At 40.3% G+C, this 72,089-nt stretch overlaps 2 protein-coding genes across 2 annotated transcripts; both read right to left on the bottom strand.

Moving 5' to 3' along the window:
- Positions 1-16,185: 16,185 nt before the first annotated feature.
- On the bottom strand, positions 16,186-17,109 carry LOC121474600 (olfactory receptor 13G1). Its single transcript, XM_041727526.1, has one exon. The coding sequence runs from the start codon at positions 17,107-17,109 to the stop codon at positions 16,186-16,188; it is 924 nt and encodes a 307-aa protein (XP_041583460.1).
- A 32,795-nt stretch (positions 17,110-49,904) lies between these two features.
- Positions 49,905-50,831, bottom strand: LOC121475006 (olfactory receptor 6F1). The gene has a single exon (XM_041728147.1). The coding sequence runs from the start codon at positions 50,829-50,831 to the stop codon at positions 49,905-49,907; it is 927 nt and encodes a 308-aa protein (XP_041584081.1).
- Positions 50,832-72,089: the final 21,258 nt, after the last annotated feature.

Raw genomic sequence — 72,089 nt, forward strand, 5'->3', positions numbered from 1 at the left:
GTGTCTTCCTCAATTACTTTCAGAATAGTTCCATAGTTTTTATTTTTCAAGATTGCGTTGACACTTTGGGTTCTGTTGTGGTTCTGTACAAACTTTAAGATAATTTTTTCTCTAGTTTTGTGAAAAATACTGCTAGCATTTTGATAGGGATTGCATTAAATGTATAGATTCCTCTCAGTATTATGGACATTTTAATAATTATTCTTCCAATTCCTCAGCCTGGAATGTCTTTCCATTTAAAAATATTTTATTTATTTATTCATGAGAGATACAGAGAGAGAGGCAAAGACACAGGCAGAAGGAGAAGCAGACTCCCTGTGGGGAGCCTGATGCAGGACGGAATCCCAGGACTGTGGGATCATGCCCTAAGCTAAAGGCAGACACTCAACCACTGAGCCACCCAGGCGTCCCATGTCTTTCCATTTCCTTGTGTCATTTTCAGTTTCTTTTACCAATCTTTTATAGTTTTCAGAGTACAGGTGTTTCACCTTTTTGGTCAATTTCATTCATGGCATCTTATTATTTTTTGGTGCAATTGTAAATAGAATTGTTTTCTTTTCTTTTTAGAATTGTTTTCTTAACTTCTCCTTCTGCTGCTCCATCATTGGTGTATAGAAATATAGCAGATTTCTATACATTTTCTTTATATCGTGTGACTTGATTAATTAATTTATCACTTCTAGTAATGTTTTTGGTGGATTCTTTAGGGTTTCCTCTATAAAGCATTATGTCATCTGAAAATAGTGAAAGTTTTACTTTTTCCATATTCATTTGCATGCCTTTTCTTTTGTTGTTGCTGTCGTCTGATTGTTGTGTCTAGAACTTCTGGTAGTATTTAGAATAATACTACAATATACTATAATAATAATACCCTTTTTCTTGACCTTAAAGGAAATGTTCTCAGTTTTTCTCCTTTGAATATGATGTTACATGTAGGTTTTTCATATAAGACCTTCATTGCATTGAGGTATGTTCCCCTGCACACACTATGTTGAGAGCTTTTATCAACAATGAATGTTGTACTTTGTCAGATACTTTTTCTGCATCTATTGAGTTGATAATATGTATTTTTGTATGTTCTTTTATTGACTTGATGTGTCATATTGAATAATTTGTCATTATTGGGGAACATTTTCATCCAGGGAACAAATGCTATATTTGTTAATATATAGCTCAGTTTGAATATTTTTTAATATATTGTTCAGTTACTATTTCCTTGAGGATTTTGCATCTCTATTCATCAGGAATATTGGACTTTAGTTCCTTTTTTCATCTTGCCTTTATCTTGTTTTGGTATCAGGGTAATGCTGGTTTCATAAAATGAATTTGGCAGTCTTCTTTCCTCTTCTATTTTTTGAATAGTTTGAAAAGAATAGATGTTAACTCTTCTTTTATTAAAAAAAAATTTATTTATTCATTTGAGAGAGAGACAGAAACAGGGCATTAGTGGAGGTAGGTGAAAGACAGGGAGGGAGAAGCAGACTCTCCGCTGAGCAGGGAGCCAGATGATGTGGCTCAGGGCTCCATCCCAAGGCCCTGAGATCATGACCTTAGCCAAAGGCGACACTTAACCAACTGAGCCACCCAGGAACCCCAGATGTTAACTCTTTTATAATTGTTTCGTAGAATTCCCCTGTGAAGCTATCTGGTCCTAGACATCCATTTGTTGGAAGTTTTTGTTTTCTGTTGTTTTCTCTGATTCAGTTTAATTGGTAGTAATTGATCTGTTCAAATTTTCTATTTCTTTCTGGTTCCGTTTTGGTAGTTCATATGCTTCTTGGAACATATCCACTTACTCGAAATTGCTCAATTTGTTGATTTTTTTTGTAACATTCTGTTAGAACTAGTGTATTTCTGTGATTTCAGCGCTATTATTCTATTATTTCTGATTTTGTTCATTTGAGTCCTCATTAGAGTTTTATTAATTTTCTTGATCTTTCGAAGGAACTTACCCCTGGTTCCATTAATCTGTTCTGCTATTGTTCTCAGTTGTTGTGTCTTTTATTTCTGGAAATAAACTTTATTATTTCCTTTCTCTGTTCTGGGGTTTTTTTTTTGAAAACAGAACAGATTTTATTTATTTTAATATATACAAAATGAGTTATATTTCATTTGTCAGTCATTTGCTACTTCCTTCTTTTTCAAATAATTTATTTTTGAGAATAATCACCATTGGTATCTACTGACATTGGTATAGCTGGTGAGATGAATACACACACACACACACACATACCTTCCTAAGAAGCTAGGTGAAATCTTACAAATCAGTCAAAGATCTGAATGTATAGCAAGATCTACATCTTTTTTTAAGAATTTATTTATTTAATAGAGAATCCAGAAATGGGCCCTCTACTCTATGGTCAGGTAATATTCAACAAAGCAGGAAAGACTATCCACTGGAAAAAGGACAGTCTCTTCAATAAATGGTGCTGGGAAAGTTGGGCGGACATGTGCAGAAGAAGGAAACTAGACCATTCTCTTACATCATACAAAAAGATAAACTCAAAATGGATGAAAGATCTAAATGTGAGACAAGAATCCATCAAATCCTAGAGGAAAACACAGGCAACACCCTTTTTGAACCTGGCCACAGCCAACTTCTTACAAGATATGAAGGCAAGAGAAACAAAACAAAAAGGAACTATTGTGACTTCATCAACATAAGAAGCCTTGCACAAAGAAAAACAGTCCACATAACTAAAAGACAATCCAAAAGAATGGGAGAAGATATTTGCAAATGACCTATCAGATAAAGGGCTAGTTTCCAAGATCTATAAAGAACTTATTAAACTCAACATCAAAGAAACAAACAATCCAATCATAAAATGGGCAAAAGACATGAACAGAAATTTCACAGAGGAAGACAAAGACATAGCCAACAAGCACATAAGAAAATGCTCCACATCACTGGCCATCAGGGAAATACAAATCAAAATAATAAGATACCACCTCACACCAATGAGAATGGAGAAAATTAACAAGGCAGGAAACAACAAATGCTGGAGAGGATGTGGAGAAAGGGGAACCCTCTTACACTGTTGGTGGGAATGTGAACTGGTGCAGCCACTCTGGAAAACTGTGTGGAGGTTCCTCAAAGAGTTAAAAATAGATCTGCCCTAATGACCCAGCAATTGCACTGCTGGGGACTTACCCCAAAGATATAGATGCAGTGAAACAGCAGGAACCTACACCCCAATCATTATAGCAGCAATGTCCACAATAGCCAAACTGTGGAAGGAGCCGCAAAGTCCATTGAAAGATGAATGGCAGAAGAATATTGCTCAGTAATTAGAAATGACAAATAGGGGGCGGGGCAAGATGGTGGAAGAGTAGGATCCTCAAGTCACCTGTCCCCACCAACTTACCTAGATAACTGTCAAATCATCCGGAAAACCTACGAATTTGGTCTGAGATTTAAAGAGAGAACAGCTGGAATGCTACAGTGAGAAGAGATTGTGCTTCTATCAAGGTAGGAAAACAGAAAAATACATAAAAAAGCATCCAAGGGGGAGCCCCCCCCCCCCGCAAGGAGCTGGGCTAAGGCCGTGCAGCACTGCCCGAGGACAGGAAAGCCCAGTCCCGGAGAAGCTGGACCTTTACCAATCTTCCGTGATGAAAAGGCGCTCACAGGGAGCTCTGGCAGGATCCCTGGAAGGGCAGGGATGCCCTCAGGCTCCCAGGGGCACTAACAGAGGAACTGCGCCCGGGGGAGAGCAGGCCACACACTGCGGGTCAAGCTCCCTAAAGGGCTGGAGCACGGCCCGGCGGGGCCCCGGAAGCAGCTCAGGCGGTGGTTCAGGTTGTGGCTCTACACGGAGGGGGCTGTGCAGCCGCAGGAGCGTGATTCCAGCGGTGCAGGCCCCAGAGCCCAGGGTGCTGGGAGACACAGCCCAAGATCCCGCGCTCCCCCCAGGACAGGTGGAGGCCGGGAAGACACAGGACAGTGAAGACTCTCCTGCAGCCAGGCAGGCCCCAGCTGCGGAGTTCAGCAACCCCCACCGCCGGAGCATCCAGGCCCTTGAGGACTGGGAGCTATGGTAGTTACTGATGGAGCTGACTCCAGGGCAGGAGAGCTGCCCCCTGCCACTGTTCTTGTTCCTCCTGGTATCACCTTGTGCCTGGAATGGACCGAGGCAGCCAGGGCACAGCGGCCTCACAGGATAAAGAGCTCTCACTGAACCATGCATCAGGTAGGGGGTGGGGCAGCTCCCCCAGGTGCACACAACTGAGAATCAATAGAGAAGGCCCCCCCCAAAGACCAGATGGAAGGTAAGGGAAAGAGCATGTTCTTAACCAAGCAGCTTGGTAACACTCCAGAGGAAGTCTAGGGACTTATATAGAATCAGAGGATACCCCTCCTTGTATTTTGTTTTCTGTTTGTTTGTCCCCCCCCACCACCACCTTTTCCCCTTTATCCTTCCTCCTCCAGTACAACTTGTTTAGCAACTTTACACTGAGCAAAATGACTAGAAGGAAGAACTCACCACAAAAGAAAAAATCAGAAACAGTCCTCTCTCCCACAGAGTTACAAAATTTCGATTACAATTCGATGTCAGAAAGCCAATTCAGAAGCACAATTATAAAGCTACTGGTGCCTATGGAAAAAAAAACATAAATGAATCAATAGAATTCATAACTGCAGAATTTAAATATAATCCAGCCATAATTAGAAGAGGCAGGGCAAGATGGGGGAAGAGTAGGGTCCCAAAGTCACCTGTCCCCACCAAATTACCTAGATAACCTTCAAATCATCCTGAAAATCTATTAATTCTGCCTGAGATTTAAAGAGAGAACAGCTGGAATGCTACAGTGAGAAGAGTTCACTCTTCTATCAAGGTAGGAAGACAGGGAAAATGAAATAAAGAAACAAAAGGCATCCAAGGGGGAGGGGACCCACGAGGAGCCAGTTAGGGCCGGGGGGAATGCCCCCAGGACAGGAAAGACCCCCTAGAGAAGCAGGAGCTGCACCAATCTTCCCTGACAGAAAGCCGCTGGCAGGGAGTTAGAGAAGGATCCCAGGAGGGGCAGGGATGCCCTCAGGTTCACAGGGGCACTAACAGACACCTGCGCCCCAGGGAGAGCATGCCACACCCATTGCCGAGTTCCCTAAAGGGATGCAGAACGCCCATGGCTGGACCCGGGAGCAGCTCAGAGGCTGCTCTGGTGACGGCACCCGCGGAAGGGGCTGGGCAGCTAGGAGCACGACTCCAACAGCTCAGGCCCGGGAACACAGGGCACCGGGGACACAGCCCAGGATCCAGCCTCCCCCCGGGACAGGCAGAGGCCGGGAGGGCCCAGGACAGCAAGGACGCTCCTGCCCCGAGCTGAGCAGATGAGCGGCCCCGCCCCGGAGCTTCCAGGCCCTGCAGACAGAGAACTCCATGGTTACTGCGGGAGCTGACTCCAGGGCTGCAGAGCTGGCCCCGCCACTGTGGTTGTTCCTCCTGGGGCCTCACGGGGTGAACACCCCCCACTGAGCCCTGCACCAGGCAGGGGCAGAGCAACTCCCCCAAGTGCTAACACCTGAAAATCAGCACAGCAGGTCCCCCCGCCCCCCCGCCCCGCCAGAAGACCAGCTAAACGGACAGGGAAAAAAAATTATTGACCAAGCAGCACTGAAAGCTCCAAGGGAAGTCAAGGGACTTACAGTATACAGAATCAGAGGATATTCCCCCTTGTTCTGTTTTGTTGTTGTTGGGTTTTTTTGTTTTGTTTTTTGCCTTTTGATTTCTGTTTGCTTCCACCAGCCACTTTTTTTCCTTTTTTTTTTTTCTTTTTCTTCTCTTTTTTCTTTCTTTCTTCCTTTTTCATTTATCTTTTTTTCTTTTCTTTCCTCATTCCTCTTCTCTCCTTTTCTAATTTTCCCAATACAACTTGTTTCTGACCACTCTGCACTGAGCAAAATGACTAGAAGGAAAAGCTCAGCTCAAAAGAAAGAATCAGAAAGAGTCATCTATCCCACAGAATTACAGACTTTGGATTACAATTCGATGTCACAAAGCCAATCCAGAAGCACTATTATAAAGCTGGTGGCTGGTGGCTGGTGGCTCTAGAAAAAGCATAATGGACTCAAGAGACTTCATGACTGCAGAATTTAGATCTAATCAGGCAGAAATTAAAAATCAATTGAATGAGATGCAATCCAAACTAGAACTCCAAATGACAAGGATTAACGAGTTGGAAGAACGAGTGAGTGACATAGAAGACAAGTTGATGGCAAAGAGGGAAACTGAGGAATAAAGAAACAAACAATTAAAAGACCATGAGGATAGATTAAGGGAAATAAATGACAACCTGAGGAAGAAACACCTACATTTAATTGGGGTTCCCAAGGGCACCAAAAGGGCCAAAGGGCCAGAATATGTACTTGAACAAATCATAGCTGAAAACTTTCCTAATCTGATCTAAATAGGCATTCAGATCCAGGAAATAGAGAGATCCCCCCTAAAATCAATAAAAACCGTTCAACACCTCCACATTGAATAGTTAAGCTTGCAAATTCCAAAGACAAAAACAAGATCCTTAAAGCAGCAAGAGACAAGAAATTCCTGACTCTTATGGGGAGGACTATTAGGGTAACAGCAGACCTCTCCACAGACACCTGGCAGGCCAGAAACGGCTGGCAGGATATATTCAGGGTCCTAAATGAGAAGAACATGCAACCAAGAATAATTTATCCAGCAAGGCCCTCATTCAAAATGGAAGGAGAGATAAAGAGCTTCCAAGACAGGCAGAAACTGAAAGAATATGTGACCACGAAATCAGCTCTGCAAGAAATTTTAAGGGGAACTCTTAAAATTCCCCTTTAAGAAGAAGTCCAATGGAACAATCCACAAAAACGGGGAATAAATAGGTATCATGATGACACTAAACTTATATCTTTCAATAGTAACTGTGAAGGTGAACGGGCTTAATGAAAGGCACAGGGTGTCAGACTGGATAAAAAAGCAGGACCCATCTATTTGCTGTCCACAAGAGACTCATTTTAGACAGAGGGACACCTACAACCTGAAAATAAAAGGTTGGAGAACCATTTACCATTCAAATGGTCCTCAAAAGAAAGCAGGGGTAGCCATCCTTATATCAGATAAACTAAAATTTACCTCGAAGACTGTACTGAGAGATGAAGAGGGACACTATCTCATAATTAAAGGATCTATCCAACAAGAGGACTTAACAATCCTCAGTATATATGCCCCGAATGTGGAAGCTGCCAAATATATCAATCAATTAATATCCAAAATTAAGACATACTTGAATAATAATACAATTATACTTGGTGACTTCAATCTAGAACTTTCTACACTCAATAGGTCTTCTAAACACAACACCTCCAAAGAAATGAGAGCTTTAATGATACACTGGACCAGATGGATTTCACAGATATGTACAGAACTTTACATCCAAACTCAACTGAATACACATTCTTCTCAAGTGTACATGGAACTTTCTCCAAATAGACCACATACAGGATCACAAATCAGGTTGTAACTGATTCCAAAAGATTGGGATCGTCCCCTGCATTTCTCAGACCATAATGCCTTGAAATTAGAACTAAATCACAACAAGAAGTTTGGAAGGACCTCAAACACGTGGAGGTTAAGGACCATCCTCCTAAAAGATGAAAGGGTAAACAAGGAAATTAAGGAAGAACTAAAAAGATTCATGGAAACTAATGAGAATGAAGATACAACCGTTCAAAATCTTTGGGATGCAGCAAAAGCAGTCCTGAGGGGGAAATACATTGCAGTACAAGCATCCATTCAAAAACCGGAAAGAACTCAAATACAAAAGCTAACCTTACACATAAAGGAGCTAGAGAAAAAAACAGCAAATAGATCCTAACTAAGCAGAAGAAGAGAGTTAATAAAGATTGGAGCAGAACTCAACGAAACAGACCAGAAGACCCGGGACAGATCAACAAAACCATGAGTTGGTTCTTTGAAAGAATTAATAGGAGAGATGAACCATTAGACACCTTATCAAAAAGAAAAGAGAGAGGACTCAAATTAGCAAAATCATGAAGAGAAAAGACAGATCACTACCAACACCAAGGAAATACAAACGATTTTAAAAGCATATTATGAACAGCTATGCGCCAATAAATTAGGCAATCTAGAAGAAATGGACACATTTCTGGACAGCCACAATTTTTTTAAATTAATTTTTATTGGTGTTCAATTTACCAACATACAGAAAAACACCCAATTCTCATCCCGTCAAGTGTCCACCTCAGTGCCCGTCACCCATTCCCCTCCAACACCCACCCTCCTCCCCTTCCCCCACCCCTAGTTCGTTTCCCAGGGTTAGGAGTCTTTATGTTCTGTCTCCCTTCCTGATATTTCCCAACATTTCTTTTCCCTTCCTTTATATTCCCTTTCACTATAATTTATATTCCCCAAATGAATGAGAACATACACTGTTTGCTTCAATGTGGATGGAACTAGAGGGTATTATGCTGAGTGAAATAAGTCAATCGGAGAAGCACAATTTTTTTAATGTTACATTTATTTTTTATTCGTGTTCCATTTGCCAACAAACGGAATAACACCCAGTGCTCATTCCGTCAAGTGCCCCCCTCAGTGCCTGTCACCCATTCACCCCCACCCCCCACCCTCCTCCCCTTCCACCACCGCATCCCTAATTCATTTCTCAGAGTTAGGAGTCTTTATGTTCTGTCTCCCTTTCTGATATTTCCTACCCATTTCTTCTCCCTTCCCTTCTATTCTCTTTCACTATTATTTATATTCCCCAAATGAATGAGAACATATAATGTTTATCCTTCTCCGATTGACTCATTTCACTCAGCATAGTACCCTCCAGTTCCATCCACGTTGAAGCAAATGGTGACTATTTGTCATTTCTAATGGCTGAGTAATATTACATTTTATACATAAACCACATCTTTATCCATTCATAAATTACCAAAACTGGAACTGGAAGAAATAGAAAACCTGAACAGGCCAATAACCAGGGAGGAAGGTGAAGCAGTCGTCATAAACCTCCCAAAACACAGAAGTCCAGGGCTAGATGGCTTCCCTGGGGAATTCTATCAAACGTTTAAAGAAGCTGTACCTATTCTACTAAAGCTGTTTGGAAAGAAAGAGATGGAGTACTTCCAAATCCGTTCTATAAGGCCAGCATCACCTTAATTCCAAAACCAGACAAAGACTCCACCAAAAAGGAGAATTATAGACTAATATCCCTGATGAACACAGATGCAAAAATTCTCAACAAGATACTAGCCAATAGGATACAACAGTACATTAAGAAGATTATTCACCATGACCAAGTGGGATTTAACCCTGGTATGTAAGGCTGGTTCAACACTCGTAAAGCAAACAATGTGATTGATCATATCAGCAAGAGAAAAAATGAGAACCATAGGATCCTCTCAATAGATGCAGAGAAAGCATTTGGCAAAATACAGTATCCATTCCTGATCAAAACTCTTCAGAGTGTAGGGATAGAAGGAAAATTCCTCAACATCTTAAAAGCCATCTACAAAAATCCCACAGGAAAATAATTCTCAATGCAGAAGCACTGGGAGCCTTGCCCTTAGATCAGAAACAAGACCGGATGTCCACTCTCACCACTGCTAATCCACAGAATACTAGAAGCCCTAGCTTCAGCAATCAGACAACAAAAAGAAATGAAAAGCATTCAAATTGGCAAAGAAGATGTCAAACTCTCCTTCTTCACTGACACATGACACTCTACATAGAAAGCCCAAAAGCCTCCACCCCAAGATTGCTAGAACTCATACAGCAATTTGGCAGTGTGGCAGAATACAAAATCAATCCCCAGCATCAGTGGCATTTCTATACACTAACAATGAGACTGAAGAAAGAGAAATTAAGGAGTCAATCCCATTTACAATTGCACCCAAAAGCATAAGATAGCTAGGAATAAACCTAACCAAAGAGGTAAAGGATCTATACCCTAAAAACTATAGAACACTTCTGAAAGAAATGGAGGAAGACACCAAGAGATGGAAAAATATTCCATGCTCATGGATTGGCAGAATTAATATTGTGAACATGTCAGTGTTACCCAGGGCAATCTACACGTTTAATGCAATCCCTATGAAAATACCATGGACTTTCTTCAAGGAGTTGGAACAAGTCATCTTAATATTTTTGTGGAATCATAGAAGACCCTGAATAGCCAAGGGAATTTTAAAAAAGAAAACCATAGCTGGGGGCATCACAATGCCAGATTTCAGATTGTACTACAAAGCTGTGGTCATCAAGACAGTGTGGTACTGGCACAAAAACAGGCACATAGATCAATGGAACAGAATAGAGAATCCAGGAGTGGACCCTCAACTTGATGGTCAACTACTATTCGACAAAGGAGGAAAGACTAATTACTGGAAAAAAGACAGTCTCTTCAATAAATGGTGCTGGGAGAATTGGACATCCACATGCAGAAGAATGAAACTGGACCACTCTCTTTCACCATACACAAAGATAAACTCAAAATGGATGAAAGATCTAAATGTGAGACAAATTTACATCAAAATCCTAGAGGAGAACACAGCAACACCCTTTTTGAACTCGGCCACAGTAACGTCTTGCAAGATACATCCATGAAGGCAAAAGAAACAAAAGCAAAAGTGAACTACTGGGACTTCATCAAGATAAGAAGCTTTTGCACAGCAAACTATACAGTCAACAAAACTGAAAGACAACCTACAAAATGGGCGAAGATATTTGCAAATGATGTATCAGATAAAGGACTAGCATCCAAGATCTATAAAGAACTTCTTAAACCCACAGCAAAGAAGCAAACAATCCAATCATGAAATGGGTGAAAGACACAAACAGACAGTTCACCAAAAAAGACATAGACATGGCCAACATGCACATGAGAAAATGCTCCACATCACTTGCCGTCAGGGAAATACAAATCAAAACCACAATGAGATACCACCTCACACCAGTGAGAATGGGGAAATTAACAAGGCAGGAAACCACAAATGTTGGAGAGGATGCGGAGAAAAGGGAACCCTCTTGCACTGTTGGTGGGAATGTGAACTGGTGCAGCCACTCTGGAAAACTGTGTGGAGGTTCCTCAAAGAGTTAAAAATAGACCTTCCCTACGACCCAGCAATTGCACTGCTGGGGATTTACCCCAATGATACAGATGCAATGAAATGCCAGGACACCTGCACCCCGATGTTTCTAGCAGCAATGCCCACAATAGCCAAACTGTGGAAGGAGCCTCGGTGTCCATTGACAGATGAATGGATAAAGAAGCTGTGGTCTATGTATACAATGGAATATTCCTCAGCCATTAGAAACGACAAATACCCACCATTTGCTTCTACGTGGATGGAACTGGAGTGTATTATGCTGAGTGAAATGAGTCAATCGGAGAAGGACAAACATTATATTGTCTCATTCATTTGGGAAATATAAAAAATAGTGAAAGAGAATTAAGGGGAAAGGAGAGAAAATGAGTGGGAAATATCAGAAAGGGAGACAGAACATGAGAGACTCCTAACTCTGGGAAACGAACAAGGGGTGGTGGAAACGGAGGTGGGCCAGGTGTGGGGGGACTGGGTGACGGGCACTGAGGGGAGCACTTGATGGGATGAGTCTTGAGTGTTATGCTATATGTTGGCAAATTGAACACCAATAAAATAAATAAATAAATAAATAAATAAATAAATAAATAAATAAATAAATAAAAAACTATTGCCTAGACTTATGCAGTCATTACAGTTTTCAAAGCGATGCTATTGACATTTTTATTTTTCTTTTGAAATCTTTCTTGAAAACAACCCACCCACCCAACATAAGCCAATTATTTGGCAACCTTAATGTCCTGCTACACAGATTATATAGTAAATGAAAAATGCTGGGTTTTTTTCTTTTACTGGTTTTAATGAATTTGTTCCCTAAAATCTTCCTATGTTTATCAAAACGTTTTCAGGTAATTTGAAACTCCTTAATTTAAACATATTTGCTATGTTAAATTCATGAAATCACTATCCATATTTATACACAAATATCCAATCCTTGACAGTAGAAGCATGTAACTTATTGTCTGGGGTCATTTGCCATGACCCTATTTGGCCACATTCATGTGTTCTGTTGTAACCACAAATTTTCAGATTACTGTACACAAATTCTACTCCTTATCTGTAGCTTATGATTGCTCTAAGGATTTGTGATTTTTTTAATAGGAAATAGTTTTAAGATACCACAGTCTCAGAGGTGATATTGTTCATTGTTAGTGTATTAGTTGTTATTTCTAAGTCTTTTTAATGGACTAAGCTATGGATTAAGCATAGTTTAAAGGTAAAATACATCATGAGTTCTGGTATTTTAAAAATCTTGTAAATTTTTTATTGTTAAAAAAATGGATGTTGTATGTGGAAGGTTTATGTATTTTATCTCAAAAATCACATATCTTTACTGAAAATATTAAAAACTTTTTGAAATTATTTGCATTTAGGTTGTATCACATGACATCTATACAGTCAGGTACTCATGTTTGTAATACTCCTAGTTCTAAGTTCACTTAACACACATACTGCCTTTAAAATGTAGAGGTTACAATTTTTTTAATTTTTTTTTAATTTTTATTTATTTATGATAGTCACAGAGAGATAGAGAGAGAGGCAGAGACACAGGCAGAGGGAGAAGCAGGCTCCATGCACCGGGAGCCCGACGTGGGATTCGATCCCGGGTCTCCAGGATCGCGCCCTGGGCCAAAGGCAGGCGCCAAACCGCTGCGCTACCCAGGGATCCCTAGAGGTTACAATTTTTTTTTAATTTTTATTTATTTATGTATTATAGTCACAGAGAGAGAGAGAGGCAGAGACACAGGCAGAGGGAGAAGCAGGCTCCATGCACTGGGAGCCCGATGTGGGATTCGATCCCGGGTCTCCAGGATCGTGCCCTGGGCCAAAGGCAGGCGCTAAATCGCTGCGCTACCCAGGGATCCCTAGAGGTTACAATTTTAAGACAAGTGTGAAATTAACTATATGTTTGAGATGGTGCAATGACAATGATATAGTTATGACCAGTGTGATGTAAGTGCATGGTTATTGAGTGATTCCTTTATTACAAAATCATGAGATGCACTTTTGAATATTTTACAAGTTTATTTATTAATTTTACCTCAATAAAGCTGAACCAAGAGTTTATTTTTGTTAAGATTTTATTTATTTATTCACAAAAGACACAGCAAGAGAGAGAGGCAGAGACATACACAGAGGGAAAAGCAGACTCCATGCAAGAAGCCCCATGTGGGACTCGATCCCAGGACTCCAGGATCACAACCTGACCCAAAGACAGATGTTTAACAGCTGAACCACCTAGGGGTCCCTGAACCAAGAGTTTAAAATAATAGGTGAAGATTCACATGCCCTTTGTGTCTTCACCTTTAGCCTTAATTCTGCCTGGGTCATGATTCAGATGCTAGAAATACAGAAGCCATTATGACCCTAGGGAAAACAACGTATAGCAGTACAAAATCAAAACCAAACCAAAACAAAACAAAACAAAAAACAAACAAACAAACTTAAAGGATACTATTTTTTTGCTAATATCCTTGAGTGGAGAAAGTCACGATTTATGGTTGCACACCAGACTTCCATTGCATGAGGCACAAGTCTATACACTGCTTTATTCTGTATTTTCTGTAACTGAATATAATAGAAACTTAGCACGGCTTTAGAATACATTTATGTTCAGTAGAATAGATTATTTCTGCAATGAAATCTAAAATAATCTACATGAGGTCCAAACCCAGAATGCCTGTCTCATCAAAACTGTGTTCTTAGGTAACTAGCCCAAATCATTCTGCAATATTTATCATACACTATATCAAGTACTAGATACAATGTAGGGGAAATCCATTATATACCCCAGTTCTCCCCATCTCACATTCAGATATCAGCACATCAATGTCACAGAACACTGAAGCCAATATTGGCATTTACTCTTAAACTAAAAAAGAAAAAAAAATGCTCAATAGGCTTAAAATTTAAGGTGGATGTTTGCAATGCTAAAAGGTACAAGGTACTGGGCAAGAAATATGGGGAGATACAACTCCAACTTCAGACATCCTATGATCTCCCTTGAATAACAAACATAAATATTCTAGATGTCTAGCTATACATAATTCATTCTCTTTTATGTTGTATGAGTTGTACATAACAGTATAATTGGTTAGTTAGAAAATCATGCAAAATACTCCAAAATATATAGATGTAGTATCCCTTTATATACATATTACAAAATGCAATTCACAATATAATAATAAACAAGAATAATATAGAAGCCACAATGCAACAAATTCTGAGAGGAGGGAGTCCAGAATTAATTTCCTTTTAAAATTTTCCACTTAAAAATTCAGAATGAAAGTACATTTGAATGTTTCAAATGATTATCTAACTTTTTTCAAAATATGCTTATAACCACCTAAGTTCATAACAAGGAACACTTTCAGGAAATTGTTTCATATTTGTCTTTCTAAAGGAAATAATAATTTTTGTTTATTTGGCTTCTATGTAGCTGGATCTTTTCAAAAAGGAAGAGGACATAATGAAGACAGTAATTTGTGAGCTTACTTTTAAAGAAATGAGAAAGAAAAAAAAAAAAGAATGGCCTCTGAGTAATGTCTGCCCAGCTTGTCTGGCTAAACAGGTAGGACATGGTGTTCTGCATATCATCAAAAAAAAAAAAAACCAGAAAATCACAGAACAATAGCATCAGAAGATTGTCACCTGATAGAGCAAGATAAAAACAAGTCCACTCTGAGCACAGGCGAAAATAAAAATGGAGCCCAAAGCCCAGAAATGGAGCCCAAAGCTCAGAAAGAAAGGTACCTTCTTTTCCTAATTAATATGAGGCACTGCTACTTATTTACCAATCACGGTTTAACAATGTTTATTCTATATAGCTCCTAAACAAATTTCTTTTATTTTCTGACCCAAACTATGGAAAACCTTCCATGTATAATCTTTCATCAAGTATCCCCCCCAAAAATCCCAAATAAGTCCTTTTTAGCATCCTCTTATTGACCCATGACAGCCTCTCTCCTAATGTAATAAATCCAGATTGTTCACCTGTATGTTTGCTCAGAATGGTCTTCAGCTAGAAGGTATTAGAGGATTCTTTCCATTCTTGTCTGTTAGATATTATTTTATTTAGAATCCCTCATTACATCCTTCAGAAAAGGATGTCAACAATAATACATGATTATTGTTTTCATGAAGTAGATTCTAAAGCAAGCAAGAGTGACATGAACTAGATAGTTTCAGGAAGATTAGTATGACAAAAGTGCCTGTATTTTGAAAACATTGCAGCAGAACCCTAATTATAATTCATTTCAAGGGAAATAGTGCTTCCTGAGTCACAAATAAGTTTCAAAGTAATGCAATGTATTTTCTTATTACAGAAATGAGAAAACTGATTTGATTCATAAACTGATCAATTTTATATTAGAAGTAATATTTCTTTTTGAGTATAAATATTTTAATATATATGATTTTTATGTATGCTTCTAGGCAAATGCTTGTGTATCTAGGTATATAGGAAGGAGAAGGTATGTACATGTTTTTAGAAAGACATTGGGGGATCCCTGGGTGGCGCAGCGGTTTAGCGCCTGCTTTTGGCTCAGGGCGCGATCCTGGAGACCCGGGATCGAATCCCACGTCGGGCTCCCGGTGCATGGAGCCTGCTTCTCCCTCTGCCCGTGTCTCTGCCTCTCTCTCTCTCTCTCTCTTTCTCTCTCTCTCTCTCTCTCATGAATCAATAAAATCTCTCTAAAAAATGTTTAAAATCACTATATTACAATTGTGGAGACAATGAAAAAGCTGGGAAAAGAATAAGAATGAGAGAAACACTTTACATTTACTGTGGTTTGTTGTGAAAGTTTTCATGAAAGAAAATATTTTAGAAATATGCAAAGTGATAAGTATAAATCAGTAATGAAATGTTAAGAAAGTCAGTGCATTTTAGAAATCAGGAGCTAAGGCAGTGATTCTTAATGGAATGAAACACTCCTAAGAGGGAATAGGGAATAGGGGAAGGAAATGTTTACAATTGATCAGTAAAATATGAGACATTCTAGGAGTCAAGCTGGAGTCCTTGACTGGGTGTTATATGCAACTCATGAATCACTTGATTCTGGAGTCAAGCTGATATAAAAAACCTTTTGAAACCACTAATGTCTCAGAAATGCAAATACCTTCTGAATCCCTGTCTGCATCTCCTTATTTCGGAAACTATACACAATTGGGTTTAATGTTGGGGTCACGAGAGTATAGAGTGCAGTTATCACCTTGTCCCTTTCAAATGAGTAGCTAGAAGCAGGGCGGATATAGGTGTAGATCACAGGAGAGTAGTAAAGGGACACCACTATGAGGTGGGATGAGCATGTTGAGAAAGCCTTCCTCTTGCCTTCTGCTGTGTGGATGCGGAGAATGGCAGCAATGATGAAACCATAGGAGATGCAGGTGAGCGTGAAGTCACCAATGGCCAGGGTAATATCAGCAACATACACCATCACCTCATTGATCCTCACAGGGCTGCAGGACAAAGACAGAAGTGGAGGTATCTCACAGAAGAAGTGGTCAATGGTATTTGGCCCACAGAAAGTCAGCCTCAGGATGAGACCAGTGTGTACCCAGGAATTGGTTACAGCAATCACCATGGTAATGCCAAGCAAGGCCACACACATATGGGGGTTCATCATAGTTCTGTAGCGAAGAGGGAAACAGATGGCCACATAGCGGTCATAGGCCATTGTGGTGAAGAGAACCATCTCGGCCCCCAGGGACCACGTGAAGAAGAAGAGCTGTGACATGCAACTTTCATAGGAAATACTCCTTCCTGTTGTTAGCATGGTCCCCAGCATCTTGGGTATAATGCTTGTTGTGCATATGATATCCACAATAGCCAGTGCCAGAAGGAAAACATACATGGGTGTATGCAAGGTGGTGTTACAGATTATGGCAATGACAATCAGTGCATTGCCAAGTAAGGCCACAAGGTAGATGAGGAGAAAGACAATGAAGAGAGCTCTTTGCAGTTCAGGTTTTTGGGTGAAGCCCAGAATCAAAAATTCAGTTACAATGCTGTTATTCATCCTGCTTTGGTGACAGACATTGTAGAGAATGAGCAACTGGGAATTAAAATGATCTGGGAACATGAGAGACTCCTAACTCTGGGAAATGAACAAGGGGTAGTGGAAGTGGAGGTGGGTGGGGGGTTGTGATGACTGGGTGATGGGCATTGAGGGAGGCACTTGACGGGATGAGCATTGGGTGTTATGCTATATGTTGGCAAATTGAATTCCAATAAAAAAATATACAAAAAATGATCTGGGAGCGTGTGTGTGTGTGTGTGTGTGTGTGTGTGTGTGTGTGTGAACTTAGTGATTTATTAGTTGATGTGATACAACTTTGTAGCAAAAATTCCCTTCAGATGGAGTTCTGTCTTCTAGGCAATACCCTCTATTCTCCAGCTGGATATCATTTTTTGATGCAGGTTCTTCAATTAATGAATCCATTAAACTGAAGCCAGTGGTTGAGAAAAGATAAGTAAAATAAATATATTTAAGTATTTCAATATTACCATTTTAGTTGAAACTTATTTGAACAAAATTCACAGGTATATGAAATAGAATACAAATACTTACACAGCTCCCTACTTGTTAACTACATACTATCTTTCTTGTAACATACAGGAGCAGAAATATCTAGAACAAAAGAATCTGACAGGGTTAGTAACAGTGGGAAGACTTCAGGGGAAAAATATCCCACAGAATATCCTGAGCCTAGATATTCTGAGACCATTGAATAATTTATTGGTGTCTAAGAACTAACCAATTTAATCAATTACTTGCCTGATATTTTTTAATTGCAGAAGCACATTTCCAAAATTGCATGACTAACTTGTGCTATCATATAATGCTAAGAATATTTGACATAAAAATAGGAGATCTAGGATTGCATCCTTATCTTAGTATAGCTGTAAATTGGCCATTAAAAGTCCATAAACTTCATATTCTTAGAGAATCTTTTTTTTGTTTCCAAAAATGATATAAATTGGGACAGATATTAGATATTATAGATGTTATACAGACAATGTGAAAGTTTCTTAAGGATACTCAAACAAAGTGGCAACTTGAAAAAGTTATTTTGGAAAGTAGCCAGGAGATTTTGAGGGAAATTCTTTTTTTTCTTGTCTGTGTGTGTTAACATGTAGGAAGTTTACTGTTGTTATTTTTAAATGAGTTAAGAAATATCAATTTTTTTCTGTTTCACTTCTTTGTTTAATTTAATTTAAATTCAATTTATTAACATATAATGTATAGTTTCAGAGGTAGAGTTCAGTGATTCATGAGTTGCATATAACACCCAGTGCTCCTACATCATGTGCCCTCATTAATGCCCGTCACTCAGGTACTCCATTCCCCACCTCTCCTCCAGTGACCCTCAGTTTGTTTCCTATGATTGAGTCTCTTGTGGTTTCTCTCCCTTTCTGATTTTATCTTATTTTTCCCTCTCTTTCCCTAATATTCTATGTTTTATTTCTTAAATTACACATATGAGTCAAATCATTTAATAATTTTCTTTCTCTGCTTGACTTATTTGGCTTAGCATAATGCCCTCTAACTCCATCCACATCTTTGCAAATGGTAAGATTCATCCTTTCTAATGGCTGAGTAATATTCCATTGTATATATAGACCATATCTTCATTATTCATTTTTCTGTCGAAGGACAGTGTGGCTCCTTCTACAGTTTGGTTATTGTGGACATTGCTGCTGTGAACATTGGGATGCAGGTGCCTTTTTGAATCACTATGTTTGTATCTTTTGGATAAACACCCAGGAGTGCAATTGCTGGGTCATAGGGTAGCTCTATTTTTAACTTCCTGAGGAACCTCTGCACTGTTTTCCAGAGTAGTTGCACCAGCTTGCATTCTCACCAACAGCATAAGAGGGCATCTGGGTGTCTCAGTGGTTGAGCATCTGCCTTCAGCTTAGGTCATGATCCCAGGTCCCTGGGCTCGAGTCTCTCATCAGGCTCCCTGCAAGGAGCCTGCTTCTCCCTCTTCTTGTGTCTCTGCCTCTGTGTGTGTGTGTGTCTCTCATGAATTAATAAATAAAATATTCAAAAAAGAGGTTTCTCCTTTTTATGAGATAAATTCTTATTCTTATTCCTCCCCAAACACTATCATTTATCACCCATATTATATTTTTCTTATTTATTTGGATAGATCTGTTTTTATGCATAGTCAGCTTTTTATATGTATACATGAATGAAGGTACTATTTTGACCTAGTACATATAGTAGAAGCATCCAAGGTATTTGTGAATTTACTAATAACTTTAAGTTTCAAAATTGTTCTTTGACTTTTCAGAGATTATACTGTACCTCTATTACCTAAACAGACACAGGGTAATAAGTCATTTTTCAGGCTGCATAGGGTATGATTTGTTCCCCTAAGCCCTGAAAGCTAAATTATTAATTTGCTAAATTTAATGGGATAATCTATGTGTAGCTATTCAGATCAGTAGAAAAGTATTTTGTCAAATCTATAAGGCACCTTGAGACTCCCTCATTTTGTTTCTTGTTTTCTGATGGTGAAGGGATATAACAGCTGTCATTGCTTGGATCTCTGATATGTGACAGACTCTCTCTTAGATCTTCTGTAGGTATGATATATCATTTCATCACAACCATGGCAGACTTTAATATTGCCATCTGTATAGAGTTGATAATAAAACAGTGCACTGATAGATGAAATAAGAGAATCTGAGAGGAGGAGGGGCAGGATGGCAGAAGAGTAGGGTTCCCAGTCACCTGTCCCCACCAAACTACCTAGATAACCTTCAAATCATCCTGAAAATCTACGAATTCGGCCTGAGATTTAAAGAGAGACCAGCTGGAATGCTACAGTGAGAAGAGTTCGCGCTTCTATCAAGGTAGGAAGATGGGGAAAAAGAAATAAAGACACAAAAGGCCTCCAAGGGGGAGGGGCCCCGCGAGGAGCCAGGCTGAGGCCGGGGCGAGTGTCCCCAGGACAGGAGAGCCCCGTCCCGGAGAAGCAGGAGCTGCACCAACCTTCCCAGGCAGAAAGGGGCTCGCAGGGAGGCGGAGCAGGACCCAGGAGGGCGGGGATGCCCTCAGGCTCCCGGGGACACTGACAGGCACCTGCGCCCTGGGAGATGCCCCGAGCTCCCTAAGGGCTGCAGCGCGCACGGCGGGACCCGGAGCAGCTCGGAGGGGCTCGGGGGCGGCTCCGCGGAGGGGGCTGCGGGCGGGAGTGCGAATCCAACAGCGCAGGCCCGGGAGCCTAGGGTGCCAGAGACACAGCCCAGGATCCGGCCTCCCCCGGGGACAGGCAGAGGCCGGGAGGGCCCAGGACAGCGAGGACGCTCCTGACCCCGCCCCGGAGCCTCCAGGCCCTGCAGACGGAGAGCTCTGGAGCTACTGCGGGAGCTGACTCCAGGGCTGCAGAGCTGGCCCCGCCACTGGGGCTGTTCCTCCTGGGGCCGCACGGGGTAAACAACCCCCACTGAGCCCTGCACCAGGCAGGGGCAGAACAGATCCCCCAAGTGCTAATACCTGAAAATCAGCAAGCTGGCCCCTCCCCCAGAAGACCAGCTAGACGGACCAGTTCCAGGGGAAGTCAAGGGACTTACAGTATACAGAATCAAAAGATACCCCCCCCCCGTGTTTTGGCTTTTTTGTTTTGTTTTGTTTTGTTTTGTTCTTTTTTTTTTATTGCTTCCCCCACCCTTTTTTTCCCCTTCCTTCTTTTTCTTTCTCTTTTTCTTCTTTTTTTCCTTTTTTTCTTCCTTTTTTCTTTTTCTCTTTTCTTTCCTTCTCTCTCTTTCTTTTTCTCCTTTTCCCAATACAACTTCTTTTTGGCCATTCTGCACTGAACAAAATGACTAGAAGGAAAACCTCACCTCAAAAGAAAGAATCAGAAACAGTCCTCTGTCCCACAGAGTTACAAAATCTGGATTACAATTCGATGTCAGAAAGCCAATTCAGAAGCACTATTATACAGCTACTGATGGCTCTAGAAAAAAGCATAAAGGACTCAAGACACGTCATGACTGCAGAATTTAGATCCAATCAGGGAGAAATTAAAAATCAATTGAATGACAAGCAATGCAAACTAGAAGTCCTAACGACGAGGGTTAACAAGGTGGAAGAATGAGTGAGCGACATAGAAGAAAAGTTGATGGCAAAAAGGGAAACTGAGGAAAAAAGAGACAATTAAAAGACCATGAAGACAGCTTAAGGGAAATAAACGACAGCCTGAGGAAGAAAAACATACATTTAATTGGGGTTCCCGAGGGTGCCGAAAGGGACAGAGGGCCAGAATACGTATATGAACAAATCATAGCTGAAAACTATCCTAATCTGGGAAGGAAAACAGGCATTCATATCCAGGAAATAGAGATATCCCCCCCTAAAATCAATAAAAACCGTCCAACACCTCGACATTTAATAGTTAAGCTTGCAAATTCCAAAGATAAAGAGAAGATCCTTAAAGCAGCAAGAGACAAGAAATTCCTGACTCTTATGGGGAGGACTATTAGGGTAACAGCAGACCTCTCCACAGACACCTGGCAGGCCAGAAACGGCTGGCAGGATATATTCAGGGTCCTAAATGAGAAGAACATGCAACCAAGAATACTTTATCCAGCAAGGCTCTCATTCAAAATGGAAAGAGAGATAAAGAGCTTCCAAGACAGGCAGGAACTCAAAGAATATGTGACCTCCAAACCAGCTCTGTGAGAAATTTTAAGGGGGACTCTTAAAATTCCCCTTTAAGAAGGATTTCAGTGGAACAATCTACAAAAACAAGGACTGAAGAGAAATCATGATGACACTAAAGTCATATCTGTCAATAGCAACTCTGAATGTGAACGGGCTTAATGACCCCATCAAAAGGCGCAGGGTTTCAGACTGGATAAAAAAGCAGAACCCATCTATTTGCTGTCTACAAGAGACTCATTTTAGACAGAAGGACACCTACAACCTGAAAATAAAAGGTTGGAGAACCATGTACCATTCAAATGGTCCTCAAAAGAAAGCAGGCGTAGCCATCCTTATATCAAATAAACTAAAATTTACCCCGAAGACTATAGCGAGAGATGAAGAGGGACACTATATCATACTTAAAGGATCTATCCAACAAGAGGACTGAATAATCATCAATATATATGCCCCGAATGTGGGAGCTGCCAAATATTTAAACCAATTAAACCAAACTGAAGAAATACTTAGATAATAATACACTTATACTTAGTGACTTCAATGTAGCTCTTTCTACCCTCGATAGGTCTTCGAAGCACAACATCTCCAAATAAACGAGAGCTTTAAATGATACACTGGACCAGACGAATTTCACAGATATATACAGAACTTTACATCCAAACTCAACCGAATACACATTCTTCTCAAGTGCACATGGAACATTCTCCAGAATAGACCACATACTGGGTCACAAATCAGGTCTGAACCAATACCAAAGATTGGGATCGTCCCCTGCATATTCTCAGACCATAATGCCTTGAAATTAGAACTAAATCACAACAAGAAGTTTGGAAGGACCTCAAACACATGGAGATTAAGGACAAACCTGCTAAACGATGACGGGTCAACCAGGAAATTAAGGAAGAATTAAAAAAATTCATGGAAACTAATGAGAATGAAGATACAACTGTTCAAAATCTTTGGGATGCAGCAAAAGCAGACCTGAGCGGGAAATACATAGCAATACAAGCATCCATTCAAAAACTGGAAAGAACTCAAATACAAAAGCTAACCTTGCACATAAAGGAGCCAGACAAAAACAACAGATGGACCCTACACCCAGCAGAAGAAGAGAGTTAATTAAGATTCGAACAGAACTCAACAAAATCCAGACCAGAAGACCTGTGGAACAGATCAACAGAACCAGGAGTTGGTTCCTTGAAAGAATTAATAAGATGGATAAACCATTAGCCAGCCTTATTAACAAGAAGAGAGAGAAGAATCAAATTAATAAAATCATGAATGAGAAAGGAGAGATCACTACCAACACCAAGGAAACACAAACAATTTTAAAAACATATTATGAACAGCTATACGCCAATAAATTAGGCAATCTAGAAGAAATGGACGCATTCCTGGAAAGCCACAAACTACCAAGACTGGAAGAGGAAGAAATAGAAAACCTGAAAAGGCCAATAACCAGGGAGGAAATTGAAGCAGTCATGAAAAACCTGCCAAGACACAAGAGTCCAGGGCCAGATGGTTCTGTCAAACGTTTAAAGAAGAAACCATACCTATTCTACTGAAGCAGTTTGGAAAGATAGAAAGAGATAGAGTACTTCCAAATTCATTCTATGAGGCCAGCATCACCTTAATTCCAAAACCAGACAAAGACCCCACCAAAAAGGAGAATTACAGACCAATATCCCTGATGAACATGGATGCAAAAATTCTCAACAAGATACTAGCCAATAGGATCTAATAATACATTAGGAAAATTATTCATCATGACCAGGTAGGATTTTTCCCCGGGACACAAGGCTGCTTCAACATTCATAAAACAATCAATGTGATTCATCATATCAGCAAGAGAAAAACCAAGTACCATAGGATCCTCTCATTAGATGCAGAGAAAGCATTTGACAAAATACAGCATCCATTCCTGATCAAAACTCTTCAGAGTTTAGGGATATTGGGAACTTTCCTCGACATCTGAAAAGCCATTTACGAAAAGCCCACAGCAAATATCATTCTCAATGGGGAAGCACTGGGAGCCTTTCCCCTAAGATCAGGGACACGACAGGGATGTCCACTCTCACCACTGCTGTTCAACATAGTTTTGGAAGTCCTCGCCTCAGCAATCAGACAACAAAAAGACATTAAAGGCATTCAAATTGGCAAAGAAGAAGTCAAACTCTCCCTCTTCGCCGATGACATGATACTCTACATAGAAAAACCCAAAAGCCTCCACCCCAAGATTGCTAGAACTCATACAGCAGTTTGGTAGCGTGGTAGGATACAAAATCAATGCCCAGAAATCAGTGGCATTTATACACTAACAATGAGACTGAAGAAAGGGAAATTAAGGAGTCAATCCCATTTACAATTGCACCCAAAAGCATAAGATACCTAGGAATAAACCTAACCAAAGACGTAAAGGATCTATACTCTAAAAACTACAGAACCCTTATGAAAGAAACTGAGGAAGACACAAAGAGATGGAAAAATATTCCATGCTCATGGATTGGCAGAATTAATATTGTGAAAATATCAATGTTACCCAGGGCAATTTACACGTTTAATGCAATCCCTATCAAAATACCATGGGCTTTCTTCAGAGAGTTGGAACAAGTCATCTTAATATTTGTGTGGAATCAGAAAAGATCCCGAATAACCAGGGGAATTTTAAGAAAGAAAACCATAGCTGAGGGCATCACAATGCCAGATTTCAGATTGTACTACAAAGCTGTGATCATCAAGACAGTGTGGCACTGGCACAAAAACAGACACATAGATCAATGTAACAGAATAGAGAATCCAGAAGTGGACCCTCAACTTTATGGTCAACCAATATTCAATAAAGGAGGTAAGACTATCCACTGGAAGAATGACAGTGTCTTCAATTAATGGTGCTGGGATAATTGGACATCCACATGCAGAAGAATGAAACTAGACCCCTCTCTTGAACCATACACAAAGATCAACTCAAAATGGATGAAAGATCTAAATGTGAGATAAGAATCCATCAGAATCCTAGAGGAGAACACAGGCAACACCCTTTTTGAACTTGGCCACAGTAACTCTTGCAAGATACATCTATGAAGGCAAGAGAAACAAAAGCTAAAATGAACTATTGGGACTTCATCAAGATAAGAGCTTTTGCACAGCAAAAGAAGCAGTCCACAAAGCTAAAAGACAACCTACAGAATGGGGGAAGATATTTGCAAATGATGTATCAGATAAAGGGCTAGTTTCCAGTATCTATAAAGAACTTATTAAACTCAACACCAAAGAAACAAACAATCCAATCATGAAATGGGCAAAAGACATGAACAGAAATCTCACAGAGGAAGACATAGACATGGCCAACAAGCACATAAGGAAATACTCCGCATCACTTGCCATTAAGGAAATACAAATCAAAACCACAGTGAGATCCCACCTCACACCAGTGAGAATGGGGAAAAAATAACAAGACAGGAAACCACAAATGTTGGAGGGGATGTGGAGAAAACGGAACCCTCCTGCACTGTTGGTGGGAATGTGAACTGGTGCAGCCACTCTGGAAAACTGTGTGGAGGTTCCTCAAAGAGTTAAAAATAGACCTGCCCTACGACCCAGCAATTGCACTGCTGGGGATTTACCCCAGATAGACGATGCAATGAAACATCAGGACACCTGCATCCCGATATTTATACCAGCAATATCCACAATAGCCAAATTGTAGAAGTAGCCTCGGTATCCATCGAAAGATGAATGGATAAAGAAGATGTGGTTTATGTATGCAATGGAGTATTACTCAGCCATTAGAAATGACAAATACCCACCATTTGCTTCGACTTGGATGGAACTGGAGGTTATTATGCTGAGTGAAATAAGTCAATCGGATAAGGACATACATTATATGGTCTCATTCATTTGGGGAATAAAAAAAATAGTGAAAGGGAATAAAGGGGAAAGGAGAAAATATAAGCGGGAAATATCCGAAAAGGAGACAGAACATGAAAGACTCCTAACTCTGAGAACTAACTAGGGGTAGTGGAAGGGGAGGTGGGTGGGTAGTGGAGGTGACTGGGTGATGGGCACTGAGGTGGGCACTTGACGGGATGAGCACTGGGTGTTATTCAATATATTGACAATTGAACACCAATAAAAAATAAATTTATTTTTAAAAAAAATTTAAAAAGTAACGACAAATACCCACCATTTGCTTCGACGTGGATGGACCTAGAGGGTATTATGCTGAGTGATTTAAGTCAATCAGAGAAGGACAAACATTATATGGTCTCATTCATTTGGGGAATATAAAAAAATCATGAAAGGGAATAAAGGGGAGAGGAGAAAAAATGAGTGGGAAATATCAGAGAGGGAGACAGAACATGAGACTCCTAACTCTGGGAAAGGCACTAGGGGTGGTGGAAAGGGTGGTGGGCAGGGATGTGGGTGACTGGGTGACGGGCACTGAGGTGGGCACTTGTTGGGATGAGCACTGGGTGTTATGCTTTATGTTGGCAAATTGAAACTCCAATCAAAAAAAAAAAACTAATGGAATAAGTATTAAAATAAGGAAAGAAAGAAAGAAAAGAAAGAAAGAATGAAAGAAAGAAAGAAAGAAAGAAAGAAAGAAAGAAAGAAAGAAAGAAATGTGATTATCATTAAGATGACTTTAGTTAATAAATATTTATAGCTCACACTTCATACTAGTTATTATGCTATTATATTTAATTAAAATGATGTAGCAAATGCAATATATGTACTCAATTTTCTCAGGGATAATGATAAAACAATCAACATGCATTGAGATTATTGGGAAATTATTAGATATAAAACAATTTTGTGTAGTAACATAGCACAAGTAATTTCATCTTGGGCAGGATCATGGAAAATCTAATCAAAACATTGAATTTAGTATTATTCTGGAAATATGAGCAATTTTCAGGGAATGTCAAAGGAACGATAAAAGAAAAGGGATAATAATTTCCAAGCAAAAATAGCAAGCATGAAGTACCAATGTAACTGAGAAATGCAAGTAGTTTCACTAGAATACAATGACAGTTTGCACAGAATTTCTGTGGAATGCAAATGGATAGGGCTTGTTCAGATTATTATAATAACTTCTTGTGTTCTTCTATAAGCATAAAGGATAATTTGGAAATTTCTGAGAGGAGTTATATGTTTTCCCCCCAAGTTTTAGAAAATAGCCCTAAAGGTAATATAGAATGCAACAGAATTGTCATTCATTTTTAGCTGAGGCTCTGGTTTCAAGCACTGATTGATTTGTAGAAAAATATCCATTTAATTATATTTAACATAAAATGTGCTTGTAATAACTAGTCACTGGAATAAAATGAAATTCATATAGTAAATAAAACCATGTGTAGAAATAATTTAGGCAAGTTAATTTTAGTCATTTGGCAGGATGCAGGCACTGTGACAAGTGAGCATCATGAACCTCTTCCTAGAGACAATTGAGGTCGTTTTGTGTTTGCTAACTCTTAGGGCTCAGATCATTTATCAGAAGTTCATATTGATGTTTTATTTATATGTTATTTATTCTGCTATTTTGTTTAATCCTGAGAACAGGATTAGTTAAGAAGGATGAATGTTACTGTCAAAATTTTAAATATCATGAAGTCTATCATGCAAAGTTTGTTACAGTTAAGAGACTTGCTCATTGTTTAAAAAAAAAAAAAAAAGAGACTTGCTCATTGTTATACAATCAGACACTGGTGACATGGAGATCTGAATCCAGGAAATCCAACTAGGGAACTTGCTCATGTTGTGATTTATAAGATCATGTTATCCTGATGCAAATCTCAGGGCACAGTATCTTCTGCTGGATTATCAGTTAGATCATCATCATGATCAGTGTTTTCAAATGTCTTTGTCTCTATTACTGGCATGAACAATATCAGTGAAATTTTAAATGTCCTGCCCTGCTTAAGGTAAGTAGCTTGGAACTCACCAGAGCAGCCACCCTGTCTGACAGGACCTGGGTGCCACACTGTACTGTAGGCGCTCCCATTCCTGAATGCCTTTTCATTTTAGGCCACTTCCCATCAGCAAAGTTTGAGTGGTGTTTCTAATTCAAGAATGTTTCATTCTCCCTGAACAAAGCATGTGGAAAAGAGATGAAATGGCCGCTTTTCAATTTTCAAAGATTTTTAACATAACAATGAGAAGCAGTAATGAAAGCTCAGTGTGATGGGAAATGGAATTCACTGCAAAAAGAAACTGGTGGGAGTTAGAGGACTGTGTAAATAATGGGGTACACATTATGGCCCTACTCTCAGCAGGGTGGTAAAGTATCTTGCTTAGCCTGGGACTGCCCCTGTTTTGCCACTGAGATCTCATGTCTTAGGAAACACCGTCTCAAGCAAACTGGCTCAGGTGGTCACCCTGGAACACCAGAAGCCAGTGCAATGCCTATTCCTGACATTCTAAGCCACACGTTTACTTGCAAAGCATTTCATTTTCCAGTTTTGGGAAAATGTAATTTTGCAAATTCAACTTCAAATTCCTCATTCTCCTTCATTAAGTCTAGCGCAGAGGCACAATACAATTGGGAAGCTTTTGCATGGAGTAGGAGGGAAGAAATGGGACCACTGAACAAAGTCTTCTGCAAACAATCAACTGGATTCTAAGTTCTCCTATAGTAATGAGTTGTGTGCTTGAAAACTGTTAATAAACCATAGAATCTTACAAAATAAGAGTCTATCACAGATTCTTGTATATGATGGGTGTAATGTGCACATCAAATAAAGTCACATTTCTGAAATATTTTTAAAGTAGCCTAGATCATTTTGATACATCAAGAGGTCTTGAAAACCCACCTTAAACAATCTTGCTAATTAAATCTTGATGTTAATTAAAGTGAAAAATTCTAAAAAATTAAAGATATTCCAGATGTATTAAGTATTCCTCCCACACCAGTAATAGTATATACTAACCTAAATTTGGTTGACTTTGTTCTAAACTCCATTTCATGCTATTACATTAAATATGAAAAACAAAAAGAAGACAGACAATATAAATACATTTATAATCAAATTAGTATCTCCTCTTTTGAACTGAATTATACTACATGGATGGATATTTTTTCCTTGTAATATACATAAAAAAGAACATAAGAAGTTACTTGGTTCAAACATATTTCTACCTAGGACATAATAATTTCATTGTAACTATAAAAATTAGACAGAACATCTACAAATACTCACGCTAGTTCTTTGCAGGGTATCACGTTTGAAGAGTGACCTGTGTTAAATTACTAGAAAAATGTGAAAATAAAGATAATAGTTCTTTTCAATTGCAGTCAACAGACTGCTTTTATGTCTGCCTAAGTATTATTAATTATACTTAAGATCAATCACAATGTTTCCTGACTCAAAAACAAGGGGCCTAAGGGGATAGCATCCAGACTGAGTTTCTCACAGCTAGGTTAATATGGATCTCAGGGGAGAATTAAAACATGGCACTGATTCCTAATTACAATGCATCTGGAACACCTTGATGGCTCAGAGATTGAATGTCTGTCTTCAGCCCAGGGCGTGTTCCTGGGGTCCTGGGATCAAGTCCCACATGGGGCTCCCTGCAAGGAGCCTGCTTCTGTCTCTGCCTGTGTCTCTGCCACTCTCTCTGTCTTTCATGAATAAATAATAATAAAATATTTTTTAAAAAATTACGATGCATCATCATTTCTCTGTAACACCAAGTTGTATCCCAAGATAATAACTTCACAGAGTAAAAAATGTGAGTAAGAGAGATCCTGGGAATGTCTAACAGAGATAAAATGTATTCAAAGCTCAGATATAACAATAGATATTGTTATAAAGGGGAAGGGAGAAGAAATGGGTAGGAAATATCAGAAAGGGAAACAGAACATGGAAGACTCCTAACTCTGGGAAATGAACTAGGGGTGGTGGAAGGGGAGGAGGGCGGGGGGTGGGGGTGAGTGGGTGACAGGCACTGAGGGGGGCACTTGACGGGATGAGCGCTGGGTGTTATTCTGTATGTTGGCAAACTGAACACCAATAAAAAATAAATTTATTATTTAAAAAAAATTAAAAAAAACAAAAGCAATTGTATCTACCAAGTCAATGAAAACCTCTTTCTCAAAAAAAAAAAAAAAAAAAAAAAAAACAGGCATAGGAAGGAGTGGCAGGGAATGGATTCAAAGGCACAGGTCAGAACAAAGGTCATAAAAGTTCATTTAGTCCTTTACAGTGTGAGGGAGAGGAAGTCTGTGAATAAACTATTATGTAACGTTCGGTTCTAACAAATATAACAAGCTCCTTAGCTAAATTTATTTCTGAATTGAATCAAATGGTTTGAAAAATCTGTTCTTTCCATTGTTTTGGTGTTTTTATGCACTTTCATACAGAAATGCAACTTATGTGTGTAATTTACTCACAAGGAAACATCTCTGTGTCTCTACACAATATCCTCACGATTTCCAATGTCCATTGGAATTCAAGCAGAAATTTCATGTTTACCACATGGGTTTCTTGCCTCTATTTGTTTATCTCAGAGAAAAAGCACACAGGTGATATTAGATCATTTTCAACAGTCTTTTAAAATGGCCAGGCAGTGATCTAAGTTCCTATTTAATGTTTATAAGAAACATGGCATTCCTAAATATTAGCCAAGTATGTCAAAAAAGAAAGGAAGGAATGGGAATGGATTATATGTAATAGTAGTACCATGGCCAACTAGAAACTCAACACTTAGACTCTAAAGAGCGTTTGCTGCTGAACTAGTGGACGTAACTTTCTCTGCTAGTATTTTTGAAAGTAAATGGCCGACTTCCTCTTACAGTTCTGAAAATTATTGTCAGTGTACCCCCCTCAGTGCCCGCCACCCAGTCACCCCCACCCCCCACCCACCTCCCCTTCAACCACCCCTAGTTCGTTTCCCAGAGTCAGGAGTCTCTCATGTTCTGACTCCCTTTCTGATATTTCCTACACACTTCTTCTCCCTTCCCTTCTATTCCCTTTCACTATTATTTATATTCCCCAAATGAATGACACCATATAATGTTTGTCCTTCTCCGATTGACTCATTTCACTCAGCATAATACCCTCCAATTCCATGGTGGGTATTAGTCATTTCTAATGGCTGAGTAATATTCCATTGTATACATAAACCACATCTTCTTTATCCATTCATCTTTCGATGGACACCGAGGCTCCTTCCAAAGGTTGGATATTGTGGACATTGCTGCTAGAAACATCGGGGTGCAGGTATCCAAGCGTTTCATTCCATCTGTATCTTTGGGGTAAATCCCCAGCAGTGCAATTGCTGGGTTTAGGGCAGGTATATTTATAACTCTTTGAGGAACCTCCACACAGTTTTCCAGAGTGGCTGCACCAGTTCACATTCCCACCAACAGTGTAAGAGGGTTCCCTTTTCTCCACATCCTCTCCAACATTTGTGGTTTCCTGTCTTGTTAATTTTCCAAATTCTCACTGGTGTGAGGTGGTATCTCATTGTGGTTTGGATTTGTATTTCCCTGATGGCAAGTGATGCAGAGCATTTTCTCATGTGCATGTTGGCCATGTCTATGTCTTCCTCTGTGAGATTTCTGTTCATGTCTTTTGCCCATTTCATGATTGGATTGTCTGTTTCTTTGCTGTTGAGTTTAAGAAGTTCTTTATAGATCTTGGAAACTAGCCCTTTATCTCATACGTCATTTGCAAATATCTTCTCCCATTCTGTAGGTTGACTTTGGGTTTTGTTGACTGTATCCTTTGCTGTGCAAAAGCTTCTTATCTGGATGAAGTCCCAATAGTTCATTTTTGCTTTTGTTTCTTTTGCCTTCGTGGATGTATCTTGCAAGAACTTACTGTGTCTGAGTTCAAAAAGGGTGTTGCCTGGGTTCTCCTCTGGATTTTGATGGAATCTTGTCTCACATTTAGATCTTTCATCCATTTTGAGTTTATCTTTGTGTATGGTGAAAAAGAGTGGTCTAGTTTCATTCTTCTGCATGTGGATGTCCAATTTTCCCAGAATCATTTATTGAAGAGACTGTCTTTCTTCCAATGGATAGTCTTTCCTCCTTTATCGAATATTAGTTGACAATAAAATTCAGGCCGAATTCGTGGATTTTCAGGATGATTTGAAGGTTATCTAGGTAATTTGGTGGGGACAGCTGATTTGGGGACCCTACTCTTCCGCCATCCTGCTGCCCCTCCCATTCTTCTTGTTTTTATTAGAATTTCCCTGGGAGTAGAGTGTTCATATTCATTTTCTAGCTTCAAAGCTACATGCAAAAAAGCTGCCTTCTTTTTATGTACTTCTCTTTTTTTAAAGCTGATTTATCCTTAAAAATAGAAAAACTATTTTTTGAATGTTTTTCATTGGAGTTGATTTGCCAACATAGCATAACACCCAGTGCTCATCCCATCAAGGGGCCGCCTCAGTGCCTGTCACCCAGTCACCCCTGCCCCCCCGCCCACCTCCCCTTCCACTACCTCTTGTTCATTTCCCAGAGTTAGAAGTCTCTCATGTTCTGTCACTCTGGAAAACAGTGTGGAGGTTCCTCAAAGAGTTAAAAATAGAGCAACCCTATGGCCCAGCAATTGCATTAGTAGGTATTTATCCAAAGTATACAAAAATACTAGTTCAAAGGGACACATGAACCCCAATGTTTATTTAAGAAAAAAATTCAGGCATCCCTAAAGGAGTTTTAAAACAAACAACAGTAAAAAAAAATAACAAAATGACGATAAATATCTATCAATAATCACTTTGAATGGGACACCTGGGTGGCTCTGTGGTTGAGCATCTGCCTTCGGCTTAGGGAGTGATCCTGGAATCCTGGGATCGAGTTCCGCATCGGGCTCCCTGCATGGAGCCTGTTTATCCCTCTGCCTGTGCCTCTGCCTCTCTCTCTGTGTCTCTCATGAATAAATAAATAAAATCTTATAAAAAATAATCACTTTGAATGTCTGGGTGCCTGGATGGGTCAGTCTTTAAGCATCCGAGTCCTGATTTCATCAAGTCATGATCTCAAGGTCATGAGATGGAGCTCCATGTCAGGATCCATGCTCAGTAGATAGTCTACTTAAGATTTTTTCTCCCTCTGCCCCTCCACCTCCATTTCTGTTGTCTCTCTCACTGTCTCATTCTAAATAATAATAATAATAAAATAAAATAATAAAAAGTAAAAAATAAATTTTAAAAAGTAAAGAACCTAAAACTATCATAAGATACTAATAAAAATTAGAGCAGAAATAAAAGGTATAGAAACTAAAACAATCACAGTCAAAAATGATAAAACAGACCAATCATGAAACCAGTTTCATTAGAAACAAAGCAATAAATATGATGAACCCCTAGCCAGACTTCTCAAGAAGAAAGGTGCAAATAAATAAAATCACAAGTACAAGAGAATAAATAATAAGCAACAGATTAAGGGAAATAAACGACAGCCTGAGGAAGAAAAACATACATTTAATTGGGGTTCCTGAGGGTGCCGAAAGGGACAGAGGGCTAGAATACGTATTTGAACAAATCATAGCTGAAAACTATCCTAATCTGGGAAGGGAAACAGGCATTCAGATCCAGGAAACAGAGATCCCCCGGCCAAAATCAATAAAAACCGTCCAACACTTCCACATCTAATAGTTAAGCTTGCAAATTCCAAAGATAAAGAGAAGATCCTTAAAGCAGCAAGACACAAGAAATCCCTGACTTTTATGGGGAGGAATATTAGGATAACAGCAGACCTCTCCACAGACACCTGGCAGGCCAGAAACGGCTGGCAGGATATATTCAGGGTCCTAAATGAGAAGAACATGCAACCAAGAATACTTTATCCAGCAAGGCCCTCATTCAAAATGGAAGGAGAGATAAAGAGATGCCAAGACAGGCAGGAACTCAAAGAATATGTGACCTCCAAACCAGCTCTGCAAGAAATTTTAAGGGGGACTCTTAAAATTCCCCTTTAAGAAGAAGTTCAGTGGAACAATCCACAAAAACAAGGACTGAATAGATATCATGACGACACTAAAGTCATATCTGTCAATAGTAACTCTGAACATGAATGGGCTTAATGACCCCATCAAAAGGCGCAGGGTTTCAGACTGGATAAAAAAGCAGGACCCATCTATTTGCTGTCTACAAGAGACTCATTTTAGACAGAAGGACACCTACAACCTGAAAATAAAAGGTTGGGGAACCATGTACGATTCAAATGGTCCTCAAAAAAAAAGGGGGGTAGCCATCTTTATATCAGATAAACTTAAATTTACCCCGAAGACTAGTAAGAGATGAAGAGGGACACTATATCATACTCAAAGGATCTATCCAACAAGAGGACTTAACAATCCTCAATATATATGCCCCGAATGTGGGAGCTGCCAAATATTTAAATCATTTAATAACCAAAGTGAAGAAATATTTAGACAATAATACACTTATACTTGGTGACTTCAATCTAGCTCTTTATACCTTCGATAGGTCTTCTAAGCACATCTCCAAAGAAACGAGAGCTTTAAATAATACACTGGACCAGATGAATTTCACAGATATGTACAGAACTTTACATCCAAAGTCAACTGAATACACATTCTTCTCAAGTGCACATGGAACTTTCTCCAGAATAGACCACATACTGGGTCACAAATTGGGTCGGAACCGATACCAAAAGATTGGGATCGTGCCCTGCATATTCTCAGACCATAATGCCTTGAAATTAGAACTAAATCACAACAAGATGTTTGGAAGGACCTCAAATATGTGGAGGTTAAGGACCATCCTGCTAAAAGATGAAAGAGTAAACCAGGAAATTAAGGAAGAGTTAAAAAGATTCATGGAAACTAATGAGAATGAAGATACAACCATTCAAAATCTTTGGGATGCAGCAAAAGCAGTCCTGACGGGGAAATACATCGCAATACAAGCATCCATTCAAAAACTGGAAAGAACTCAAATACAAAAGCTAACCTTACACATAAAGGAGCTAGAGAAAAAACAGCAAATGGATCCTACACCCAGGAGAAGAAGAGAGTTAATTCGAGCAGAACTCAACAAAATCGAGACCAGAAGAACTGTGGAACAGATCCACAGAACCAGGAGTTTGTTCTTTGAAAGAATTAATAAGATGGATAAACCATTAGCCAGCAATATTAAAAAGAAGAGAGAGAAGACTCAAATTAATAAAATCATGAATGAGAAAGGAGAGATCACTACCAACACCAAGGAAATACAAACGTTTTTAAAAACATATTATGAACAGCTGTACGCCAATAAATTAGGCAATCTAGAAGAAATGGACGCATTCCTGGAAAGCCACAAAGTACCAAAACTGGAACAGGAAGAAATAGAAAACCTGAACAGGCCAATAACCAGGGAGGAAATTGAAGCAGTCATCAAAAACCTGCCAAGACACAAGAGTCCAGGGCCAGAAGGCTTCCCAGGGGAATTCTATCAAACGTTTAAAGAAGAAATCATACCTATTCTACTGAAGCAGTTTGGAAAGATAGAAAGAGATGGAGCACTTCCAAATTCGTTCTATGAGGCCGGCATCACCTTAATTCCAAAACCAGACAAAGACCCCACCAAAAAGGAGAATTACAGACCAATATCCCTGATGAACATGGATGCAAAAATTCTCAACAAGATACTAGCCAATAGGATCCAACAGTACATTAAGAAAATTATTCATCACGACCAAGAAGGATTTATCCCCGGGACACTGGCTGGTTCAACACTCATAAAACAATCAATGTGATTCATCGTATCAGCAAGAGAAAAACCAAGAACCATATGATCCTCTCATTAGATGCAGAGAAAGCATTTGACAAAATACAGCATCCATTCCTGATCAAAACTCTTCAGAGTGTAGGGATAGAGAGAACATTCCTCGACATCTTAAAAGCCATCTACGAAAATCCCACAGCAAATATCATTCTCAATGGGGAAGCACTGGGAGCCTTTCCCCTAAGATCAGGAACAAGACAGGGATGTCCACTCTCACCACTGCTATTCAACATAGTACTGGAAGTCCTCACCTCAGCAACATCAGACAACAAAAAGACATTAAAGGCATTCAAATGGCAAACAAGTAGTCAAACTCTCCCTCTTCACCGATGACATGATACTCTACATAGAAAACCCAAAAGCCTCCACCCCAAGGTTGCTAGAACTCATACAGCAATTTGATAGCGTGGCAGGATACAAAATCAATGCCCAGAAATCAGTGGCATTTCTATACACTAACAATGAGACTGAAGAAAGAGAAATTAAAGAGTCAATCCCATTTACAATTGCACCCAAAAGCATAAGATACCTAGGAATAACCCTTACCAAAGAGGTAAAGGATTTATACCCTAAAAACTATAGTACACTTCTGAAAGAAACTGAGGAAGACACAAAGAGATGGAAAAATATTCCATGCTCATGGATTGGCAGAATTAATATTGTGAAAATGTCAATGTTACCCAGGGCAATGTACACATTTAATGCAATCCCCGTCAAAATATCATGGACTTTCTTCAGAGAGTTAGAACACATTATTTTAAGATTTGTGTGGAACGAGAAAAGACCCCGAATAGCCAGGGGAATTTTAAAAAAGAAAACCATATCTGGGGCATCACAATGCCAGATTTCAGGTTATACTACAAAGCTGTGGTCATCAAGACAGTGGTACTGGCAGAAAAACAGACACATAGATCAATGGAACAGAATAGAGAACCCAGAAGTGGACCCTCAACTTTATGGTCAACTAATACTCGATAAGGAGGAAAGACTATCCATTGGAAGAAAGACAGTCTCTTCAATAAATGCTGCTGGGAAAATTGGATATCCACATGCAGAAGAATGAAACTAGACCACTCTCTTGCACCAGACACAAAGATACACTCAAAATGGATGAAAGATCTAAATGTGAGACAAGAGTCCATCAAAATCCTAGAGGAGAACACAGGCAACACCCTTTTTGAACTCAATATTTATATCTCAATAAACTTGGGAAAACAAGCAAAAAAAAAAACCAAAATAATGTAGATTAGACTACACTCTGATAGAAATGTAAGCATCAAGCTTCTAGTGGAAAATATTTAATTTTTAGTAATAGATTGGGTTATTAATTAGAAACATACTATATTTCTTTATGAAAATTCTAGTAAAGTGTATTTATATTATCCGCACCTACTATAGTCAAGAACTTTCCCAAGTATTGCGTTTAAATTGATGAATCCTGCAAAATTTTATTTCCAATAAACTAAATGGAATATAGAGATCTTGATGAGTTGGTACACATTAAGTGCTCAGAATAGTGCCTAGCATATTGGAAATAATGAGAGTTTGATATTAGTATTGAATTTTCTTATAATGGATATGCATTTAATTTTTTAAATATTTAATTGGCTCATACTAATACCCAAATATCCACAAGAAATATTTTAGTGGAGTCATGGTTGTTATCTGCACTAGGAGATTCTTATATGAATAAATTTATTTCTTTGTCAAGAAAAGAGCTTGCATTGTGTCATATTCTTCTCACTTTTATAACATACTTATATAGTGATATATTTTATTCTTGAAAAATTTGTGTTCAGGGGCATCTGAGGGCCTCAGTGGTTGAGCGTCTGTTTTTGGCTCAGTTCGTGATCCCCAGGTCCTGGGATTGAGTCCCACATCAGGCTCCCTGCAGGGAGCCTGCTTCTCCTGCTACCTATGTCTCTGCCTCATTCTGTGTGTGTCTCTCATGAATAAATAAATAATCTTTAAAAAAGAAAAATATGTATTCAATATTCCACCATAGATCCTTACAATAAAATAAATGTATAAATTAATTTTTACAAATTTCTGTAATAATTGGTAAAAATTCTTGCACATTGAGTTATCATTGTAATTATTAGAAAGGTACTGATCTCATCAAATACACATAAAACTATTTGTGACATTGGAAACGTTCACAATGTTGCATAAATATTACCACTATATAGTTCTAGAATATTTTATTAATTCCAGCATGAAACTATGTACCTATTAAGAAATCAGTTCTCTATTTCCCCCCATCCATCCTCTAGCAACCATTAATTTGCTCTCTGTTTCTATGACTTCACCTATTCCAGATATTAATATAAATGCAATCAAATGGACTTTTATCTTTCACTTAGTGTTATGTTTTTAATGTTTACCTATTTTGTAGTATGTATAAGTACCATACTCATTTTTATTATGAATTATATTCCATTATATGGTGAGAACACCTTTTGCTTATCCACTTATCAATTGACAGATGATTTGGCTGTTTTCACCTTCTAACAGAAGTGAGTAGTAATACTAGGGATGTTCATATAAAATTTAGTTTCAAACTCATTCTCTATTTTAGGGTTCATATGCAGAAGTTAAATGATCATATTGCAAATATATTTTCCATAGCAGCTGCACCATTTTACATTTCCATCAAATTTGTACAAGGTTTTAAATTTCTTCACATCTTTGCCAGCACTTAACTTCCATTTTGGACTATAGGCATTCTAGCTGGTATGAAGATTTATTATTCATTCCCATAATATCTAATTACACTCAACAAGAATTCATGTGTTTGTTGGACATTTGAAAATCTTATTTGGAGAAATGTGTATTCAAGTTTTTTGTATATATTTAAATTGGGCTTTTTGTCTTTTTGTTGTTGAGCTGTGTTATCTTACATATATTCTGTACACTAAATATTTGTCAGTTATGAGTATTTAACTATTTCTCCCATTGCATACATGATCTGTTCACTTTATTTATAGTATCCTTTGCTTTTAAAATTTGTTTTGTTTTGTATTTATTTGTGTATATCCAAATATAATTAACATACAGTCTCATATAAGTAAGAAGGACAATTGTGATGAGCACTAGGTGTTGTAACTGTTGAATCACTTTATTGTACATCTGAAAAAATATTACACTATATGTTAACTAACTGCAATTTAAATAAAAAACTTGAAAAAGAAAAAATATTCTGATGTACAATTTAATGACTCAACAATTCTATACATTTTTCAATGCTCATCAGGATAGCTGTTCTCTTGGGGCACCTGGGCGCCTCAGTTGGTTGAGTATCTTTGGCACAGGTGATGATCTGAGGGTCCTAGGATGGAGCCCCATATCAGGCTCCCAGCTCAGCAGAGAGTCGGCTTCTCCCTCTTCTCTGTCTCTCCCTCACAATCCTGCTCTCTGTGTTTCTCTCTCAAGTAAATAAAATCTTTAACAAAATATATAACTGTTTTCTTAATCCTCTATTTATTTCTACTTCACCTATCCCCCACCACTTCCCCTCTCACAACCAACAATTTTTTCCCTGTATTGAATAATGTTTTCTTATTTGTCTCTTTTTTTGCTTGGTTTATTCATTTATTTTCTTAAATTTCACATAGGAATGAAATCCAATGGTTATTTGTCTCTATCTGGCTTATTTCACTTAGAATTTATATCCTCTAGATTCACCAATGTTGTATCAAATGGCCAGATCTCATTTGTTTTCATTGCTGAATAATACTCATGTGTGTGTGCATGTGTATACTATTCCGTCTCTAAATATTCATCTACTTATGTGATGGATTCCATATCTTGGCTATCATAAATAATTCTGCAATAAACATAGGGTGCATATATCTTTTGGATATATGGCATATTTTTTGGATTGGCATATTTTTTGTTTGTTTTTGTTTTGTTTTGTTCCTGTTACACTGTTTTAGTGATTTTGTTTTTTTGGGTAATTATCCTGTGGTGGAATTAATAGATCATGTAGTATTTCTATTTTTAATTAATTTTTTATTTTTAAATTTTTAATGAAACTCTATTCTGCTCCTATAACCAAGTTGCATTCCCAACAAAGATGCATAAGGATTCCTTTTATCCTAAATTTTCACCAATACTTGTAATTTCCTGTGACTTTGACTTTAGCTATTTTATGACAAGAGTAAAGTGTAATCTCATAGTAGTTTTAACTTACATATCTCTGATGATTTGTGAGGTTGAGCATCTCTTAATGTATATGTTGGAAACCTGCATGCCTTACTTTAAAAGAAAAAGTCTATTCAGGTCCTCTTCTCATTTTAATTAGATTGGGGTTTTTTATTAATTTATTTTTTATTGGTTTTAATTTTGCCAACATATAGATTAACACCCAGTATTCATCCCATCAAGTGCCCCCATCAGTGCTCGACACCCAGTCACCCCCAACCACAACCACAACCTCTTCCAACCCCAATTAGTTCATTTCCCAGAGGTAGAGGTCTCTCAAGTTCTGTCTCCCTTTCTGGTATTTCCCACTCAATTTTTCTCCTTTCCCCTTTATTCCCTTTCACTATTTTTTATATATCCCAAATGAAAGAGACCATATAATGTTTTCCTTCTCCGATTGACTTATTTCACTCAGCATAATACCCTGCAGTTCCATCCACGTCTAAGCAAGTGGTGGGTATTTGTTGTTTCTAATGGCTGAGTAATATTCCACTGTATACAGAGACCACATCTTCTTTATCCATTCATCTTTCGATGGACAACAAGGCTCCTTGCACACTTTGGCTATTGTGAACAGTGCAGCTATAAACATTGGGGTGCAGGTGTACCGGTGTGTCATTGCATCTGTATCTTTGGGGTAAATACCCAGGAGTGCAAATGCTGGCTCATAGGGCAGATCTATTTTTAACTCTTTGAGGAACCTCCACACAGTTTTCCAGAGTGGCTGCACCAGTTCACATTCCCACCAACAGTGTAAGAGGGTTCCCCTTTCTCCACATCCTCTCCAGCATTCGTGGTTTCCTGCCTTGTTAATTTTCCCCACTCACATTGGTGTGAGGTGGTATCTCATTGTGGTTTTGATTTGTATTTCCCTGATGGCCAGTGATGCAGAGCATTTCCTCATGTGCTTGTTGGCCATGTCCATGTCTTCCTCTGTGAGATTTCTCTTCATGTCTTTTGCCAATTTCATGATTGGATTGTTTGTTTCTTTGGTGTTGAGTTTAATAAGTTCTTTATGGACCTCGGATACTAGCCCTTTCTCTGATACGTCATTTGCAAATATCTGCTCCCATTCTGTAGGTTGTCTTTTAGTTTTGTTGACTGTATCCTTTGCCGTGCAGAAGCTTCTTATCTTGATGAAGTCCCAATAGTTCATTTTTGCTTTTGTTTCTCTTGCCTTCATGGATGTATCTTGCAAAAAGTTACTGTGGCCAAGTTCAAAAGCAGTGATGCCTGTGTTCTCCTCTAGGATTTTGATGGATTCTTGTCTCACATTTAGATCTTTCATCCATTTTGAGTTTATCTTTGTGTCTAGTTTCATTCTTGTGCGTGTGGATGTCGAATTTTCCCAGCACAATTTATTGAAGAGACTGTCTTTTTTCCAGTGGATAGTCTTCCTGCTTTGTCGAATATTACTGGACATAAAGTTGAGGGTCAGATCTGGATTCTCGATTCTGTTCCATTGATCTATGTGTCTGTTTGTTCTGTTGTTGTGCCAGTACCACACTGTCTTGATACCATGGATTTGTAGTACAACCTGAAATCTGGCATTGTGATGCCCCCAGCTATGATTTTCTTTTTTAATATTCCCTGGCTATTCGGGACCTTTTCTGATTCCACACAAATCTTAAAATAATGTGTTCTAACTCTCTGAAGAAAGTCCATAGTATTTTGATAGGGATTGCATTAAACGTGTAAATCGCCCTGGGTAAAATTGATATTTTCGGTATATTAATTCTTCCAATCCCTGAGCATGGAATATTTTTCCATCTCTTTGTATCTTCCTCAACTACTTTCAGAAGTGTTCTGTAGTTGTTAGGGCATAGATCCTTTACCACTTTGGTTAGGTTTATTCCTAGATATCTTATGCTTTTGGATGAAATTGTAAATGGGATTGACTCCTTAATTTCTCTTTCTTCAGTCTCATTGTTAGTGTCTAGAAATGCCACTGATTTCTGGGCATTGATTTTGTATCCTGCCACATGGCCGAATTGCTGTATGAGTTTAGCAACCTTGGGGTAGAGGCTTTTGGGTTTTCTATGTAGAGTATCATGTCATCGGTGAAGAGGGAGAGTTTGACTACTTGTTTGCCATTTGAATGCCTTTAATGTCTTTTTGTTGTCTGATTGCTGAGGCTAGGACTTCTAGTACTATGATAAATAGCAGTGGTGAAAGTGGACATCCCTGTCTTGTTCCTGATCTTAGGGGAAAGGCTCCCAGTGCTTCCCCATTGAGAATGATATTTGCTGTGGGCTTTTCGTAGATGGCTTTTAAGATGTGGAGGAACATTCCTTCTATCCCTACACTCTGAAGAGTTTTATCAGGAATGGATGGGAAATATCAGAATGGGAGACAGAACATAAACACTCCTATCTCGGGATCCCTGGGTGGTGCAGCGGTTTGGCGCCTGCCTTTGGCCCAGGGCGCGATCCTGGAGATCCGGGATCGAATCCCACATCGGGCTCCCGGTGCATGGAGCCTGCTTCTTCCTCTGCCTGTGTCTCTGCCTCTCTCTCTCACTGTGTTCCTATCATAAATAAATAAAATAAAAATTTAAAAAAAAAACACACTCCTATCTCTGGGAAATGAACTAAGGGTGGTGGAAGGGAAGGAGGGCAGTGGGTGGGGGTGAATGGATGACGGGCAGTGAGGAGGGCACTTGATGGGGTAAGCACTAGTGTTATTCTGTATGTTGGGCAAATTGAACACCAATTAAAAATAAATTTATTATTTATAAAAAAAACAAAAAACAACAACGAAAAATAAACATGTACAAGGTTATGGAAGAAAAAAACGGAATGGATGCTGTATTGTATCAAATGTTTTCTCTGCATCTATTGAGAATATCATATGGTTCTTGGTTTTTCTCTTGCTGATATGATAAATCACATTGATTGTTTTGAGTGTTGAACCAGCCTTGTGTCCCGGGAATAAATGCCACTTGGTCATGATGAATAATTTTCTTAATGTATTGTTGGATCCTATTGGATAGTATCTTGTCAAGAACTTTTGCATCCATGTTCATCAGGGATATTGGTCTGTAATTCTCCTTTTTGGTGGGGTCTTTGTCTGGTTTTGGAATTAAGGTGATGCTGGCCTCATAGAACGAATTTGGAAGTACTCCATCTCTTTCTATCTTTCCAAAATGCTTTAGTAGAATAGGTATGGTTTCTTCTTTAAACGTTTGACAGAATTCCCCTGGGAAGCCATCTGGCCCTGGACTCTTGTGTCTTGGGAGGGTTTTGATGACTGCTTCATTTCCTCCCTGGTAATCATCCTGTTCAGGTTTTCTATTTCTTCCTGTTCCAGTTTTGGTAGTTTGTGGCTTTCCAGGAATGCGTCCATATCTTCTAGATTGTCTAATTTATTGGGTTATAGCTGTTCATAATATGATTTTAAAATTGTTTGTATTTCCTTAGTGTTGGTAGTGATCTCTCCTTTCTCATTCATGATTTTATTAATTTGAGTCTTCTCTCTCTTCTTGTTAATAAGGCTGGCTAATGGTTTATCCATCTTATTAATTCTTTCAAGGAACCAACTCCTGGTTCTGTGGATCTGTTCCACAGTTCTGGTCTCGATTTCATTGAGTTATGCTCAAGTCTTTATTAACTCTCTTCTTCTAATGGGTGTAGGATCTATTTGCTGTTTTTCTCTAGAACCTTTAGGTGTAAGGTTCGCTTTTGTATTTGAATTCTTTCCAGATTATGGATGGATGCTTGAATTGCTATGTATTTCCCGCTCAGGTCTGCTTTTGCTGCATCCCAAAGATTTTGAATGGTTGTATCTTCATTCGCATTAGTTTCCATGAGACTTTTGAATTCTTTCTTAATTTCCTGGTTGACCCTTTCATCTTTTAGCAGGATGGTCCTTAACCTCCACGTGTTTAGAGTCTTTCCAAAATCTTGTTGTGATTTAGTTCTAATTTCAAGGCATTATGGCCTGAGAATACGCAGGGGACGATCCCAATCTTTTGGTATGGATTCAGACATGATTTGTGACCCAGTATGTGGTCTATTATGGAAAAAGTTCATGTGCACTTGAGAAGAATGTGTATTCAGTTGAGTTTGGAAGTAAAGTTCTGTAGATATCTGTGAAATCCATCTGGTCCAGTGTTTCATTTAAAGCTCTCGTTTCTTTGGAGATGTGGTGTTTAGAAGACCTATCGAATGTAGAAAGCGCTAGATGGAAGTCACCAAGTATAACTGTATTATTATCTAAGTATGTCTTAATTTTGGTTATTACTTGATTGATATATTTGTCAGCTCCCACATTCGGGGCATATATATTGAGGATTGTTAAGTCCTCTTGTTGGATAGATCCTTTAAGTATGATATAGTGTCCCTCTTCATCTCTCACTATATAGTCTTCGGGGTAAATTTTAGTTTATCTGATATAAGGATGGCTACCCCTGCTTTCTTTTGAGGACCATTTGAATGGTAAATGGTTCTCCAACTTTTTATTTTCAGGCTGTAGGTGTCCTTCTGTCTAAAATGAGTCTCTTGTGGACAGCAAATAGATGGGTCCTGCTTTTTTATCCAGTCTGACACCCTGTGCCTTTTGATGGGATCATTAAGCCAATTCACATTCAGAGTTACTATTGAAAGGTATGAGTTTAGTGTCATCATGGTATCTATTCAGTCCCTGTTTTTGTGGATTATTCCATTGGACTTCTTAAAGGGTAGTTTTAAGAGTCCCTCTTACAATTTCTTGCAGAGCTGGTTTGGAGGTCACATATTCTTTCAGTTCCTGCCTGTCTTGGAAGCTCTTCATCTCTCCTTCTATTCTGAATGAGAGCCTTGCTGGATAAAGTATTCTTGGTTGCATGTTCTTCTCATTTAGGACCCTGAATATATCCTGCCAGCCCTTTCTGGCCTGCCAGGTCTCTGTGGAGACATCTGTTGTTAATCTGATATTTCTCCCCATAAAAGTTAGAGATTTCTTGTCTCTTGCTGCTTTAAGGATCATCTCTTTATCTTTGGAATTTGTAAGCCTAACTATTAAATGTCGACGTGTTGAACAGTTTTATTTTTTATTTTAGGGGGCGGGGGAGCTCCCTATTTCCTGGATCTGAATGCCTATTTCCCTTCCCAGATTAGGAAAGTTTTCAGCTATGATTTATTCAAATACATATTCTGGCCCTCTGGCCCTCTCAGTGCCCTCGGGAACCCCAATTATACGTAGAATTTTCTTCCTCAGGCTGTCATTTATTTCCCTTAATCTATCCTCATGGTCTTTTAATTGTTTGTCTCTTTTTTCCTCAGTTTCCCTCTTTGCCATCAACTTGTCTTCTATGTCACTCACTCATTCTTCCACCTTGTTAACCCTCGTCATTAGGACTTCTAGTTTGGATTGCATCTCATTCAATTGATTTTTAATTTCTGCCTGATTGGATCTAAATTCTGCAGTCATGAAGTCTCTTGAGTCCTTTATGCTTTTTTCTAGAGCCACCAGTAGCTTGATGATAGTGCTTCTGAATAGGCTTTCCGACATTGAATTGTAATCCAAATTTTGTAACTCTGTGGGAGAGAGGACTGTTTCTGATTCTTTCTTTTGAGGTGAGGTTTTCCTTCTAGTCATTTTGCTCAGTGCAGAGTGGCCAAAAACAAGCTGTATTGGGAAAAGGAGAAAAAGAGAGGAGAGAAAAAAGGAAAGAAAAAGAAAAAAGAAAAAAAGAGAGAAAATAAGAAAAAAAAGAGAAGAAAAAGAGGGAAAAAAGGGGGGAAGCAAACAGAAATCAAAAAGAAAAAAAATCAAAGGGGAATATCCTCTGATGCTTTATATTTTAAGTCCCTTGACTTCCCCTGGAACTTTCCAGTGCTGCTTGGTCAATAATTTGTTTTTCCCCTGTCCGTCCAGCTGGTCTTCTGGGGGAGGGGCCTGCTGTGCTGATTTTCAGGTGTTAGCACTTGGGGGAGCTGCTCTGCCCCTGCCTGGTGCAGGGCTCAGTGGGGGTTGTTTACCCCGTGAGGCCCCAGGAGGAACAACCGCAGTGGCGGGGCGGCAGCTCTGCAGCCCTGGAGTCAGCTCCCGCATTAACTCCGGCGCTCTCCGTCTGCAGGGCCTGGAGGCTCTGGGGCGGGGCCGCTGATCTGCTCAGCTCGGGGCAGGAGCGTCCTTGCTGACCTGGGCCCTCCCGGCCTCTGCCTGTCCCGGGGGAGGCCGGATCCTGGGCTGTGTCCCGGCGCCCTGTGCTCTGGGGCCTGCGCTGTTGGATTCACGCTCCCGCCCCGCAGCCCCCTCCACGGAGCTGCCGCCCGAGCCCCTCCGAGCTGCTCCGGGTCCCGCCGTGCACGCTGCAGCCCTTAGGGAGCTCCGGGCACTCTCCCCAGGGCACAGGTGCCTGTTAGTGTCCCCGGGAGCCCGAGGGCATCCCCGCCCTCCTGGGTCCTGCTCTAACTCCCTGCGAGCCCCTTTCCGCGGGGAAGGTTGGTGCAGCTCCTGCTCCTCCGGGTCGGGGCTCTCCTGTCCTGGGGACACTCGCCCCGGCCTCAGCCCGGCTCCTCGCGGGGCCCCTCCCCCTTGGAGGCCTTTTGTGTCTTTATTTCTCCCCCACCCCACGTCTTCCTACCTTGATAGAAGCGCGAACTCTTCTCACTGTAGCATTCCAGCTGGTCTCTCTTTAAATCTCAGGCCGAATTCGTAGATTTTCAGGATGATTTGAAGGTTATCTAGGTAGTTTGGTGGGGACAGGTGCCTTGGGGACCCTACTCTTCCTCCATCTTGCCCCTCCCCTCCAGATGTTATATGTTAAATGAAGAATCACTGAATTCTACACCTGGAACTAATATTGCACTGTATGTTACCTAGCTAGAATTTAAACTTAGAAAATAATCATTTTAATAAAAAAGAAAGAAAAATAAAATATCCACCTATTATGTTTACTTGTTAATATATCTTGCAAATTATGATTAAATGTTTTTTAAATTAGCATAGGAGGGGAAAGTTGAGTTAATGAATGTATTTTGCTTATTCTCACTGATTTTCTTCACTTATCATTAAATCTTTGATACAATATTATGTCAAACCGAGTCTTTCACTCATTGACTTTATTTTTTTTATTTTTTTATTGGGGTTCAATTTGCCAACATATAGCATATCACCCAGTGCTCTTCCCATCTAGTGCCCCCCTCAATGCCGTTCATCCAGTCACCCCAACCCTCCACCCACCTCCTCTTCCACTAGAGTTAGGTGTTTCCCAGAGTTAGGTGTCTCTCATGTTTTGTCACCCTCACTGATATCTCCCACTCATTTTCTCTCTTTTCCCATTAATTCCCTTTCACTACTTTTGTATTCCCCAAATTAATGAGACCATATAATGTTTGTCCTTCTCTGATTGACTTACTACACTCAGCATAATACCCTCCAGTTCCATCCATGTTGCAGCAAATGGTGGGTATTTGTCATTTCTAATGGCTGAGTAATATTCCATTGTATACATAAACCACATTGTTATGCGTGCTGCGGCAACACAATCAAGGTCCTGAGGATAAGGGGATGAGGAAAATAAAAAAAAAAGTAAAGAGATGGCGACAGTAGGGACACAGTGGATGATGTCCAAGCAGTGCCAGCTTTATTCAAGGTTTTACAACATTTTATAGCATGAGCAAAACAAAGCCAAGAAGGTGTTTATTTTTAGCAGGTTTGTGAAACCCTCCAAAGTTCCCTTTTCTCAGCATACAAGACAGACTCACGGATGCCAGAAGACCTTGGTAAATAGATAAGCTTGTTGCTCCAGATGTGCATACTTCAAAGGAATATTAGGTGTGGTAAACAGACCAGCAAGGACAGCACAGACCCTTATTTACATTTATGACCAGGTTAGCATAACTTGTATCTATTGTGTTATGTGGGCAATCATGTACAAGCGAGCCCTGAGAACCATTGCTCAAGCCATTTCTCAAGTGTCTACCAACCATTCACCCTTTAGGCTCTCGAGCCTTTTGAGTGAATGAGGGATGCATGTCCGGGCCTGGTTTGGTTCAGTTACTCCAGTTAGTTTGTGGTCCCCCAGACCAAATCTTCTTTATCCATTCATCCTTCGATGGACACTGGGGCTCCTTCCACAGTTTGGGTATTGTGGACATTGCTGCTATTAACATTGGGGTGCAGGTGTTCCGGTGTTTCACTGCATCTGTATATTTGGGGTAAATCCTCACTGACTTTAAAAGCTGAAGACTTGAGATGCCTAGGTGGCTCAGCAGTTGATCATCTGCCTTTGACTCAGGGTGTGATCCCAGAGTCCCAGGATTGAGTCCTGAATAGGGCTTCCTGCATGGAGTCTCCTTCTGCCTCTGCCTATCTCTTCCTGTCTCTCTCTCTCTCTCTCTCTCATAAATAAACTCTTTTTTTAAAAAAAGCTGAAAACTATTTCCTGAGTTTTGTTACAGTGAGGTGTACAGAAGAAGTAGGGCATGGTATTAAAGATAACTTTCACTGAGATTAATAGTAGCAATTCCTTTTGATTTTTGAGAGTTGGTGTTTCACCCACTGAAGCAGGATTGGTATTTTTACTCAGAAAGTAGCAATATGATTCTTGTTAAAAGTATTGATTCTTAGAAATCCCCAAAAATGGGATCCCTGGGTGGCGCAGCGGTTTGGCGCCTGCCTTTGGCCTAGGGCGCGATCCTGGAGACCCGGGATCGAATCCCATGTCGGGCTCCCGGTGCATGGAGCCTGCTTCTCCCTCTGCCTATGTCTCTGCCTCTCTCTCTCTCTCTCTCTCTCTCTGTGACTATCATAAATAAAATAAAATAAAATAAAACATTTAAAAAAAAAAAAAGAAATCCCCAAAAATTAGCTTAGTAATTTCTTATTTTGAGCCCTATTGAGGTATAATTGATACAACAGAAAATAGACAAATTTATATATACATATCGACTATTTTGGACATATACATATACCAATGATACCACCACAAGCAAGCAAAGTGCTATACGTATTCATTGTCAACAAAAAATCTGTGCAACTTTTTGTGCTTTTTTTTAAATTTGCAAAGCTTAGAATTTTTTGCAGTAAATAAAGTAAATCAGATCACATGTACATCATTTCAGTATGGTATTTTAAGTGATAAACTTTAAATACAGATATAGTTTTTGAAAATGTATATTATGACTCTCACAATGACATATTTTTGTCCCATTCCTTTCAAATATATAGTCTTCTTGTTCTACCCTCATCCCATTTCATTCTTGAGTGGTAATCTAAAAAATATTTAAATTAACACAAATATACAGAATCTAAGGGTTAGCTGCTACTCAGTCCCACAGACTTTTCTCCTTTGACAAGCAGCCCTATTCGTGTGTGTGTAAGCCAACACAGAATGGGACAGAGTCTATCTCTAAACTTGTTTAGTCTGCTAAGCCTCTCTTTGCTTCTACTAACACACAACCATGGAAAATGGGATAAGGAGAGGGAAATGAACCTTTGACTGGCTGATGGTTCAAAGAAATGTATCTTGCTCCCTAAAAAAATGTTACCAGAAGGAAATTAAGTAACTGTCATGATTATCTTCATGACATGCTAATAATCAGAATTAGTATTTTTTCTTTTCTAGGGACAAAACGTTATGTGAGGGACTTCTCTTGCTTTTTTCAAACCCTCCTGCTATCCTGTGTATCTACTTTCCACTTTTTGTCACCTGATTTTTTAGATTGCTTTGTTCACTATCCTTGTTAAACAAATGTGGCAAATGATAGTTATCATTTTGTATATACCTTTTCACTGTATTTTATCCAGAAAATAGTATATTTAAATATTTGCACACTCTGATTTCACATATCTCTTTACTCATTCAAACTTTCCCTATTTTTTCCTACTTCATATTTCAAAAATACGACTCTCAAAAGCTTTTCCTTATATGATCAAGGACATTTTTTAAAGCAACAAGAATTTAAAGTTTATTTAGTAATACACCATTCTCAGAGCACCAAGTTTTATAAATGAAAGTCAAAGACAAACCTAACTCAGTGTACACATTCTTTATTTCTTAAGAGTCCAGTTTACTTATATCAAGAACCCCATTTCCAATCATATATTAAAATGCAGAACAAGTATATACAGGTTTTTTTCTGTTTTGGTTTTCCTTCAGTTTATTTTCTCTCCTGTATCAAGGAACATTTTGCCTTCCTCTTCCCCTCATATTCTTACTTGGAAAGATACGAGATAATTTACAGATTTATTTTATTGAGGGTGGTTTAATTCCCCTTCCACTTCTTCAGCAGACTTTCCCTTACTTCTTTATTACGGAGAGTGTAGATGAAGGGATTTAGAACTGGAGTCACCACAGTGTTCAGGACATGAATGGCTTTGGTCAGGTCCAAGGACTCTTTGATGGAGAGACGGACATGAAGAAAGATGGTGGACCCATACCAGATGAGCACCACAGTGAGATGTGAAGAGCATGTGGAGAAGGCTTTGCTCCTGCTGCTGGCCGAAGGGATCCTGAGAATTGTGCTGATGATATAGATGTAGGAGACCAAGGTGATGAGGCATGAACTCAGGATGACCACAAAAGCAATCACAAAGGCCACGACTTCCACGGCCTGTGTGCTGGTGCAAGCCAGGGTGATCCAGGGTGCAATGTCACAGAAGAAGTGGTTGATAGTGCGGGAACCACAGAAGGACAGGGTGCTGATGAGAGCTGTGGGCACTGAAATGGCCAGAAAACCGCACAGCCATGATCCCAGGGCTAGCTGTGCTGAGAGCAGACTACTCATGATGGCCCCATAGTGTAGAGGATAGCAGATAGCCAGATAGCGGTCGTAAGCCATGGCTGCCAGGAGGAAGTACTCTGTGCAGCCCAATGAGAAAACAAGGTACATCTGCAAAAGGCAGCCAGTAAATGTTATGGTTTGGCTTCTCCCCAGAAGGATGGCCAGGGCTTTGGGGACTGCAGCTGTGGTATACCAAATCTCCAAGAAAGAAAGGTTGCTCAGAAAGAAGTACATCGGGGTATGTAGCTGGTGGGAGGTACTCACCAGCATCAAGATAGCCATGTTCCCACCCACTGTGAGAATGTACATTACCAGAAAAAACATAAAGAGAGATAGCTGAAGGACCTGGGACCCAGGAAAGCCCAGCAGGAGAAAATCCTGGTGACGGGTTGCATTGTCTGTGCCCATTGAAAATACTGAGGTATACCTGTAAATAGAGACCACTCACTGAGGATTTTAATCCAATCACACAGTCCAAGAGAAATAAAAGGATTCATGAGCGTGCCTCAGTAACTGAATTCAGACTAACAGTCTAACATGTTGAGTGCCTGCTTTGTATTTGGAACTATGTATGGCTAATATAAAGTAATTTAATAATATGGATATAGATGTGCTATTGTCACCAATTAGTGGTTGAAGAGACTTCTGTGAGAAACATTTTAGCATTTTTTACAAAGACTGCACCCATGGTTACACTTCAGATCCAATATTCAAATCCAGTCTTTGGACCTGCATCATCCCATTCTCAACATGCCCAAGAATAGCCATAGATCACATCTAAACACACAGAAGGATAATCGTGTCACTTGACACAGTTCACTATTTTGTAACTAGACATTTTCTACCTGGTCCTTAAATGAAAATACGTTTTCCTCCTTTTTTTTCTTTGTGTCTCGAATGTAGATTCTTGTCACATTAATATCTGACACTTCGAATTTGAATTGGTCTTCTAATTTATAACTTCTGACCTCAAAAATAATGTTTAGAAGTAAACTATAAGAATTTTTAAATTAGTATAAACTTATTTTTGTCTTCTCTGACCTTGCAAATGCCATGTTTAAACTTACTAATGTGATAAATTCTTTGCACCAAAAAGTATTTCCATATTGAACAATGCACTTAAAGCAGCTACTTCCTGAATCTAAGACATCTTGATATTTATTTGGAATGATTACATTGAGAACAGGATAAAAGCAGATCATTTTGAAACTAGGTTTTTTTAAAGATTTTATTTATTTATTCATGAGAGACCCAGAGAGAGGCAGAGACACAGGCAGAGGGAGAAGCAGACTCCCTGCAGGGAGCCCAATGTGGGACTCAATCTCAGGAACCCAGGATCACAGCCCAAGCCAAAGGAAGACTCTCAATCACTGAGCCATCCAGGCACCCACAAAACTAGTTATTTTTTAAAAAGGATTCTTTAAGTTCTAGTTACTCAACACAGAGTGTAATATTAGATTCAGGTGTATATTCAGTGATTCCATGGTTATATACAACATCCAGTGTTCATGACAAGTGCACTCTTTAATCTCCATCACCTAACTAATTGGAATTTAAATAAAAACTTAAATATATACCAGTTAATTTAGATTTAATCAAGAATAATTGAGTGACAGAAAAATAATGATGATGATCATTTTTACTATGCAATATATAATATTAAGTCCATTTTTAAAAAACTTCAGATATTGAAAATACGTTTCTCTTTGTCATTAAGATCATCAGTTTCCTCTTATGTTACCATTAAATAAAGGACTTTAAACAAATTTGTGTAATCCATTTCTGAATGCTTCTTTTTGAGGACAGAACATATAAATTAGAAAATTATTTAGGATCTCCTATTGTCAAACATGCAGGTGGCTAAAACCTACACTTGAGAATCATTTTGAACAAAGTCTAAGTGGATCTGGTGCCTCAATCTCCATATTCCCTTATGAAAAAAGGTCCCTTCTCTCCATCCTCACCTATCACATCTTATACCCTCCAAAAGAAATATCATCTCCATAAATCTTAGAAGAAGCATTACATGTATCTAATGTCAACAGGCATATTTATATGGGTCCACATGGTAGGTAATACCTCAGTTATGGCAGAATGGGACTTCAATGTCTTCTAGAGAAGTAATCCCAAGATCTAATGGATGTGTGAATCCCTTGTGGATGATGTCAAAATAGAGATTCTAATTCACTCATCTGGAGTCAGTCCTGTGATTCTGCACTGCACACAAATTTACAGAAAGCCTCCCTGGCTGAGGACTCTAATCTGAAGAGCAAGGATCTAATATCTTTATATATATTTTTTAATGAAGAATATGAAGATCAGGGTGATGACATGACTCTTCCCAGGTTTGTCTGGTAATAAAGGATCTAGATTATTAATTGATTATCCTAATAAAGAAAATAATTATATCTTAATTTAGACATTGAAGGATGAGACAGAACAATAAAAAACATAAAAGGTGCTCATCAGCAAATATGCTAAATAATGGCTTTCACAAATTTCTTAAAGCCATTATATCCAACATCTATATCACTCACACCCAACCAATATATGTAACAATTTTCTAGCTCAAAGTATTGATGGCTATTGTTAATGTCTTTGGTATTTAATTAATCTCTAAAAATTTAGTTGAGGAGCTGCCATATAAATGTAAATTCATAATAACAGCTAACAGCATCCAACCGAGAGTGTATGCTTACTTGGAAGTCATTAGCCTATTTTCTAACACGATCGTTGTAAATCCTATTACTTTGGTTTTATTCTTATTCTACTAATTTTAAAGATGAGAAAAAGGAAACACATAGATGCTACAGAAGCTGCCCCCAGTGGAATTGTGACTGTCAGTTCTGTGGGTTCAATAGCAGAGCCACAGCACTTTGGAGCTGCTACTTTTAGAGATTTAAAAATAGGTCTCTGCTAAAAAAATAAAATAAAATAAATAAAAAACAAATAGGTCTCTGCTATGTCTGACAGGTTCAAATAAATTATATTTTTATTTATATTCAAATAGAATTCATTGTCAATGCCATTTAAAATCTATTAGTATGAAAGGATTCTATCTTAAATCAATAAGTAATGTGAATAAAATAATTATACTATCATTTTCCATTTTCAAAATCAAAAAACCATGTAATGACTACAGATCAGAGAATAAACAGAATATCCGGGATCCCTGGGTGGCACAGCGGTTTGGCGCCTGCCTTTGGCCCAGGGTGCAATCCTGGAGACCCGGGATCGAATCCCACGTCGGGCTCCCGGTGCATGGAGCCTGCTTCTCCCTCCGCCTGTGTCTCTGCCTCTCTCTCTCTCTCTCTGTGACTATCATAAATTTAAAAAAAATTAATTTAAAAAAAATAAAATAAAATAAACAGAATATCCATTAATATATTATGAAATGGGATTCTGAGATTTAGTTTCCAAATATATTGTTGAATCTGTCACGTCATGAAGTAATCATATTTACTTGATATATGTGATAATTATGTTCCATATTTTAAAGCTTGCATATATTGCTGTGTTTTGAATATATTTAGTATTAATTCTAAGATGGAAAATCTATGGGGCTTTTGACATATGACAAAGTTTCTAAAAACTTAGTTTTATTTACTGGTTTTAAATAGTCTTTTGGTTTCTCAATTAAATAATCAGTTTAGGGACACCTGGGTGGCACAGGGGGTTAAGTGACTGTCTTCAGCTCAGGTCATGATGCCAGGATCCTCCAGGTATGGAGTCACACAGTGGGCTTCCAGCTCAGCTAGGAACCTTCTTCTCCCTCTCCTTCTGCAGCTACTCCTGCTTATCCTCCCTCTTTCTCTGTCTCAAATAAATAAATAAAATATTTTTAAAAAGAGAAAAGAATCAGTTGATTTTTTTTATAAGAAAGTATTTGAATTTTTAACAATTTACTGACAGAGTTCAGTAAATAATTTTAATTTCTTACATTTGGAAAATGATTTTTGAATACATAAAAAACATTTTTTTTCATTTAAGCATGCACTATTTTAGCAAAAATAACTACATTTATATTGTTTCTGAATCATAGGAAATTTCAGATATTAATTAAATGTTATGATGTCTATATATTACAGAACAAATCTGTGACAACAAATTTACCCATTCATTGATCAAGCATTGAATAGAATGCAAGTGACACAGAATAACCCTGTTCACTTACCCAGTTGTCATTCTTTTTACCATACACATAAAATTCATAAATTCTGTCTTTGTACTTTATCTTTTCCCTGTTTTTTTTCTTCCATGATATTCTTAATTTTAAAGTATTGTATTTCTACTACAAACATTTTATCTCCCTTTCTTCTTTTTCATTTGGTTATCTTAAAATTTTACACAATTTTCTTTCAATAGTCAGTACTGTTTGATCAGCTTAAGTTTCCATAGCTTTTGAAACTTGTTCTTAGTCTATTTTTTTCCTCCTTTTCTTCTGATCAAATCCAGTCTTAGCTACATTCAACTTTAGTTTTGTGTTTTACATTTTCTCAATCTCCATCTTCCACTTAATCAGTTCCATACTGAAAATAATTTGCTATTGAGTAATTACTTATATGTGCATGAATCTTATGGGAGAAGGTGACAATTTAGTTCTCTCTCTTGAGTACTTAGGGCTAGCTCAAGAAGAGATCTTTCCAAATGGGGGTTTCAAATTATTTTCAAGCATTTGATTTAAATAACATTATAATTTAATAAAGATTCTACATGGAACAGGAAAGGATATTTTCTTGGGATTACAAATATCAATGTGGATCTTTTTTCTCTGTGCAGGTTCTTAGAAAATGCAAATATTCAATGGATTCTAATAATTTCTGAAAATCTTTAAAGCTTTTCAAAATTTTAATTCCAATATAGTTAACATATAATGTTAGTTGCTAGTGTACAACATAGTGATTTAACAATTCTATACATAACACAGGCTCATCACCTATTTGACCCATCTCCCCACTTATCTCCCCTCTGGTAACCATCAGTTTGTTCCTTACAGTTAAGAGATTGTCTCCTGGTTTGCCTCTCTGGTTTTGTTTTTTTGTTGTTGTTGTTTTCCTTTTGTTTATCTTCTGTTTCTCCTAAATTCATTTACTTTGTCCTGAAGTTCCATATATGAGTGAAATGATATAATACTTGTCTTACTCTGACTAACTTATTTCAATTAGCATAATAGTCACCTGCTCCATCCATGTCATGGCAAATGACAATATTTCATTCTTTTGCATGACTAAGTAATATCTAACTCTACATCTAAATCTACACCTATATCTATCTATATCTACATTGATCTCTCCCACAAGTGCTTTGGATCTAGGTCTAAGGCCGGTAGATGAGAGGGTAGTGCAAACCTGGTCTTCAGGAATGCTGGTTGCTCACCATTCACTACATAGCTTTTTATTGGTTCCTCCACTCCTGTGCAGCTAGCTTGTTCCTCCCGTGGGTGGGAGGTTACTCACTAGCTGCAGGCCCAGAATATTTGGGTCTCCAAATTCAGTAGAGCACATTTCTTTTTTTTTAATTTTTTATTTATTATTTATGATAGTCACACAGAGAGAGAGAGAGAGAGAGGCAGAGACACAGGCAGAGGGAGAAGCAGGCTCCATGCACCGAGAGCCCGACGTGGGATTCGATCCTGGGTGTCCAGGATCGCGCCCTGGGCCAAAGGCAGGCGCCAAACCGCTGCGCCACCCAGGGATCCCTAGAGCACATTTCCATGGCACTTCCTCACCTAGAGTGGAGCTAGCTTCTAACTCTCATAGATGAGAGGCTATGTTGATAGCTGCTTTCATGGAATGCTCCTTCTAAGTGCTCCTTCACAGCGCCTTTCCATTGCATCACCACACCTAATATTCAGAAAGGATCTTAACCAGTATGTGTGAGTCTAGTGGAAATGGTATACAAGAATGATAAATTCTCTGAGTCAAAGCAAGATCCTTCCATTGTGCCCCATGTTAAAAAAATCTTCCTAATTCCCGACATGAAAAGCTAGATGAAAGCTGCATTCAGAGAATTCTTCTTTCTCAGACTTAAGTACAGTACACCTCTAGTGATCCCAAAGCCACCCACTGTCGAGGTGGTCAGGCTTCTTTTTATTTTCTTAGTTTTTTAATCCATTTTTAAAAGATTTTCTTTAATTCATGAGAGACAGAGAGGAAGAGGGACGGAGTCATTGGCAAGGGAGAAGCAGGCTCTTTACAGTAGATGGATGCGGAAATCAATCCCAGATCCCAGAATAACCACCTGAAATCAGCCACCCAGCCACTGAGTAGCCCAGGTGACCCCAGGCTTCTTTTTCTTAGAGACAAGTTAACAGCTGATTCAAGGAACCCTTCTTTCTTGGAGTTATGTACAGTACACTTCCAATGGCCTGCACATCAACTGTTGACATAGATTCTAATTCCTTATGTTAGAGTCTTGTCAGAAGCTGCATGTATTGAACACTTGTTTCTCAGAGTGCAGTAGGCTGCATTTCCGCGAGCCCCCACAGGTACATTGATCTAGAGTTGAAGGCCAGGAGGAGAGAATGTAGTGGAAAGCTGCTTTCCAGGAATTACGGTTGCTGACAGGTCACTACATTGAACTTCCATGGGCCTTCCAAAACTGTGGAGCTGCCTTTATCCTTAAGTGGGGAGAGGCTAGTAGCAAGTTGCAGGCCCAGGACCACTTGTGTCTCAGAATTCATACATCACTATTCCATGGCAGTGCCTCACCTAAAATGGAACTAGCTTCTAACTCTCTTAGGTGAGAGGCTAGTTGAAAGCTGTGTTCAAGGCATGCTTCTTTCTGTGACTTGAGCACAGGGCCTGTCCCTCACAGTTCCACACCTACTGTGGACATAGCTTCTAACTCCCTTATGTTAGAGGCTTGTCAGAAACTGCCTGCAAGAAATGCTTTTTTCTCAGAATGCAGTAGGCAGTATTTTCCAGGAGACCCACAAAGGGTTTTGATCCTAGGTTCTAAGGCTGATAGGTGAAAGGGTACTGCAAAGCAGCTCTCCAGGAATGCTGGTTCCTCACTGTTCACTACATACCAGTTCCATTGACCATCTACTCCTGTGCAGCTAACTTGTACCTCCCATGGTAAATGGCTGGTGACAAGCCTCAGACCCAGAATGCTTGAGTCTGGGAGTTCAGTTCAGCACCTTCTCATCACAACTCCTCATCTAGAGTGGAGCTAGCATGTATCTTCCATCGGTTTGAGGCTATTTGAAAGATGCAATCAAGGATGCTTCTTTCTGAGAGTTGAGCACAGGGCCTGTCCCTCGCTGCTCCACCCCTACTGTGGACATAGCTTCTAACTCCCTTATGTTAGAGGCTTGTAAGAAGCTGCTTGCAAGCAACACATGTTTCTCAGCGTGTAGTAGGCCGCATTTCTCGTGAGCCTCTCCACCCTTGCTTTGGATCTGGTGGTCTGGGAGTTCAATAGAGTGCCTTTCCAAGGCACCTCCTCAACTAGAGTGGAGCTCGCTTCTATCTTCCATAGGTTTGAGGCTATTTGAAAGGTGCAATCAAGGATGATTCCTTTTGAGAGTTCAGCACACGACCTGTACCTCAGTGCTGCACACCTACTGTGGACATAGTTTCTAACTCCCTTATATTAGAGGCTTTTCAAAAGCTGCCTGCAAGGAACGCTTCTGTCTCAGAGCACACAGTAGGCTGCACTTCCTGCGAGCCTCCACCCATGCTTTTGATCTAGTTTCTAAGGCTGGTAGGTTAGAGGGTAGTGCAAAGCTGCTCTCCAGGAACGCTTTTGGATCACAGTTCACTATGAAGCATTTTCACGGGCCCTCCATTCCTGTGCAGATAGCTTGTTCCTCCCGTGGGCAAGCTGCAGGCCCAGAATGCTTCAGTCTCTGAATTCAGTACAGCACATTTCTATGGCACCTCCCCACCTTGAGTGGAACTAGCTTCTAACTCCCTTAGGAGAGAGGCTAGTTGAAAGCTGCATTCAAGGAATGCTTCTTTCTGAGAGTGGAGCACAGGAACTTTCCCTCACAGCCCCACACCTAGTCTGGACATAGCTTCTAACTTCCTTATGTTAGAGGCTTTTCAGAAGCTGCCTGCAAGGAACGCTTGCTTCTCAGAGTGCAGTAGGTTGCACTTCCTGCAAGCCTCTTGCTTTTAAGGTAGGTTCTAAGGCCAGTAGAGGAGATAGTAGAGCAAACCTGCTCTCCAGGTATGCAGATGACTCACACTGCATTATGTAGCATTTTCATGGGCCCTCCACTCCTGTGTAGCTAGCTTGTTCCTCCTGTGGGTGAGAGGCTACTTGCAACCAGCAGGCCCGGAAAGAATAGATCTCTGAATCCACTAAAGCACATTTCAATGGCACCTCCTCACCTAGAGTGGAGCTAGCTTCTAACTCCCATTAGTGAGAGGCTAGTTGATAGCAGCTTTCATAATATGCTCCTTCTAAGTGGTAAGCACAGTGCTTTTCCATTGCATCACACCTATTGTTCAGAAAGGTTCTTAACCAGTATTTGTGAGTCTAGTGGAAATCGCATACAAGAACGACCCATTCTCGGAGTTAAAGCAGGGTCCTTCCATTATGTCCCTTGCTGAGATACTTCATAATTTCCTGATGTGAAAAGCCAGTTGAAAACTGCATTCAGAGAATTCTTTTTCTCAGACTTAAATATAGCTCACCTCTAATGCTCCTGCGCCACCTACTGTGGAGATAGTCAAGCTTCTTTTTCTTTTTTGTTTTTTTTTTTAAATATATATATATATTAAGATTTATTTTTTTGTTCATGATAGACATGGGGGGGGCAGAGAAGTGGGAAAGAAGGAAGCAGGCTCCTCCCAGGAATCAGAATCAGGACTCAATCCTGGATCCTGGGGTCACACCTGAGCTGAAAATAGGCACCCAACCGCTAAGCTACCCAGGTGCCCCCAGTCTTCTTTTTCTTAGAGGCAAGTTGACAGCTTCCACCAAGAAACCCTTGTTTCTTGGAGTTATATACAGTGCATTTCCATTGGCCTCCACACCAACTGTTGACATAGAATCTAACTTCCTTATGTTAAAGTCATGTCAGAAGCTGAATGCAAGGAATGCTGGTTTCTCAGAGTGCAGTAGGCCGCATTTCCACTATCTTCCACGGGTACATTGATGTAAAGTCTAAGGAAGGGAGGAGACAACGTAGTGGAAAGCTACGTTCCAGGAACGATGGTTCCTTACAAGTCACTATATTGCAATTCCATGTGCCATCCATAACTGCAGAGCTAACTTTATCCTCATGTGGGAATAGGCTAGTGGCAAGTTGCTGGACTAGGACTGCTTGTGCTTCTGAATTCATTACAGCATATTTCCATGCCAGTGCCTCACTTAGAATGAACTAGCTTCTAACTCCCATAGGTGAGAGGCCATTTGACAACTGCATTCAAGGAATGCTTCTTTCTGAGAGTTGAGCACAGGGCCTGTCCTTCGTTGCTCCACCCCTATTGTGAACATAGCTTCTAACTCCCTTATGTTAGAGGCTTTTCAGAAGCTGCCTGCAAGCAATACATGTTTCTTACTGAGTAGTAGGCCGCATTTCTTGTGAGCTTCCACCCTTGCTTTGGATCTGGCGGCAAGCCACAGACCCAGAATGCTTGGATCTGAGAGTTCAATAGAGAACCTTCCCAAAGCACCTCCTCAACTAGAGTGGAACTAGCTTCTATCTTCCATAGGTTTGAGGCTAGTTGAAAGCTGCGTTCAAGGAATGCTTCTTTCTGAATGTTGAGCACAGGGCCTCAGAGTTCCACACCTACTGCGGACATAGTTTCTAACTCTCCTATGTTAGAGGCTTTTCAAGAGCTGCCTGCAAGGAATGCTTGTGCAGTAGGCTTCACTTCCCATGAGCCTCCACTGGGGCTTTTGATCTAGATTTTAAGGAGGGTAGGTGAAAGGATAATTCAAAGCTGCTCTCCAAGAACACGGGTGGCTCACAGTGCACTATGTAGCATTTTCATGGGCCCTCCACTCCTGTGCAGCTAGTTTCCTCCTCCCAAGGGTGAGAGGCTACTCCCAAGCGGCAGGCCTAGAATGCTTGGGTCTCTAAATTCAGTACAGCACATTTCCATGGCGCCTCCTCACCTTGACTGGAGTTAGCTTCTGACTCCCCTAGGTGAGAGGCTAGTTGATAGCTGCTTTCATGCAATGCTACTTCTAAGTGGTAAGCACAGTGTCTTTACATTGTGTCACCACAACTAATGTTCAGAAAGTTTCTTAAACAGTATGTGTGAAAATAGTGGAAATCCCATACAAGAATGACTGATTCTCTGAGTTAAAGCAGATTCTTTCCATCGTGCCCCTTGTTAAGATGCTTCCTACATCCCTGATGTGAAAAGCTAGTTGAGGAGGTGGGCAAGATGGCGGAAGAGTAGGGTCCCCAAGTTACCTGTCCCCACCAACATACCTATATAACTTTCAAATCATCTTGAAAACCTACAAATTTGGCCTGAGATTTAAAGATAGAACAGCTGGAATGCTACAGTGAGAAGAGTTGGTGCTTCTATCAAGGTAGGAAAACAGAAAAAAAATAAAGAAATAAAAAAGCATCCAAAGGGGAGGGGGCCCCCGTGAGGAACTGGCTAAGGCTGCGCGGCAAGTGCCCCCAGCCAGGAAAGCCAAGTCCCTGAGAGCAGGAGCTTTACCAATATTCCCTGACGGAAAGGCGCTCGCAGGAAGCTCGTGATCCCAGGAGGGGCGGGGATGCACTCAGGCTCCCAGGAGCACTAACAGAGGAACTGCCTGCCAGGGAAGAGTGCACCACACACCGCCAGCGGAGCTCCCTAAAGTGATGCAGCGCATGCCCAGCGGGGCCTTGGGAACAGCTCCCATGGTGGCTCGGGCAGCCGCTCTGCAGGGAGGGGTCTGCGGGGCCCCAGGAGCACGATTCCAGCGGTGCAGGTCCCAAAGCCCAGGGTGCTGGGGGACACAGCCCAAAAACCGGCACTCCCCCTGGGAGAGGCAGAGGCCGGGAGGACAGAGGAAAGCAAGGACGATCCTACTGCCCCCAGAGCATCCAGACCCCCTGCAAACTGGGAACTGCAGTAGTTAGTGCAAGATATGACTCCAGAGCTGGAAGAGCTGGCTGCTGCCACCGTTGATCCTACTCCTGGTGTCGCCTTGTACTTGGGACTGACAAGGGGCCTCACAGGAAAAACAGCTCACATTGAGCTCTGCACCTGGAAGAGGGATGGGGAGCTTCCCCAGATGAGCACATCTGGGAATCAGCACAGCAGACCCCTCCCCCAGAAGAGGAGCAAGAAGGACAGGGGAAAAGCAATTTATTGACAAAGAAGCATTGGAAAGTTCCAGGAGAACACGAGGGATACAGAGTATATAGAATCAGAGGATACTCCCCCTTGTTTTTTGTTTTGTTTGTTCCTCCCGTTTTTTTTATCTCTTTTTCTCCCTTTTCCAGTACAACTTGTTTTTGACCACTCTGCACTGACCAAAATGACGAGAAGGAAAAACTCACCACAAGAGGAGGGGCAAGATGGCAGAAGAGTAGGGTCCCCAATTCACCTGTCCCCACCAAATTACCTGGATAACCTTCAAATCATCCTGAAAACCTACAAATTTGGCCTGAGATTTAAAGAGAGACCAGGTGGAATGCTACAGTGAGAAGAGTTCGTGCTTCGATCAAGGTAGGAAGACAGGAAAAAAGAAATAAAGAAACAACAGGCCTCCAAGGGGGAGGGACCATGCGAGGAGCCGGGCTAAGGCCGGGGCGAGTGTCCCCAGGACAGGAGAGCCCCCTCCTGGAGGAGCAGGAGCTGCACCAACCTTCCTGGGAGGAAAGGGGCCCGCAGGGAGCTGGAGCAGGACCCAGGAGGGCGGGGATGCCCTCGGGCTCCCTGGGACACTAACAGGCACCTGCGCCCCGGGAGAGTGCGCTGAGCTCCCTAAGGGCTGCAGCGCGCATGGCGGGACCCGGAGCAGCTCGGAGGGGCTCGGGCTGCGGCTCCGCGGAGGGGGCTGCCGGGCGGGAGCGCGAATCCAACAGCGCAGGCCCCGGAGCACAGGGCGCCGGGACACAGCCCAGGATCTGGCCTCCCCCCGGGACAGGCAGAGGCCGGGAAGGCCCAGGACAGCGAGGACGCTCCTGCCCCGAGCTGAGCAGATCAGCGACCCCGCCCCGGAGCCTCCAGGCCCTGCAGACCTACAGCTCTGTAGTTACTGTGAGAGCTGACTCCAGGGCTGCAGAGCTGGCCCAGCCACTGCGGTTGTTCCTCCCGGGGCCTCACGGGATAAACAACCCCCACTGAGCCCTGCACCGCGCAGGGGAAGAGCAGCTCCCCCAAGTGATAACATCTGAAAATCAACACAACAGACCCCTCCCCCAGAGGACCAGCTAGACAGACAAGTTCCAAGGGAAGGCAAGGGACTTAAAGTATACAGAATCAGAAGATACTCTTCTGTGTTTTTTTGTTTGTTTCTTTTTCTTTTTCTTTTTTTTTCTTTTTTTTTTTTTTTTTTTTTTTTTTTGCTTTTTGATTTGTTTGCTTCCCCCAACCCCTTTTTTTCCTCTTTCTTTTTCTTTCTCTTTTTCTTCTCTTTTCTTTCTTTTTTTCTTCCTTTTCTCTTTTCTCTTTTTCTCTTTTCCTTCCTTCTTTCTCTCCTCTCTTTTTCTCCATTTCCCAATACAACTTGCTTTTGGCCACTCTGCACTGAGCGAAATGACTAGAAGGAAAGCCTCACCTCAAAAGAAAGAATCAGAAACAGCCCTCTCTCCCCCAGAGTTACAAAATCTGGATTACAACCCAATTCAGAAGCACTATTATAAAGCTACTGGTGACTCTAGAAAAAAGCAAAAAGTACTCAAGAGACTTCATGACTGCATAATTTAGATATAATCAGGCAGAAATTAAAAATCAATTGAATGAGATGCAATCCAAACTAGAAGTCCTAACGATGAGGGTTAACGAGGTGGAAGAAGGAGTGAGTGACATAGAAGACAAGTTGATGGTAAAGACGGAAACTGAGGAAAAAAGAGACAAACAAAAGACCATGAGGATAGATTAAGGGAAATAAACAACAGCCTAAGGAAGAAAAACCTTCATTTAATTGGGGTTCCCGAGGGCGCCGAAAGGGAAAGAGGGCCAGAATAGGTATTTGAACAAATCATAGCTGAACACTTTCCTAATCTGGGAAGGAAAACAGGCATTCAGATCCAAGAAATACAGAGATCCCCCCAAAAAATTAATAAAAACTGTTCAACACCTCGACATTTAATAGTGAAGCTTGCAAATTCCAAAGATAAAGAGAAGATCTTTAAAGCAGCAAGAGAAAAGAAATCCCTGACTTTTATGGGGAAGAGTACTAGGGTAACAGCAGACCTCTCCACAGAGACCTGGCAGGCCAGAAAGGGCTGGCAGAGCATCACCTTAATTCCAAAACCAGACAAACACCCCACCAAAAAGGAGAATTACAGACCAGTATCCCTGATGAACATGGATGTAAAAATTCTCAACAAGATACGAGCCAATAGGATCCAACAGTACATTAAGAAAATTATTCACCATGACCAAGTAGGATTTATTCCTGACAAGGCTGGTTCAACACTCGTAAAACAATCAATGTGATTCATCATATCACCAAGAGAAAAACCAAGAACCATAAGATCCTCTCATTAGATGCAGAGAAAGCATTTGACAAAATACAGCATCCTTTCCTGATCAAAACTCTTCAGAGTGTAGGGATAGACGGAACATTCCTCGACATCTTAAAAGCCATCTACGAAAAGCCCACAGCAAATATCATTCTCAATGGGGAAGCACTGGGAGCCTTTCCCCTAAGATCAGGAACAAGACAGGGATGTCCACTCTCACCACTGCTATTCAACATAGTACTGGAAGTCCTCGCCTCAGCAATCAGACAACAAGAAGACATTAAAGGCATTCAAATTGGCAAAGAAGAAGTCAAACTCTCCTTCTTCGCCGATGACATGGTACTCTACATAGAAAACCCAAAAGCCTCCACCCCAAGGTTGCTAGAACTCATACAGCAATTTGGCAGTGTGGCAGGATACAAAATCAATGCCCAGAAATCAGTGGCATTTCTAGACACTAACAATGAGACTGAAGAAAGGGAAATTAAGGAGTCAATCCCATTTACAATTGCACCCAAAAGCAATTGCACCCTAGGAATCAATGTAACCGAAGAGGGAAAGGATCTATACCCTAAAAACTACAGAACACTACTAAAAAAAATTGAGGAAGACACAAAGAGATGGAAAAATATTCCATGCTTATGGTTTGGAAGAATTAATATTGTGAAAATGTCAATGTTACCCAGTGCAATTTACGTTTAATGCAATCCCTATCAAAATAACATGGAATTTCTTCAGAGAGTTAGAACACATTATTTTAAGATTTGTGTGGAATCAGAAAAGACCCCGAATAGCCAGGGGAATTTTAAAAAAGAAAACCATATCTGGGGGCATCACAATGCCAGATTTCAGATTGTACTACAAAGCTGTGGTCATCAAGACAGTGTGGTACTGGCACAAAAACAGACACATAGATCAATGGAACAGAATAGAGAACCCAGAAGTGGACCCTCAACTTTATGGTCAACTAATACTCAATAAAGGAGGAAAGACTATCCATTGGAAGAAAGACAGTCTCTTCAATCAATGGTGCTGGGAAAATTGGACATCCACATGCAGAAGAATGAAACTAGACCACTCTCTTTCACCATACACACAGATAAACTCAAAATGGATGAAAGATCTAAATGTGAGACAAGAGTCCATCAAAATCCTAGAGGAGAACACAGGCAACACCCTTTTTGAACTCGGCCACAGTAACTTCTTGCTAGATACATCCACGAAGGCAAAAGAAACAAAAGCAAAAATGAACTATTGGGACTTCATCAAGATAAGAAGCTTTTGCACAGCAAAGGATACAGTCAACAAAACTAGAAGACAACCTACTGAATGGGAGAAGATATTTGCAAATGACATATCAGATAAAGGGCTAGTTTCCAAGATCTATAAAGAACTTATTAAACTCAACAGCAAAGAAACAAACAATCCAATCATGAAATGGGCAAAAGACATGAAGAGAAATCTCACAGAGGAAGACATAGACATGACCAACATGCACATGAGAAAATGCTCCGCATCACTTGTCATCAGGGAAATATACATCCAAACCACAATGAGATACCACCTCACACCAGTGAGAATGGGGAAAATTAACAATGCAGGAAACCACAAATGTTGGAGAGGATGCAGAGAAAAGGGAAACCTCTTGCACTGTTGGTGGGAATGTGAACTGGTGCAGCCACTCTGGAAAACTGTGTGGAGGTTCCTCAAAGAGTTAAAAATAGACCTGCCCTACCACCCAGCAATTGCACTGTTGGGGATTTACCCCCAAAGATACAGATGCAATGAAACGCCAGGACACCTGCTCCCCGATGTTTCTAGCAACAATGTCCACAATAGCCAAACTGTGGAAGGAGCCTCAGTGTCCATCGAAAGATGAATGGATAAAGAAGATGTGGTTTATGTATACAATGGAATATTACTCAGCCATTAGAAATGACAAATACCCATCATTTGCTTCAACGTGGATGGAACTGGAGGGTATTATGCTGAGTGAAGTAAGTCATTCGGAGAAGGGCAAACATTATATGTTCTCATTCATTTGTGGAATATAAATAATAGTGAAAGGGAATAAAAGGGAAGGGAGAAGTAATGTGTGGGAAATATCAGAAAGGGGGACAACATAAAGACTCGTAACTCTGGGAAACAAACTAGAGGTGTTGGAAGAGGAGGAGGGCGAGGGGTGGGGGTGAGTGGGTGATGGGCACTGAGTGGGGTCTTGCCGGGATGAGCACTGGGTGTTATTCTGTATGTTGGCAAACTGAACACCAATAAAAAATAAATTTGTTATTTAAAAAAATGTTTAAAAATTAAAAATTGAAATATAATAAAAATAAAAATAAATAAGAAAGGACAAATACCCACCATTTGCTTCGACGTGGATGGAACTGGAGGGTATTATGCTGAGTGAAATTAATCAATAGGAGAAGAACAAAGTTATATGGTCTCATTCATTTGGGGAATATAAAAAAATAGTGAAGGGAAATGAGAAAAAATAAGTGGGAAATGTCAGAAAGGGAGACAGAACATAAAGACTCCTAACTCTGGGAAACGAACTAGGAGTGGTGGAAGGGGAGGTGGGTGTGGGGTAGGCTGACTGGGTGTCGGGCCCTGAGTTGGGCTCTTGATGGGATGAGTACTGGGTGTTATTCTGTATGTTGACAAATTGAACACCAATAAAAAATAAATTTATTATTTAAAAAAATAAAAATATACAAATATAAAAAAAATGAGTCTCTTGAGACAGTGAATAGATGTGTCTTGCTTTTTTATCCAGTCTGAAACCCTTCGTCTTTTGATGGGATCAAATACATTCCATTCATGTTCATAGTTACTATTTCAAGAGATATACTGGAGATCCCTGGGTGTCAAAATGGAAGAATCTTAAAAATGAAGAGGTGGTAAAATACTGTAGTTAAGGTGGGAAAAGAGAAAAAAATTGGAAATTTACAGTCTGATTTAAAAATGAATTGTACTTGATTAGGTAAGAAGCTTTTGCACAGAAAAAGAAACAGTCAAAAAAACTAAAAGACAACCTACAGAATGAGAGAAGATATTTGCAAATGGACTATCAGATAAAGGACTAGTATCCAAGATCTATAAAGAATTTATTAAAATCAACAGCAAAGAGGCAGAGGCGGGGCAAGATGGAGGAAGAGTAGGGTCCCCAAGTCACCTGTCCCCACCAAATTACCTAGATAACCTTCAAATCATCCTGAAAATCTACGAATTCAGCCTGAGATTTAAAGAGACCAACTGGAATGCTGTAGTGAGAAGAGTTTGCGCTTCTATCAAGGTACGAAGACGGGGAAAAAGAAATAAAGACACAAAAGGCCTCCAAGGGGGAGGGGCCCCGCGAGGACCCAGGCGAAGGCCACGGCGAGTGTCCCCAGGACAGGAAAGCCCCATCCTGGAGAAGCATGGGTTTCACCAATCTTCCCGTGAGTTGGAGCAGGATCCCAGGAGGGGCGGGGATGCCCTCAGGTACCCAGGGGCACTAACAAACACCTTCGCCCCGGGGAGAGCCCGCAACACCCCGCAGCGGAGCTCCCTAAAGGGCTGCAACGCGAGCCTGGCTGGCCTCGGGAGCAGCTTGGAGGCGGCTTCGCAGCGGCTCAGCGCGGAGGGAGCTGCACAGCCCTGGGAGTTCTTCAGAGGCTCCATCAGAGGCTCTGTGCAGAAGGGGCTGCTTGGCCCTGGGAGCGGGAATCCAACAGCGAAATCCCGGGAGCACACAGCACCGGGGACACAGCCCAGGATCCGGCACTCCCCCCGGGAAAGGCAGAAGCCAGGATAGCACAGGACAGCAAAGACACTCCTGCTCCAAGCTAAGCAGATCAGCGACCCCGCCCCAGGAGCAACCAGGCCCCTGCAGACTGAGAGCTCCGTTGTTACTGCAGGAGCTGATTCCAGGGCTCCAGAGCTGGCCACCGCCACTGTTGTACTTCCTCTGGGGCCTCACAGGGTAAACAACCCCCACTGAGCCTCAGAGTGGCCTCACCGGATAAACAGCTTAAACATCTTTCACTGAGCCCTGCATCAGGCAAGGGGCTGAGCAGCTCCCCCAAGTGCTAACACCTGAAAATCAGCACAACAGGCCCCTCCCCCAAAAGACCAGCTAATGGGACAGGGAAAAAAAATTATTGACCAAGCAGCACTGGAGAGTTCCAGGGGAAGTCGAGGGATTTACACTATACAGAATCAGAAGATACTACCCATTATTTTTTGGTTTTTTTGACTTCTGTTTGCTTACCCTGCCCCTTTTTTCTTTTTTTCTCTTTATTTTCTTCTTTTTTTCTTTTTTCTTTTTTTTTCTGTTTCTTTCCTTCTTTCTCCACTCTTTTTCTCCTTAACCCAATAGAACTTGTTTTTGGCCATCTGCACTGAGCAAAATGACTAGAAGGAAAACCTCACCTCAAAAGAATCAGAAACAGTCCTCTCTCCCACAGAGTTACAAAATCTGGATTACAATTCAATGTCAGAAAGCCAATTCAGAAGCACTATTAAAACACTACTGGTGCCTCTAGAAAAAAGCATAAAGTACTCAAGAGACGTCATGACTGCAGAATTTAGATCTAATAAGGCAGAAATTGAAAATCAATTAAATGAGATGCAATTTAAACTACAGGTCCTAAAGACAAGGGTTAATGAGGTAGAAAATGCGTGAGTGACATAGAAGACAAGTTGATGGCAAAGAGTGAAACTGAGGAAAAAAGAGACAAACAATTAAAAACCCATGAGGATAGATTAAGGGAAATAAATGACAGCCTGAGGAAGAAAAACTTATGTTTAATTGGGGTTCCCAAGAGTGCCAAAAGGGACAGAGGTCCAGAATATGTATTGGAACAAATCATATCCAAAAACTTTCCTAATCAGGGAAGGGAAACAGGTATTCAGATCCAGGACAGAGAGCTCCCCCGCCCAAAATCAATAAAAACCGCTCAACAACTCAATATTTAATAGTGAAGCTTGCAAATTCCAAAGATAAAGAGAAGATCCTTAAAGCAGCAAGAGACAAGAAATCTCTAACTTTTATGGGGAGAAACATTAGGTTAACAGCAGACCTCTCCACATAGACCGGGCAGGCCAGAAAGGCTGGCAGGATATATTCAGGGTCCTAAATGAGAAGAACATGCAACCAAGAATACTTTATCCAGCAAGGCTGTCATTCAGAATGGAAGGAGAGATAAAGAGCTTCCAAGACAGGCAGGAACTGAAAGAATTGTGACCACCAAACCAGCTCTGCAAGATATTGAAGGGGGACTCTTATAATTCATCTTTAAGAGGAGTCCAATGGAGCAAACCACAAAAACAGGGACTGAATAGGTATCATGATGACACTAAGGCTGGTTCAACACTGGTAAAACAATCAATGTGATTCATCATATCACCAAGAGAAAAACCAAGAACCATATGATCCTCTCATTAGATACATAGAAAGCATTTGACAAAACAAAGCATCCATTCCTGATCAGAGTGTAGGTATAGAGGGAACATTCCTCAACATCTTAAAAGCCATCTACGAAAAGCCCACAGCAAATATCATTCTCAATGGGGAAGCACTGGGAGCCTTTCCCCTAAGATCAGGAACAAGACAGGGATGTCCACTCTCACCACTGCTATTCCACATAGTACTGGAAGTCCTCGCCTCAGCAATCAGACAACAAAAAGACATTAAAGGCATTCAAATTGGCAAAGAAGAAGTCAAACTCTCGCTCTTCACTGATGACATGATACTCTACATAGAAAACCCAAAAGCCTCCACCCCAAGAATGCTAGGACTCATGCAGCAATTTGGTAGCGTGGTAGGATACAAAATCAATGCCCAGAAATCAGTGGCATTTCTAGACACTAACAATGAGACTGAAGAAAGGGAAATTAAGGAGTCAATCCCATTTATAATTGCACCCAAAAGCATAAGATACCTAGGAATCAACGTAACCGAAGAGGGAAAGGATCTATACCCTAAAAACTACAGAACACCACTAAAAAAATTGAGGAAGACACAAACAGATGGAAAAATATTCCATGCTCATGGTTTGGACGAATTAATATTGTGAAAATGTCAATGTTACCCAGGGCAATTTACGTTTCATGCAATCCCTATCAAAATACCATGGACTTTCTTCAGAGAGTTAGGACAAATTATTTTAAGGTTTATGTGGAATCAGAAAAGACCCCGAATAGCCAGGGGAATTTTAAAAAAGAAAACCATATCTGGGGGCATCACAATGCCAGATTTCAGATTGTACTACAAAGCTGTGGTCATCAAGACAGTGTGATACTGGCACAAAAACAGACACATAGATCAATGGAACAGAATAGAGAACCCAGAATTTGACTCTGAACTTTATTTATGGTCAGCTAATATTTGATAAAGGAGGAAAGACTATCCATTGGGAGAAAGACAGTCTCTTCAATCAATGGTGCTGGGAAAATTGGACATCCACAAGCAGAAGAATGAAACTAGACCACTCTCTTTCACCATACACACAGATAAACTCAAAATGGATGAAAGATCTAAATGTGAGACAAGAGTCCATCAAAATCCTAGAGGAGAACACAGGCAACACCCTTTTTGAACTCAGCCACAGTAACTTCTTGCAAGATACATCCACAAAGGCAAAAGAAACAAAAGCAAAAATGAACTATTGGGACGTCATCAAGATAAGAAGCTTTTGCACAGCAAAGGATACAGTCAACAAAACTCAAAGACAACCTACAGAACGGGGGAAGATATTTGCAAATGATGTATCAGATAAAGGGCTAGTTTCCAAGATCTATAAAGAACTTATTAAACTCAACAGCAAGGAAACAAACAATCCAATCATGAAATGGGCAAAAGACATGAAGAGAAATCTCACAGAGGAAGACATAGACATGGCCAACATGCACATGAGAAAATGCTCTGCATCACTTGCCATCAGGGAAATACAAATCAAAACCACAATGAGATACCACCTCACACCAGTGAGGATGGGGAAAATTAACAAGACAGGAAACCACAAATGTTGGAGAGGATGTGGAGAAAGGGGAACCCTCTTACACTGTTGGTGGGAATGTGAACTGGTGCAGCCACTCTGGAAAACTGTGTGGAGGTTCCTCAAAGAGTTAAAAATAGACCTGCCCTATGACCCAGCAATTGCACGGCTGGGGATTTACCCCAAAGATACAGATGCAGTAAAACACTGGGACACCTGCACCCCGATGTTTCTAGCAGCAATGTCCACAGTAGCCAAACTGTGGAAGGAGCCTCGGTGTCCATCGAAAGAGGAATGGATAAAGAAGATGGGGTTTATGTATACAATGGAATATTACTCAGCCATTAGAAATGACAAATACCCACCATTTGCTTCTACATGGATGGAACTGGAGGGTATTATGCTGAGTGAAAAAAGTCTTTCGGAGAAGGACAAACATTATTTGGTCTCATTCATCTGGGGAATATAAACAATAGTGAAAGGGAATAAAGGGGAAAGGAGAAAAAAATGATACATATAATTTAAACTTCCTGTTGTGAAAAGCTTTTCAGAGGGGCGTTCCAGGAAGGCCTATATCTCCTAGAGGTGGACAGCACCTTACATGACCCGTCCAAACTTACTAAGGAGCTGGGTTCAAAAACCACTCATTGAGAGTCCAGTGGATAGCTGACATTAAGATAAGCTTCTGCCTAGGGTCCAAGACAGCCAGTTTCATTGTATCTCAAGGCTAATGTGGCACTAGAACTTACCCCCCACCTGGGAGGGGCTAACTGAAAGTTTCACTCAAGGAACGCTAGTTCCTTAGTGTTCAGGGAGTCACAGGGAATATGCACCTCCACACCAACTGAGGAGAGGTTGTGCTAACTCACACCACTGACAGATTTGTGGTCAGCTACAGGCCAGGAAAGCTGCTTTCTCATTGAAGAGTACCTGGCCCCTGCCCTTGCCCCTCCCTCATGGAGGTTGGCCCTAGCTGCTAATCTCTCTCAGCTATGAGGGATGGCATGTTGAAAGATTCCCTCCAGAAGGGTCTGGTTCTCACACTGAAGCCCACAGCCTTGCCACTGCCCAGGCTTCTCTGTCTGCTGG

This window comes from Vulpes lagopus, chromosome 13 (assembly GCF_018345385.1).
Source record: "Vulpes lagopus strain Blue_001 chromosome 13, ASM1834538v1, whole genome shotgun sequence".
NCBI lineage: Eukaryota > Metazoa > Chordata > Mammalia > Carnivora > Canidae > Vulpes > Vulpes lagopus.

What these genes read in the sequence shown, in the direction of transcription:
- LOC121475006 (XM_041728147.1), bottom strand. Translation starts at nt 50,831, where the DNA reads ATGGGCACAGACAATGCAACCCGTCACCAGGATTTTCTCCTGCTGGGC.
- LOC121474600 (XM_041727526.1), bottom strand. Translation starts at nt 17,109, where the DNA reads ATGAATAACAGCATTGTAACTGAATTTTTGATTCTGGGCTTCACCCAA.